At 36.7% G+C, this 72,089-nt stretch overlaps 5 protein-coding genes and 1 long non-coding RNA gene across 18 annotated transcripts; 2 read left to right on the plus strand and 4 right to left on the minus strand.

The window, feature by feature from the left end:
* Nucleotides 1-13,301: 13,301 nt before the first annotated feature.
* Nucleotides 13,302-15,712, minus strand: LOC110878900 (protein GAMETE EXPRESSED 1-like). Of its 7 annotated transcripts, none has more exons than XR_004861367.1 (6): nucleotides 15,244-15,712; nucleotides 15,016-15,108; nucleotides 14,491-14,890; nucleotides 14,264-14,390; nucleotides 13,769-13,913; nucleotides 13,302-13,688 (listed from the first exon to the last, which is right to left on the minus strand). XR_004861367.1 is itself a non-coding variant. In XM_035974766.1 (2 exons), exons 1-2 carry the CDS (start codon nucleotides 13,882-13,884, stop codon nucleotides 13,442-13,444), a joined length of 363 nt encoding a protein of 120 aa, XP_035830659.1. In that variant the 5' UTR covers nucleotides 13,885-13,991; the 3' UTR covers nucleotides 13,302-13,441. The 7 variants fall into 7 exon arrangements, 1 of the variants encoding a protein (XP_035830659.1); XR_002558307.2 differs by having other exon boundaries at nucleotides 15,016-15,135; XR_002558306.2 differs by having other exon boundaries at nucleotides 14,491-15,135; nucleotides 15,325-15,712.
* A 14,678-nt stretch (nucleotides 15,713-30,390) lies between these two features.
* On the minus strand, nucleotides 30,391-33,707 carry LOC110878901. Its single transcript, XM_022127291.2, has 4 exons — nucleotides 33,579-33,707; nucleotides 33,158-33,380; nucleotides 31,585-32,631; nucleotides 30,391-30,859 (listed from the first exon to the last, which is right to left on the minus strand). Exons 2-4 carry the CDS (start codon nucleotides 33,298-33,300, stop codon nucleotides 30,604-30,606), a joined length of 1,446 nt encoding a protein of 481 aa, XP_021982983.1. The 5' UTR covers nucleotides 33,301-33,380; nucleotides 33,579-33,707; the 3' UTR covers nucleotides 30,391-30,603.
* Nucleotides 33,708-41,017: 7,310 nt separating this feature from the next.
* LOC110878903 (probable NAD(P)H dehydrogenase (quinone) FQR1-like 3) lies at nucleotides 41,018-43,501 on the plus strand. The gene is made up of 4 exons (XM_022127293.2): nucleotides 41,018-41,142; nucleotides 41,466-41,499; nucleotides 42,315-42,674; nucleotides 43,149-43,501. The coding sequence occupies exons 2-4, from the start codon at nucleotides 41,474-41,476 to the stop codon at nucleotides 43,375-43,377; spliced, it is 615 nt and encodes a 204-aa protein (XP_021982985.1). The 5' UTR covers nucleotides 41,018-41,142; nucleotides 41,466-41,473; the 3' UTR covers nucleotides 43,378-43,501.
* Nucleotides 43,502-43,623: 122 nt separating this feature from the next.
* On the minus strand, nucleotides 43,624-47,087 carry LOC110878902 (vacuolar cation/proton exchanger 3). Its single transcript, XM_022127292.2, has 11 exons — nucleotides 46,661-47,087; nucleotides 46,466-46,533; nucleotides 46,322-46,350; nucleotides 45,721-45,917; nucleotides 45,408-45,623; nucleotides 45,186-45,317; nucleotides 44,990-45,106; nucleotides 44,407-44,460; nucleotides 44,111-44,227; nucleotides 43,932-44,022; nucleotides 43,624-43,856 (listed from the first exon to the last, which is right to left on the minus strand). The coding sequence occupies exons 1-11, from the start codon at nucleotides 46,871-46,873 to the stop codon at nucleotides 43,849-43,851; spliced, it is 1,242 nt and encodes a 413-aa protein (XP_021982984.1). The 5' UTR covers nucleotides 46,874-47,087; the 3' UTR covers nucleotides 43,624-43,848.
* A 3,186-nt stretch (nucleotides 47,088-50,273) lies between these two features.
* Nucleotides 50,274-52,683, minus strand: LOC110878904. 7 transcript variants are annotated; one of them, XR_002558309.2, is made up of 5 exons: nucleotides 52,194-52,666; nucleotides 51,683-52,107; nucleotides 51,143-51,229; nucleotides 50,727-50,833; nucleotides 50,274-50,563 (listed from the first exon to the last, which is right to left on the minus strand). It is a non-coding gene; the product is annotated as an uncharacterized LOC110878904 (long non-coding RNA). The 7 variants fall into 7 exon arrangements; XR_002558310.2 differs by adding an exon at nucleotides 51,351-51,405 and having other exon boundaries at nucleotides 51,683-52,660; XR_004861368.1 differs by having other exon boundaries at nucleotides 51,143-52,107; nucleotides 52,194-52,683.
* A 2,585-nt stretch (nucleotides 52,684-55,268) lies between these two features.
* Nucleotides 55,269-55,880, plus strand: LOC110876459. Its single transcript, XM_022124632.1, has one exon. The coding sequence runs from the start codon at nucleotides 55,269-55,271 to the stop codon at nucleotides 55,878-55,880; it is 612 nt and encodes a 203-aa protein (XP_021980324.1).
* The last annotated feature ends 16,209 nt before the right edge of the window (nucleotides 55,881-72,089 follow it).

The raw sequence follows: 72,089 nt of genomic DNA on the forward strand, positions 1-72,089 counted from the left end.
TAGGCCAAAACATGCTCCTCAAATTCAAAAGACTTTTCGACCACTTTGGTTAGTCAAAGTTCCGTTTTGGAACACTCCAAACTTTGGTCAAACATGTGTTTCTATTGTTCATTTTATACGATGCAATCTTTCAACCTCGAGTTTACCTTTGATTTCTCTTTTCACACGCACAACATATCGAACCTTTTCGATACATTTATATATGCATGATTTTCATATAATTTAAATTCATATTCCTTGTAACAACTAGTGGAGAGGTATCATCGAGATTGGAGTGACTTCCTTACCTTGACGATTGACTCCACCCCTCTTCCCTTAAAACGACCTCACCAACGAGTTAGGGGTGATTCCCTTACTTAGGTGACCGTTACCCAAAACTTCTCTTTCAAAATATTTTATTATGCAAACCCGATCATGTTTTATACCTAAATCATTTATCATTATTCAAAATACCTACTTATACCGATTTCAAAATACATTGTTTATCAAACGTACTTCTTATTCTACCATCCATTTTCACTCAAATCATATACACGAGATTCTTAATCAGGTCTTAAAACATTTTATTTCACGAATTTCAAAACCTTATGAAATGCTACCTATCAATTAATCGGTCTAATGAATCTCTTGCCCATGAACTTCATATCCGACTTATTAACTAAAATACGCTCACATTATATCATCATACTAGAGACTTCCATTCTTAATCGAAATCAACCTAACCTTTCTCAATTACTTATAAGATCTCATGGATGTTATATGATCGTTTTACCAAATACTCTTTTCAACATCAATAAATCATTTGTTAAATTTATTTTTTTAAACAATCACTAAGTCCCTTTTACTAAATTTCTTTTCTAAGGGTCGACGTTTTCACAAGAACTTTCAAAGTCCAAAATTTTCATGTATTGATGCAAATGAAACAAACCCGTTATTTAAAAAAAAAAAAAAAAAAAAAAAAAAACCTTCTCTACAACGCTTAACTCGTCATCCAAATTTCAAAACACGTGGGCTAGAAGACTTCATGGGGACCGACAATTTTCAACATACGTGGACTCCTTTTTCTTAAACAAAAGTAGCATTTCAATCATTACGAAATACGTTAAGCATGACCAATGAGTACTTTATGTTCCTTTACATATACACACTATATTCTACCTTTCAAACCAAGCTCAATCTAATTTTGATTAGACAAACTCAACGTTTTGTTTAAACAACTATACATGCACATCATCATACACATTTTAGTCGATATCTCGCGATAACATCATTTATATCGTTCGTATCTACATACTTAACCTTTTTTTTCTCCGCAATGTCTCAACTACACCATATACGCAATATTTATTTTTCATACCTACACCTATGTTCATACGTTTTATGCTTGTACTCATACACATACTACTTATACGTTTTACGCTTCTGCTTGTACACATACTACTTACACGTTTTATGTTTATGCTCATACATACATGCGTATTCATACTTAAACTTATGCTCATACTTTCATCCTTACTCATGATTCGTACATTCGTACCTATACGCGAGCGTAATCCGAGGGATTCGCTTACGTGGGTCCCATACATGCTTAAACATAAACATGCTTACATACGACATTCTTCTACGTACACATTCTTATTTTCAAATTCATGTATACCTTGATTCATACATAACTAGTACAAGCTATGTGGATCATGCGACAATCAGTATAATCGCGGGTGCACACGGGATTATAGTGATAGGCGTATGAGAACCATAGAGTGTACTACTGTGTATGGTAAGACACGGAACGTAACATGACCCCAAGTAACGAAACGGACGTAATGTGGTTAAAACATGGTGGATACGCCGCTGGTACTTCCTATATATAAGTGTTTTCACCATGTTACCAAACTTTCGTAAAACGTGCCATGAGAAATTCAGTGTGTTGCAGACCTTTTGGACCTAATAAAACTTCACGCAACTCACAAACGCATTATATCCGATTATTCATGACGAGACTTCATCCTTAACACACTACGTTCATCTATCCAACACTTATGCTATTCACATACTTGTACTCTTTAAGAGTCATTCGTTCATTCTATACTCGTATTATTTTATACAAAACTCGTTCGCAATCCAGCTTGTTTAAACATTTGAGTCCTAACTTACCTCGTTACCTATAAAATAGCCTCCCTATTCTTGATTCTTGTGAAACTATACTTAGTATACCTCTATTGCTTTATTTAAAGTAACAAACCTTTTCGTTCCTCTCAATAAACAGGTTTTACGAAAGTATGATTTTTTTTATACTATCCTTAAAAACTTCCCCTTGCAAATCTACCTTGACGTTCTCCAAAATTTGGTACTTTTCAAAACTTTCAAACTTCCCAAGTTTCAATTCTTAATGATCACCTTTATGCCAAAAACTCTTTCAAGCCTTCCTCTTGAATAAGTTTCGGGACGAAATTTCCTAAAGGAGGGGAGACTGTAACGCCCTGCGTTTTCAAACTTCCTACATTTAGAAACCTTACGTGAAATTCTAACTTTGGAAATCTTGTGTTCTTATAACCATTCTTTCATTGTAATCGTTGTAAAATACGGAACTTGCTTCTTAAATAAAACTTGTACATTACACTTTTTACCTAGTTAAATCATGTTTTATTTCATATTTCACCTTGTTACAAGTTAGGGGAAACATTGTTGCACATTATTACACAACTTAACTAACAAAATTACTCATTATAATGTTTTAAAAAAATAAAAAAAAATAAAGAAATATGGCAGCCCAATTCAGCAAAATTCAGCCCATATAGTTGGGTTTTGTGGGCTAGTTTCAAGGTGTAACCCCTTCTAAACACTTCTAAAGCCCAACCCATTGAAACCCTAATCCTTCCCCCTATAAATACCCCTTATAACCAGCCTCCCTACCACTTTTACAACCCTAAAAAGTCACAAAACATCCACCAAACCGTAGCTGAAAGCAAGGGTTCGAGTAGATTGACACCCCTTCACGAAAATGAGCATAACTCACTCAATTCTTATCCGATTCACTCGATTCTTTTTCCTACTTGCTTGTATAATCATGGGGTTCGATTCCTAGACTTCTCCTTGGAGAAATCAGACCTGGAAATGCCCCGAAATAGTCCATAAACTTTCTGTTTGTTTTTATGTTCATCAAAAACTTGTTTAAACCTATGCAACTTGTGTCTAACACATCTCATACCTATGTCCTAATGCTTACAACTTATCCCATGGTTGGTTAAGCTTAAAAACAAGGTTGAGACATTTAAAATCAGAGGATTAAACCTCATAAACTTGGTGTTTTGTTTAGGGTTTTTAACCCACAAGTCATGTCAAACTTTGTCTTTGATACATGAGTGATTATGGAACAACTTGGGTTGTCCAAACATACAATCCTCACATGATTTGATGATTTCTCTTAGTTAGTGTGTATATTTCTTATTCTTTATTGTATGTTCATGACCCTCCTTGTTTGTTTTTTTACATCAAGTGTAGTGGTGAACACATAGAGGTGCCTAAATGGAAGACTTGATCTTCCTACCTCCTACATGATTTCTATGACATTTAGAGGTACCAAAATGAAGATTTTAATCTTCTACCTCATGCTTGAACTATTGGACATATATTATATAACCTAAATATATTATTCGAATAATCGAATCTTTGATGATGAACTAGTGTTCATATGTCGGGGTACTAGATTACATCATCCTAGACTATGATAACTTGTCACGATTCTAATGGAACCTTGTTCCATGAAAACATCTAAACTCCTTCGAGTTTCCTAGTGTCAAGAACAAGCATCATATGTACTAAATGATTATTTTCCATGTTATTCTCATATCTTATTTTTATGTTGTTTTAAACACCGAATCTCGACTCTAAACATACTTGAACTTTAACCCTTATACATTCGGACTCTAAATCTCTACTCGTCAACAATTGGATAATCGGAAAGCATATGCAAACTTTGTGAGTATACTCGTATTCCCCCTTTTTACTTTTATCACTTTTGGGGTGTAACATGTTTACCTATTGAAACTTACACATGAACTTTTGTCTAAACACATGAACATTCCTATAACATGCTTGTATATGTGATGGCTTGATACTTTAAATTTGGGTGATTCTTATGTGTAGAACTTATCATTAACAGTATCCAGAACGCGTAATTCGAGCTGCGAGTGCGATTGCGATAAGCGATAAAGCGATTAAATATGCGATAAATATCGAATAAACCTCGACTATTAATAAGTACTGCACATAATACAACTAACGTAACGCATAAAATAGACTAACATAAGTCAAAGAAGTCAAAACAGGAATTGAACAAAGAGTGACAGATCACAATTAGCAATCTTGTCTCCCTTTGACTTCATTCTTGACTTTGACTTTCGAAACACGTGGTGTTACAGCCTCCCCCACTTAAGGAAATTTCGTCCCGAAATTAGGCTTCAGCTGTAACAAACAACTGCGGGCACTTTGCCTTCATGTTGCTTTCGAGTTCCCAAGTGAACTCTGCGCCTCGTTTGCCTTCCCATCGGACTTTCACAATAGGAATAAGCGAGCGTCTGAGCTACTTGGTTTGGCGATTCATGATCTCGACAGGCTTTTCCACGAAGTGTAGTATTTCGGGTGGAGGTTACTCAGTTCCTCCGGTAGTTCGAGTCTGTAGGCGACTTTTCCGATCCTTTCCAGAATCTTAAAAGGTCAAACATATCGAGGCGCTAGTTTCCCTTTCTTGCCGAATCTGACCTTACCCTTCCAAGGTGATACCTTTACGATTACGTAGTCGCCAACGTCAAATTCAAGGGGCTTGCGTCGTCTATCGGCGTAACTTTTCTGACGACTCCGAGCTTTCAGCAGATTGTCTCGAATTGGAGAACTTTGTCAGTCGTTTCTTGCAATAGCTCAGGACCGGTTAATTGCGAGTGCCCGATCTCGTGCCATACAATAGGCGATCGACATCGTCTTACATATAAAGCCTCAAATAGTGCCATTTGAATGCTGGAATGATAACTGTTATTATACGAGAATTCGACTAACGGCAGGTAAGCGTCCCAATTACCACCGAAATCTATGGCACACGAACGGAGCATGTCTTTAAGGGTTTCCAAATCGTTCTCTCAGTCTGACCGTCGATTTGAGGATGGAATGCGGTACTTAGATTAAGCGTAGTACCGAGAGCTGCTTGAAACGTTTCCCACAATCACGAGGTAAACCGAGCATCACGGTCAGAGATGATGTCGCGAGGCGTCCCATGATTACAAATGATCTCATTGGTGTAGATTCGGGCTAATCGTTCTACCTTGTAGTCTTCTCGTATTGGTAGAAAATGAGCAGATTTGGTCAAACGATCAACGACAACCCAGATGTTGTCGTGACTTGATGACGTGTGCGGAAGTTTGGTTATGAAGTCCATAGCTATACTCTCCCACTTCCATATCGGGATCGGGGGTTGTTCGAGTAAGCCATAAGGTCTTTGGTGTTCTGCCTTGACTTTCGAGCAAGTTAGGCACTTTCCAACGTAGAGAGCGATATCCCTTTTCATGCCCGGCCACCAGTACTTGTAGCACAGGTCCTGGTACATTTTATCGGCACCAGGATGAATAAAATACCGAGATTTGTGGGCTTCGTCCATCAAAATCTGTCGCAAATCGTTCCGCTTAGGGATCCAAATTCGGTCCAAATAATGGAATATCCCATTCGACTTATTTATAAGATGGGCTCCATCGTGGTGGATTCTTTCCTTCTTCAAGGTGCGTTCGGTAAAACACGCATGCTGGGCCTCGCGGATGAGGGTTTCGAGATGATCCTGGGCTGGAATGTTTGGAATGCTATGTAGATAGCTTCGTCGTCTTAAGGCATTGGCAACGACATTTGCTTTTCCTGGGTGGTAACGAATCTCACAGTCGTAATTGTTGAGAAGTTCTACCCATCGGTGTTGACGCATATTAAGTTCTTTCTGATCAAAGATATGTTGTAGGCTCCTATGATTGGTGAAGATCGTACACTTGGTACCATAAAGGTAGTGTCACCAAATCTTTAATGCAAAAACAACTACGCCTAGCTCGAGGTCGTGGGTTGTATAGTTCTTCTCGTGGACCTTGAGCTGATGAGATGCGTAAGCGATAACCTTGTCCCGTTGCATGAGAACACAACCAAGACCAAGGTTCGAGGCATCACAATAGACAGTGAAGTCGTCGTTTCCGTCGGGTAAAGTGAGGATAAGAGCATTGCAAAGCATATGCTTGAGGGTTTGGAAAGCAGACTCTTGTTCGGTTTCCCAAACAAAAGGCTTGTCTTTATGCGTGAGAGTGGTGAGTGGCACAACAATTTCAGAGAATCCTTCAATAAATCGACGATAATAGCCCGCTAGTCTGAGGAAAGAACGGACTTCAGACGGGTTCTTTGGTGTAACCCAACTTTTAACTGCTTCAATCTTTGCGGGATCGACATGAATACCTTGACTATTGACAATGTGACCGAGGAATTGAACCTCCTCCAGCCAGAATTCACACTTGGAGAACTTGGCATAGAGTCGATTCCCTTGGAGTAGCTCGAGAACCAAACGTAGATGTTGCGCGTGTTCGGCTTTCGACTTGGAATAGATCAGGATATCATCGATGAACACGATGACGAAGCGGTCAAGGAATGGTTTACACACCCAATTCATCATATCCATGAAAACCGCGCGTGCGTTGGTTAAACCAAAAGGCATAACAACGAACTCAACTCATAATGGCCGTATCGAGTGCGAAAAGCGGTTTTGGGTATATCCTCCTCTTGGATGCGTAGTTGGTGATAGCCTGAGCGTAGATCGATCTTGGAGAAACACGTAGCACCTTGTTGCTGATCAAATAAATCATCAATTCGAGGCAAGGGATAGCGATTCTTGATTGTCAACTTATTCAACTCCCGATAGTCGATGCACATCCTGAACGACCCATCCTTCGTTTTGACGAAAAGGACTGGTGCGCCCCATGGAGAGGTGCTCGGGCGAATGAAGCCTTTATCAAGCAATTCCTGAAGCTGACTTGAGAGTTCACGCATTTCGGGCGGAGCGAGTCGATAAGGAGTTCTAGCAATAGGGTTGGCTCCAGGAATGAGGTCGATACGAAAGTCGATATCACGACTTGGCGGGAGCCCGGGAAGTTCGTCAGGGAATACCTGAGGAAATTCGCAAACAACAGGAACATCTTTTACTTCGGTCTTCCCTTTCTTTTCCTTCTCCGCTACTACAATGTTGGCCAAGAAAACTCTGTATTTCTTGCGGAGGTACTTGCTAGCTTGGACGCACGACATGAGTTTGAGACCTTTCGAAGGAGTTTCGCCATAAACACACAAATAATCGCCGTTGGCGAGCGCAAATCGAAACATCTTATCAAGGCACACAACTTCAGCATGGTTTTCACGAAGAAAGTCCATGCCTACTATGATGTCAAAACTTCCGAGCTGCATGGGAATGAAATCAATCGGAAAGATGTGATTGTTGAGTTCAAGAGTACAATAACGAAGAACAGAATTAACAGCGACGGTTCTTTCGGTGGCGATTTCGACATCGAACGTCGAGGGGAGATGGGAGCGCTTACGATTTAGGAGCTTCTCGAATCCAAACGACACAAAACAGTTATCGGCTCCGATATCAAACAAACACGAAGCATAAATACCGTTTACAAGAAACGTACCATTAACCACATTGTTGTCGGCTTGTGCTTGGTGCGCATTGATGTTGAAAGTTCTGGTGCGGGCGGCTTGTTGATGTTGTTGTTGACGTTGTTACTGCTGCTGCTGGGGCTCTTGTTTCATAACCCTGTTCGGGCACATGTTCGCGAAGTGGTTGGGATCACCACATGCGAAGCAGACTCTGGCGTTAACCGCGGGTGCCTGAGCCGCTTGCTGGCCTTGAGGGGCTGGGAGTAGAGCTTGATGAGCAATGGCTTGAGCTGGTGCTTGGCGGGGACCAGTACGGTAGTTTACGGTGAAGTGTCCGTACATATTGCAATGCACGCAGAAACGGCAGGCTAGACCCACCGGGTGATGATAAGTGCATGTCGGGCAGGCAGGATGAGGACCTGTGTATGCACGCTTTGCAGGCGGTGCATAGGTGATTGGAGCTGGAGCTGATCGGTGATGGGGTTGCTGCTGAGCCGGTAAGGCTTGGAGTGGAGCAGCAGTGGTTGTGACAGCACAGTTCTTGTTGCTGGAGTTGCTGTTGTTGTTCTTCCTCTTGCGTCGAGAGGAATTTGATGACTGCAAGGCGGTGTCAGCGGTTGGTGCGGCGGTAGTAGCTTGGTGTAGGTTCTTTGAAGTTTTATCCCAAAAACCAGCTTTTACTCGCTTGTCGTTGATTTCAGCGGCAAGCAAGTAAGTTTCCTCGATCGTTGCTGCCTTGGAAGCATGCACAAAATCTGCAACACAATCCGAAAAAGCGCGGATGTACTTCTTGATCGTCATGTCAGTAGTCTTTACCTGGTCGGGACAGATAATGCTGAGCTGCTTGAAGCGAGCAGTGAGGGCAGCGTTGTCACCATCTTTTTGCTTGATGTGCAAGAATTCATCCTCCAGCTTTTGGTGCTCATGGGGAGGGCAGAACTCATCGAGCATAACGTTCTTCAACTCGTCCCTTGACAGACCATAGGCTGCATCATTTCCGCGCTTGTTCCTCTCGGCCGTCCACCAGTCTAGAGCGCGGGACTGGAAAACGCCGGTAGCATTCAGAGTGCGGAGATTGTCAGGACATCCACTCTAACGCAAAGTGACTTCGATCGAGTCAAACCATTGAAACAAAGCCATAGGGCCTTCTTCTCTAGTGAACTCTTTTGGTCCGCATGCCTTAAACTGCTTGAAGCTGAAAGCAGCTTTGGGGGTTTCAGCCCTGGATTCCTCAGACGATTTGCTCATGTTCTCGTACAGTTCACTGACAACTTGGGGTACGACTTTCGCCATTTGCTTAGTAATCATGGCAGCGAGGCATTTCTCTGCTTGCTTTCGGCGAGCATCTCGGGTAGCGCGAGATCCAGATGACGACATTGTCTGCAACAGACATCGCCATAGGACTCAACACAACATAATTGAATCTCACCTCACAAGCCTAATACGACTAAAGCTCAGGAACACATTCAATCACATAGTCACGTAGGCACAAAGCCACAGAGGCACATAAGCACATAGAAGCACAAAGTCACGTAGAGCACAGAAACATGTAATTCACAGAAGCACAGAAACATGTAATTCACAGAAGCACAGAAGCATGTAATCACAAGAGCCAGTTAGAATACAGAAACTTATCATTTAAAGCCTTCACGCGTTCGAGAATAGCAATCGCGAATAACATAGCGAGTAGTATAGTATAAGCGTATAATAGTATAACAATAATATGGCGTAAAGTCGTTCCTCATGTGATAGCGATTTGTCTGCGTTTTGAGATAGAAATGCAGTGCGAGTCGTGTGTGTCGATCAAAGCGATAGCGAAAAGCGTATAAATCACCAAAAATCGCAACATATAAGCAGATAAAATCACATAAAACACATAAATCCATATAAAATAGCAAATATCAGAGTCGGCAGTAGCGAGCTCAGAATCGAACATAAAAAAATCGAGAAATAGATTGTCTGCGGCTATATAGACATCGACTAACCAAAGTGATTCAACTATTCACAAGGACTTTAGTTCACACTTTGACCTTCTGGACTGTGCTCTCGCCTCGAATCTGGGCGAATGGCATGCATCCTTCCAGTTTTAGTGTGAATTCAAGTCGTTGGAGTCCGTCGAGACTTTGGTGAGAGTTTTGTAAAAAAATAGGGGGCGGGGGGTCGGAACAAGTTGTCAAGGTTCGAGTTTCACCTCTGACTTAACAACTTTGTTCCTATTTTGATAAAAATGGAGACGAAAACTTGTGTTAAAGTATAGATTTCACTCCTGATTCAACGCAAATTCTCGTGTTTTATAGATAAATACAGATCGAACAAGTGATGAAATCGAGAGTTTGCGGTTTTCACACCTAATCTCGACCAAATCGCTCATCCATTTTCGAATAATAGAGTGTAGTGATAGTGTAGCATAGGCGAGAATATCGAGATATAGCAAGTAAGTTTGTACAGCACCCCTAAGGGTAAGCACAAGTCGGTCTGTTGGTACCTAACTTTAGACTAGGTCATTTCTAAGACATCGACCCGGACTAGGTCGAGTCTTGCCTGATTCCCTATAGTTATGGCTCTGATACCAATCTGTCACACCCCAACCGATGGCGGAATCATCGTGGCGCGGCACTGAGCGAAACAGGTTGTCCAGAAGTTTCCATAACAACTATATTTACCAATTATTTAAAGCAACATGTCCCATACCATGTCATAAAAGATAATACAATTATTACAGAAAAGATCTAGTCAAATTGTTCTGTTCCGACAACTCAGATTTTTATTACAGACAATTGTTTATTGTTGACCTTGGTCTTTCCTAGCCTCGATTTCACAGCAAGCTAAGCAAATAAGCATCCTAAGCACCTGTCACATACGTTAAAGTAAAAGTCAATACACATAGTGTAAAGGTGAGCATACAAGTTTAATAGATATAATAGAGTTCGAAATCGTTATGCATAACCAACACGTACGCAGTGTAAAATGAGGCATGTTAGTTATCGACATGAACCTATCGATACCAATGACTACGAGTTGACTGCCCGAGGCAGTTCGTAATACACACTCACCACAGTGAGCCATGTAACAAATTGTCCTTAACAACCCCTGAGAACAGGTGCTGAGTCCAAACAAATAGTACTACTGTTGCTAAGGCAGGTAGACAGCATTCCATGTTTAAACATAACAAACAAGCATTCATTAAGTCACGTATAACATGCGGTATTGGTTAGCGTTAAAGTATTGCGTAGTGTGATTGAGGTGATTTAGAATAAGTAACGTATGTAACACCCAAAAATGCGTAAAGCAAAACGGGATTGAGTATACTCACAGCGATTGGTGGATTGAAGGGAGTACTAGAGAGTAGGGTTAGACTGATCAGAACGATAGCATAACGATAAGCGACGCGTAAAACGATGCAAGGTGTAAGTGGGTCGGACAGCAGTTCGATCGGACAGCTGGCCGTTCGAGTGACAGTCCGCTCGGATGGTCATCCGATCGGGTGACCTTTCGAGTGGATTGTTACTTCCTTTGGGAAGGATGTGTTTGTGTATGATGGCTTGACTTTTGAAGTTTTCGTTGTAGCATTTTGAAAACATAGAAGTATCTCTACCTTTCAGGTCGGTCGATCGAACGGTTCTTCGATCGGACGACAACCCGATTGATTGGACACTTTAGTGAGAACAAGTTCATAGCAGTTTGTTACTCGATCGGATTGCAGTCCGATCGGGTGGCAATCTGCTGGCATTGAACAAGTTAAAAATTGTTTAAGTGCGAAAGTCAGAACATCACATGGTCGAGTGATGGTCCGATTGGGTGGTAATCCGTTCAGACAGCAATTCGTTCAATGTTCACAGCTTCAAATGTTTGAAATAGAAGTTAAGTGTGGGGCCAAGGTGCAAGTCGGTCGGGTGACGACCCGTTCGGGTGACAATCCGATCGGATGGTAGTCCGATCGGATGGCATTCCGTCCTGGTCGTTCCGATCGTCTTACAGTTGGTTGTTTTGATGGTTTGTCGTTTTATCGAGACGGTGTGACAACGTGTTAATCAACAGAACCCTATCTTGACCCTAGTGACCCGATTGAACAGGAATCACCCAAGTTCAACCAGTTAACCGATTCAAGACGGTTGTTCTTGGTTAATCCGAAATCGGTGGTCTCGTGGATAGAATCCAAATCTTGAACCAACACATCAACAAGAAAGTGTAGAAGGATAGAACAAGCTCCGATTCTATCGGTTTTGAGTGCATTGAATGTAAAGGAGTTGAAAGAAAGTTGGAAAAACCATCTCTCAATCCTTTTCACCTTGGATTTGTTTAGATCTATGAAAGATCTTTGTTTATTTATGTGGAAATCGTTCAGATCCAAGTTGTTTTTGGTGGATTGAGGCCAAAACATGAAGTTCCCAAGAACACCATGATGACATCATCCTAGAACACCTTGAATCTTGATGATTTCTCGGTTAAAAGTTAAGATTCAAAAGATAGAAAGGTGTAGGAGTGCGTGTAGATCAATAAAGTACAAGATTTAGGATGAGAATCTTACCGGATTCGCGAGAAATCGAAGGAAAGGTGGCTGGAACGAGTGGAAAGAAAGAGAGAGCTGAGACTTTCCCAAATTGGAAATGAAGGGGTATTTATAGGGTTTCCCAAAGTGGATAGGGTGGTTCGATCGAGTGGCAGCCTGATCGATCGGCTGGTCGATCGAGCGGTAGCTTGATTTTTTAAACATAAAGGACAAAACGTGTTTGATTTTTAAACATAAAAGGTAAAACGTGCTTGATTTTTAAACATAAAGGACAAAACTCGTCAAATTTAAACATAAAGGACAAAACTTGCAAAGTGGCCTAAAGATAAAGGACAAAACTTGAAATTCACTCTAAAATATATTTACCAAACTACCCAACATTTATATACAAAGTGGTAACAAATTTTACTTTAATTTATATATTGTATAAATATTTAGGATATACAAAGTGGTAACAAACTTTACTTTAATTTATATATTGTATAAATACTAGTGGGGAACCCGCGCGTTGCAGCGGGATCGACGTTTGTGCTTCCTATTAGTTTCTCCATTGTATCGTTTTGTTCGGTTATAAATCACGTAAAAGAATTAATATTAACAATCTAATATTAACACGCATAATAATAGGACATGTCAACAAAATTAGTAATCAACAATTTAATATTAACACCCATAAAATAGGACATGTCTAACAATTGGGCATTAACATATGATTAAATTCACGCTTTGACTCCATGGAATTCTTTTTCATAGTAAGATTATTAAGGTTAAATACAAGATCCAACATGGTAATGAGGTGCTCCACTGGCAAAGGCAAAGTCTTTAGACATTTGAGTTTGAGAGAGGGGGATAAAGTAGATGATTATTTTAAAATACTCTCTAGGATTTTTCATACATTTTTTAATATATTAATTAAAGTGGTTATTTATATACTGTTAAAAAATAAATCCTGTTAAAATTGAGCCTTCTCAAATTGTGGCCACAACAGTGAAGCAGCCCATGCCAATCAAACCAACAAACTCAGGGATAAGAGATTAACAATTTTTTTTTTTTTTTTATAATTTCAATTTTACTTCGGTAAATTGGAGTGAAAAATTATATTGATGCTTGCTTCTAAACAGTACAAAGATTTAGTGGTAACTGACTTTCAGAATGGTATATTGCAAAATAAACAATGAACTTTGACATACATGGATAATTCATTAGTTATATCTATGGATACATACATGCATGCATGCTTCTTTAATTAATTACAAAACAATAATTAAGCTATCGACTAAGTCGGTTACGGAGATTGTACGCTCTAGGGGTGATTGAAGCCTTGTCGAGTTGCTCCAGGGGCATACGGTAGTCAAGATCTTCCAATTCATTATCAGATATATCTTTGTCAACCCATGAAGACCAGTCAACATCACTATCATCATCATCTTCACATAAAAATTGTTTCTTTCCTTGCATTCCATTAACCTTCTCAATAAGTGATTGTGGCATTTCATGGTTCAATGTCTGATAGTCTCTGCATAAATTCAATTAATTTAAAAATTAAAAACATAATAAGTAATAGTTTTAAATAAATACAACTTGTAAATTCTTTACCTGTATGTATAAATGGCGTACAAAAGTTGACATGACGCGAGAACCACAAATATTAACCGAGCAATGGTTATAATCCACGATTGTCGTTCAATATCATTTCCATATCGAAGCACCATAAATTCAATCAAGAATATCGCTCATAACCCTACAACCGAAATAAAGAAATTACCATAAGATCAAGAAAACATCCAAAAGATAGACTCGTTTAAAGTCGTATCTCGGTCTCTCACCTACATATAGCCTGGATCTCAGACTGTAGGTTTGTTTTGTACTCGTAAACATGTAAATAGTGAATATTAATAGAGAATACACAAGGAAAGCTTTGATGACTCGCGATTTAAGCAAAATTGCATTGTGTAGAGTAAAAAGCTTGTCGATGGCAACAAACATGTTTGATTGCTTTGACTTGAAAATATCATGTCGAATACAAACGAATTCATCAGAATATTTAAACGTGCATTTAACTAAAAAGACAACTAAATCGGAAAGGCGAACCTGAGCATCTAATATAGTTTTCGAATTCTCAACTAAATCCTCATGAGATTTTTTAAGCTGTTCTTGCCTTTGTATCAGTTCCTATTGTTGACTTTGACCAAGCTTAATCAACTGTTGCAGACTTCCCCTGCGATTAAATTTTAAATGTCCGTTAATATACATATACATACATGAGCATACATACATACATACATACGTATAGATATATTATAGTTGTTATTATGTACCTGCTTTCTTCTAGTGCTTGTGACTGAAACCTTGTGACTGTCCGGAGAACCTTGAGTGTGGAACTCTGGCTTTCAAGAAGTTGCTTTTGTCTGTCTAACGAAGTTTCCGTTATGTTCTCGATATCATTGGCTTTACTTTGTAAACTATTCATCTTCATAAACATCGCATCTCCTACTTTACCAATTTCCTTTTCTATTTCAACTGCTTCGCTCCTTAAACTAACCATTTCTTCACCCAACTTATTGTCAGATTCGTTAAGCATCGACATTCCTTCATAAATCCTTTCACTCATTTTTATTTGTCCATTGTGCAGCTCCATTTGAGAATCTGATACCTTAAGAGACTGTTCGTAAATCGACTGTGAATGCTCTAACACGGTATTAACACGTTGTTCGACATCTTTTGATGTTTGAGCCAGTTGCCGTGTTTGATCATCAATAGAAGACAACGAGCCGTGAATAGGCAAAATTAGGCACAATAAACAAATCTCAAGCACATAACACCAACTACAATGACATACTAACCTGATTAATCTAATAATTCCCACATTTTGGTCCCCAACCATAACCTTTATCTTTTGGTGTGGACTCATCATCATTCAACATCAACAGTTTCTTCTGTTCATCATCATGATCAATTGCAAACTACAATTATTATAAACAATATGGATAACCAAGAAAATCATCAATAATAGAAGAAGAAAATGGCAAAATCCCCAAATGTATATGCTAATTGCTGAATCAAATAACAACCTATAAGAAACAGTTTGGTGAGAATAAAATTATAGAGATTGAAGAATCAAAGGACGACAGATGAAGGTGCTCTCGGACGACAGAGATTGAAGAATCAAAGGACGACAGATGAAGGTGCTCTCGGACGACTTTTTGCCTCTTGATTGCTCTTTCAATCTTCTCAGTGAATACATCAAAATCAAGGGGATGTTGAATTAATAAAGGACACGCTAAACCTAAGATTGAGTGGGTGGGATGGAAACGCACGACGCTTCAAGGGCAACATTCAGTTAGGGTTGTGGTGGGATTTAGAAGTGACGATGGTAACATGGATAGTTAATGTGGGAGGAGGATTTCCAAGGCGACCAGTAACAAATGATGGAGAATTGAATTCCTTTGTGGCTGTAGAGATTCAATCATAAAGCCTAATTGAAGGAGAACGATTCAGCTGAATAAACTGATGTTTATATTCGGAGGATTATGTAAGGAGAGGAGGATAAAATGGGAACAAAAATGTAAAAATATAGGTTTTATTTGAGACTTTTAGTATGCCATCTTAAAAAATTGGTGGTAAATTACTTTTATGTCCATAGGAAATGCTTTATATAGTAATATAGATATAGATTTAGGATATACAATTTAGGAAAAATAATCGGGAAGGTGATCCTATATAATTTTAAAATTTTCAGACGAAAAATAAGAACTTATACACTGCTATATGGAGCGTTGGTACTATATCGATATGGAAATGAATCGGACAAATATCGACCAGATTCCCGCCAGTAACGTTTTTTTGACCATTGCGTATGCATTTCCGTTTAAAGTTTATTAAAAATCGGGTCTTCCCGCCACGAAGCGCGGGTGTAATCCACTAGTTTTAACAAAACAAGGAATAATCTTCAGAGAACAATGACACATTAATGGGCAAGGCTGAGAAAAACTTCACAATTTTAATTATTTTTTGTAAATATACAAATGAACATAAGTTAGGTTAAGCAAAATAAGTTGTCTTGATATATAAACTTCACCATTTTCCTAATGAGCAAACTCAATGATATTAATTTGTAGAGGTTTATCATGTTTGAAAAATTGTAATTAAGTGAACTAATACAAGGAACTAACATGGTTATATAGATAGGGATAACACGGAAGACCAAATTACTCTCATGTGAACGACACGTGTGGCACGTTGATGGATCCAGGGGCGGACCTTGGTGAAGCCTAGGGTTGGCGGGCACACCCTTTGGAAAAAAATTTAGTGTATTTTTTAGGTAAAAAATCCTATCGCACCCCCTGAAAATATGCTTGAACCACTCATTCGCACCCCCAACAAATAATCCTGAGTCCGCCACTGGATGGATCAAAACGCTACAGGTAGGGCAGATGTTAGTACAATCAATTGATCTTGAGGACCACTTAATTGTAAACAAACTAGATGTAAGACCCCGCCGCGTTGCGGCCGGGCTTACAAATTCAGCCGGCATGGGTTAGTTAATAATTAAGGGGTTGTTTGTTTACCTCTTAATGAGGGTCTGAATGGTTCAGACAGACCTCTTACTGATTCAACACTTAACGACTCATACTGTTGTTTCATGAGTAAATGCCTGAATATTTCAGGCATTTGCATCTGAATGGTTCAGACATTTGCATCTGAATGATTAATTATTATACCAAGTCTCAATGATAAGACCTCTAATCTGAATTGGTCAGACATTTGTCTCTGAACGGTTAAGCATTATACTGTCTCTTAATAGTTCAGACCTCATGCTGCTTAAGCATTTAATAGTTCAGACCTCTTACTGATTCAGCACTTAACCATTCAAAAGTTACCAAACAGCCCCTAAACATTATACACGAGCTCCATGTTACGGCCGGAGTATTCGGTACCGGTACCCACTTTTTTTGTTTTTCAGTACCGGTACCGAACGGGTACCGTTCTCATCCTTACCTAAGAATGTTACCAATTAATAGTATATAAATAAATACTATAGTACATGGTTTTATCATAAAGCAATGTCCAACTTTATAAGCTAAAAATACAAGTTTTAATGCCTAACAATATTACAAATTAAGAGTATATAAATTTTGAACAACTTTATTTAGAACAAAAAAAAACCACTAAAGCACATGTACAACTTATATATACACAAACTTGTTGCAAAATAATAGTATATAAATAATTTATAATTTATAATTAGAGTTTTTTTAGGTGGGGATGAAGTCATCCACAGCCCATAGTGTCCAATAAGAAAATAAATGCTTCAAATATGGAAACAACATATAAAGCAGACTGTACAACAACTAAATCACAACAATGTTTTAAATTAATAGTATATAAATATAATATAATATATAATATATAATGTACAACCAATAAAACAAATAACACTACAAAAAGAAAACAAAAAACATACTTAAAGCATAAAGTACAATCAACCATGCACAGACATGTTAAAAAATAATAACAAAAAACATACTTAAAGCATAAAGTACAATCAACCATGCACAGACATGTTAAAAAATAATAGTATATAAATAAATTGTAGGGGCCAAATTTATATTTATTTAAACAAGGGTAGAAAGAGTATATAACTCTTGTTTATTGTTGTCTTCTTTTTCGAAAACTTGACGCTCAACCTATATTCTTGCTACACAGTATCACTCGAATTATGTAGATTTGTGTACAATAGCTTACATTATGTCACGTTGTCAGTTTCATACAACTAGGACATGTGACATGAACATATTCCACCAATATAGGTTGCAACTTGCTAGTCAACTTTTAGTTGTTAATCATAAATTGATAGAGATCTAAAACCTAATTAAAAGTCTTTTATAATGAAACTAAAAGATCAAGGTATAATAATGGTAAAACTTTGTTTAATCATAATCATAAAAATTTTGTTTGGTGAATAAATTTGTGTTAACTTTTACTAATTAACCTGTTATCATTTTTCCAAAGTATTTAGACTTGTATGTTTTTAAGGTTAGAAATAATTTTATTCTTAAATAAAATGGATAAGATGGTCACTCAAACTTTAAGTGGCCTTTTAAACGAACCGGGCCGTGTGTATCTTTTTTAAACCATGGGCTAAAATTACATCCCAAATCTTGAAGAAGCCCATAAAGCCTACACAAATATGTTTAAATTCAAAAGTCTTAAATTTTAATTCTGGAACTCCTGGGATCCTGAAATAATTTGGTACCATTGGGGTGGTGGTCTATTGACAATGACAAAGGCAAAGTCTTTAAACACCTTGAGTGGGGGGGGGGGGGGGGGGGTCTTGGGTTCAAGTCCACAGACGACAAAGAGTAAAGAAATCTGTCGTTCAAAAAAAAAAAAAAATTGGTACCAAAGTTGTTTAAAAAGTTTGCGGCTCGAGGCTAGTTCGAAGAAAGTGTGGCTTGGTTTGTAAACCAGCTGACATCGAGCCAAGGTAAGCTTGCTCGCTGGAAATTGGTGCTGCTAAAAAACATAACTGCTATTCTTTTATGTTCCATCTTTTCGAAACAATCTTATTTCTGTGGCAAAACTTTGCAAGTTTAACAAAGGTATAGAACTTGTATCATTTCTTATGGTGGTTACCGAATGTACAGGAGCCACCTTATACGCTGATGGTTACACAGGTGGAAGAGATATGCAAAGGAAAATACATGGCAAGTAAATAAATGCTTTGACTACGTCACCAAACATTGTTTAATACATGTTTCTTACAAATTTGTCAGTTACGTTACAATTTAATTCAATTACAACCATCAAGTTCAAAACAATTATCAACCCCAATAATGTTTGAAAACATGTCTTTTCAAATTATTTAACGATGTAATTCGATTAATATAAATTACTTTTTCCTGACCGGAAAGTTATCAGGTTATAACCTAGTAAAATATAAACTAAAAATAGATTTACAATTTGAGTTTTGAACTTATCAACTTGGCGCCTGAATAAGTAAACCATCAGGATCAAAAGGGCTTACAAGCCTTATTTACATGCTGATATATTAAGTAGGCACACCAGGAGGTGAGAGATGGTGGGTTTGTTCTTGCATAAAATATCTAAAAAAATCTTTGTGAGGGTGGTCAGGTGGGCAAGTGATGGGTGCAAGCGATGAGTTATATGATGGGTAATAGCACACCGCCGTGAGCATGCTATCACACGTGATGGATGCCAAATACGTGATGTTCATCACGTGTGTTGATGGAGGTGGTTTGCTTGAGAAATATAGTTGTTGAACGGCTATATTCATGGGGAGGGGGGGGGGGGGGGCGTTTTTGCTCTTTGTGGTTTGGTCATTTTAATGCTTCTGCCCCAATACAATAAAACCTCTATAAATTAATAATGTTGGGATCGTGATATTTTATTAATTTAGCGACATATTATTATATCGATAAATTAAGAAATTATTAATTTAAAGAGTTGGCTTATATTCGTGAGCAAGCGGCAATAACTTTTCACAACTTTTTGTTGCAATACGAGAATATAGTGCCTCAACTCTTAAGTGCAATGAGGAGATTTAAATATGAACTCAATATAGATTTGAAGTTCACAAAAAAACAAGTGACTATAAATTCATTTTTTACTAGATAATCCTAGAATTTTAGAATATTTTAGTAATTATTAATTTATAGTTTCGTTGGGACCAATATTTTATCTTATATTTTATTGATAGGGGTCCAATTTTGTACTGGTCCCAAGTTGGGACCGACAAATTATTAATTTTATCCAGAATATTAACTTATCGAGTATTAAATTATAGATGTTCTACTGTAGTTTAAAAATAGTCATTTTCTTCCCAGGTCTTACTAATTTTTCACCATTTTGCTCCCAGTCCCAAACGGCATCCATTTTAGCTGTTAAATTTTAGTCATGTGCCCCTCACATGAGGGGCATTTCAGTCTTTTTCCAAGATATTTTATCCCTTTCATATTAAAACCCTAAATTCACGTAACCTCTGTCATCTTGTGTTGAAGTTTTTTTTTTAAAAAAAAACATGGCCACCACACCACCACCACCACAACTACCACCAGGCCATCACCCCTATCATCGACCAGCCTGTCCAATCCACACACACACTCTCAACCCTCTCTCTACCACCAACCACTACCACATCCACCACCCGCCGTCGTCAGTGCCTTCACCACCACCCCAACCAACTCCACACACACTCTTTGTCACCACCCCTCGCTCTCTTTCTCTCTCTCTCTCTCTCTCTCTCTCTCTCTCTCTCAACGCAACTAGGTATCTCTCTAATCTGTCTCTTCGTATGTTTTTATCACAAATTATTTTCTTTTATTTAAGTTTATTTAAAGTCTTAAACTGGGTTATTGGTTCTTAACTTGTAGGTCCTGTTTACGGATCGTTCGATTACGTCACGGTGATATCTAAACCTATGTTTGTTGTGCGGAATCCATCAAACATAAGCAGAAACACCAGATTTCACAATTTTCTATGTTTTATAGACAATCTTCAATCACGGTACAAATTTGATAAGGCTTTGCCTCAAAGTCCACACCAACAACTACTGGACAGTCAGTCCGAGCACCTATTCATACTCATCTATACCTTTGTACGAATGTACTTCTCATTCGCACGAACCTGCTCATCCGTGCAGCTGAGCTTCATCCGTGCGGATGTACTCCTCCGTACGGATGAGCTTGGTTTTACAACATAAACTCATATTTGACGCTTCTAGCCCTATTACATCAAGACGTAAGCGACATGCATATGCACTAACAGTCTCCCCCTTGGCTGTTGCCGCAGTCTTGATCTTTACTCTTGATCTATGATGTGCTAAAAGTGGTCTAATTAAACTAACTAATTTTAACCATAAACTAGACAATCTAAGCTTTAGTATAAATAATTACATATTGTGCTAAAAGTGGTCTAATTAAACTAACTAATTTTAACCCTAAACTAGACAATCTAAGCTTTAGTATAAATAATTACATATTGTGATATAATTTATTCTAATATTTACAAATTTGATCAAAACCTATTTAATTACCGATGATCAGGATTAAACCAACAATCACCCCTTAATCTTAATCATTTTGTAGTAGATTCTTGACCCCAAGAGCTCCCTCATTTTAACTCCTCTTCCTACATTCGCATCACACAATTTTTTGCCGTATGTTTTTCTTGTGCAATTGCCTCACGTAACTCCTTATCACATGGTTCTTTTCATGACCTATCACAATTCTTTTTTACTTGATTGTATCACACGATTCAATCTCTCACTTTGATCGCTTCTCACATATGCAATCAATTTCTTTGCTTTAATCGTATCTATTAGATTGCAATGGTTCAACTTGATTTTTACATTGCTCTACAACCTCTTTATATACAAAACATTGACAACAACTAAGGAGATAATTGCTCCTCTAAACATGGCTACTATTGACTACATAATTGTACATAAAAGACTTGATGGAGAAGAGGATATTGCTCCAAGAATTATGTTGTTTCCTTATACCCCCGTCAATGCAAGTTGGTGGAGGTCCAAGACGAAGCATTGTGCGAAATCTTTCAAATGACGGTTTTGGTAAACTCTTGGTGAATATATCGGCGACTTGTTTGTCTGCCGAGATGAATTTAGTGTGAAGCTTTCCCGCGGTTACCAATTCACGAACAAAATGATAATCGATGTCAATGTGCTTTGCTCGTTTGTGAGAAATTGGATTTTGACTTAAGAACAAAGCACTTTTGTTGTCACATAAGAGTGTCGGGCGACCCGGTGGAAGAGCATGAAGTTCCCGAAGAAGATTAGTTAACCAAATAATTTATGATGCCGTATTTGCCATTGCTCTATATTCAGACTCACAGCTGGATCTTGACACTATCGGTTGCTTTTTGGCACTCCAAAAGACCAAGTTTCCTCCTAAGTAGATGCAATAGCTGTAAGTGGATCTTCTTGTGTCGATACATCGAGCCCAATCTGCATCTGAGAAACCTAATAAAGTAGTGTTAGGTGGACGATCAAATGTTAAACCATGTGCTAAAGTGCCCTTAACATAACGAAGAATCCTTTTAACTAGCTGGAAGTGAGTGGTTGTGGGAGTTTAAAGGAATTGGCTAGCTTGATTTACGGCATAAGAGAGATCAAGACGAGTGATGGTGAGATATTGAAGAGCACCTACAAGGGAGCGATAAAGAGTGGGGTCATGAAACGGTTGGCCTTCGGAGGTGAAAATGTCTTTGGATGTTAAAGGAGTGGCAACGGGTTTGGAGTCAAGTAAACCGGCACGGGTGAGTATGCCATGAGCATATTTGGATTGATTTAGAAAAAGACCCGATTTTGTGTGATGAACTTCGAGACCGAGAAAAAAATTTAGTGAGCCAAGGTCCTTTATTTTGAATTCCTTGTTTAGGTAAGATGTGAAGTTGTGGATGAACTTTTCATTGTTCCCGGTCAGAATGATGTCGTCAACATAAACAAGAAGATAAATTAAGATACTATGGTGATTGTAAATGAACAAAGATGTGTCGGCTCGACTGTTTTGAAAACCACAATTAAGAAGGAAAGAGCTTAATAATTGGAACCAAGCACGAGGTGCTTGTTTTAAACCATATAGAGCATGGTTTAGTTTACACACATGGTTGGGTCGGTTAGAGTCTTCAAAACCTGGAGGTTGTTCCATGAAAATGGTTTCGGTGAGGTGACCATTTAGGAATGCATTATTGACGTCTAATTCACGAAGAGTCCACTTGTTGATGGTGGCGAGACTAAGAACCACCCGGATGGTGGAAGATTTGACAACGAGACTAAAGGTGTGAGAGACATCGAGCCCCGGTATTTGTGTAAACCCTTGAGCTACAAGTCGTGCTTTGTAGCGATCAATAGATCCGTTGGATTTGTATTTGATTCTATCAATCCATTTGAAGCCAATGATATTGGTGCTAGTGGGGCGAGGAACAAGAGTCCAAGTTTGGTTAGCATGAAGGGCTTTGAGTTCGTCATGCATTGCTTGAATCCATTTGGGATTTTTGAGAGCGGTTTTGATGCCTTTTGGAATATGAGAAGAAAATAGAGAGTGATGTAGAGGATGAGTGGTGAGTTGAGCAAGGTGTGGAAAATGTTTTGGTTTGAAAATCCCATTCTTTGCACGAGTGATCATGGGATAGGAGTTGATAGCTTGGGTAGATGTAGAGGGTGCGGTTGGTGAGTGTTGAGGTGGTTTTTGATGGGCTTGGTTTGAAGGAGGTGGAATGAGGGAGTCTGTTGATGGGGTTGGGGCGGATGATGGAGTGGGAGACAATTGGGCCGTAGATGGGTTGGAGGTAGCGGTAGGTGTGGAAGCCGAAGGGGGGTTATTGGATTGTGAGCTGGAATGTGTGGAGGTGGATGGACTGGAGGCGGGTGAATTTGGTGGGCTTTGGATTGGGGTGTTGAGATTAATGGGTAATGGTTGGGGTGTTGGGTTGAGAGAAATGTCACAGATAGGTAGGCACGAAGTGGGGGTTTTTGATGATGTTGTGGTGGTTGGTGAGGGAGTGGGATGAGTGGTAGGAGTGGGTATTTGTTCCTCAAAATTGGTGATTGGTAAATTGGTTGTATTAGTGGCTGTAGGGTTTTTGTGAAAAGGTAGAACGTCTTCATCAAATTTTGCATGGCGAGTTGTGTAGACACGACCCGATGATGGTTCAAGACATCGAAAACCTTTATACTTAGGACTGTAACCAATGAATATGCAAGGGGTGCTTCTTGGTTGAAGTTTATTTTTTGTATAGTCTCTAAGGTAGGGAAAAACTCTACAACCAAAAATACGCATGTTTGAGTAAGTGGGTGGTTGATTGAACAGGATTTCAAACGGTGATTTGTCGTCTAGAAGTTTTGTGGGTAGACAATTGATAATGTAGGTAGCGGAAGTGAAAGCATCAAACCAAAAGGTGGGTGGGGACTGGCATTGAACATCATGGCTAGACCCGTTTCGGTGATGTGGCGGTGCTTCCATTCGGCCCTACCATTTTGTTCGGGTGTGTGAGGGCATGACAATCTATGATGTATGCCTTGTTGTTGAAAACATGTTTGAACCTGATGATTGGTGAATTCGGTGCCACCATCACTTTGAAAAACTTTAACATTTGTTGAAAATTGGTTTTGAACAAAAGTTAAGAAAGTGGTGAGTATGGCAAAAAAATCGGATTTTTCTTTTAATGGATAGAACCAAGTGAAACGGGAATAGTCATCGATAAAAATAATATAGTACCGATAACCATCCTTGGAAGGCACGGGTGCGGGTCCCCAAAGGTCACAATGGACTAAGTCTAGAACATGTTGTGCGCGTTTTGGATTTTCAATAAATGGTAGGTGTTTTGCTTTTGATAATTCACAAGATTCACATAATCCTGGTTTGGGTAATATAGAGGTAACAAAAACACGACCAAGTTTATTTAAAGTGGAAATTGTATCAAAAGAAACATGTCCTAATCGACTATGCCATTTATTGAATGATGCGCGCTAGTGGGATGCAGAAAGTGCAACAACGAGAGATTTGTGACCTTGGGTGAGAACATAAAGACCATTTTCGCACGTGCCTTTAGCTAGAACCTCCACTGTTTTTCAGTCCTGAATTTGGAAAAAAATCGTTAGAAAACAAAACATCAACTGGAGAATCATTTGCTAACCTACTAATTGAGAGTAGATTTTTTGTTAAATTAGGAACAACTAAGACATTTTGTAAAGTTATGGATTTATTTAATTTAGTGTTCCCAATATGAGTAATGGGTGATGATTTTCCATTTCCAAAGGTAACACGAAGGCTACCATTGTGAGGTTTTGAATTATTTAAACCATGAGTGGAGGGTAACATATGTGTTGTAGCACCTGAATCAGCGGTCCAATTCGGAGAATCGGATGCTATGTTGCATTGGGCATGAAATGCCTCGGCGAGATTTGCATCAATAGGGACCGATTTTTGGGCAAAGGAGGCGAGTTGAGGAAAGTTACTCGCATAATGACCGGTTTGGCGACAAAGTTGGCAATGTGGAGGTCGTTTGGTGTAGGAAGAGGATCAGCCTCATGAGGCAGAGGTGCGGCCTCTTCCACGAGAGGAAGAAGAACGGTTGTGAGAAGGATTGTTCGGGTGGGCATATAAGGCGGCTTGAGGGGTTTGAGAACCATGTAATTGTTGGACAAACATTTCTTGATTCTCGGCGTTAGCCAAGAGATCACGAAATGAAGGGGCCGGACGAATGGTTCGTTGAGAGGTTGAAAATTTTTCAAACAAAGGGCCGAGTCGACAGAGGAACCAATGACGTTTGTCTTCGTCACTTATGGGGTGTCCAATAGCCGCAAGTTGGTCGGCCAAGGCTTTAAATTTTTGACCAAATTCCAAAACCGAAGTTGTTCCTTTTTGAAGGGTTCGAAGGGAGTCTTTGAGGGTGTGGATTCGTTCAATAGAGGAGTTGCTATAGGCATCGGTGAGGGCTTTCCAAACGGCTTTGGCTGTGGTATGACCTATAGTTTCGGCCATGTCTTCTTCGGTTAGGGTAGAGTTAATGAGAAGAAGGACTTTTTGATCGGCAAGTTGCCAAGCAATGAAGTCAGGATTCAGGACAGTTTTGTTATCAGAGGTTATGGTTCCGGAAGGAGGAGAGTTGTTGCCGGTAATATGGTCGGAAAGTTTGAGATACGAAAGGACCGGAGTAATTTGTTTCTCCCATGTGAGATAGTTTGAGGAGGTTAATTTGATGTTAATAAGGTGGCTAAGGGAATGGAGGGGAAGGGATTGAGTTTCGGCAGCCATGAAAGGGAAGAAGGATGCGACCGAAACAGGAACAAGGAAAGCGGAAAAGCTAGGAAGAAAGGATCTTTGTTTTGGTTTAGGCTGATACCATATTAGATTGCAATGGTTCAACTTGATTTTTTACATTGCTCTACAACCTCTTTATATACAAAACAATGACAACAACTAAGGAGATAATTGCTCCTCTAAACATGGCTACTATTGACTACATAATTGTACATAAAAGACTTGATGAAGAAGAGGATATTGCTCCAAGAATTATGTTGTTTCCTTATAATATCACACAATCAATTTTCTAGTGTTATCTTGCTTGTCTAGGCACATAGTAATCAAAAGTGGTGGTTCCTCCTCTTCTATTTCAACTAAAAGTGACTCATCTTTCATGTGTTTGTTATTTAGACATTCATAAACATAGTGCCCAAGTTTCTCACATCGATGATCAGCCTTCATGATCTTGACCAAATCCCCTGTCATGACCTTTACCATGACTCGTACTATTGTGATTATGTGACCCTTAACCATGACTACCTTCTTGTCACGCAAACAAAAGCTTTTAAAGATTTTATACTTGTACTCGATTTTTAATCGTATTCTTTCCTCATAGGCTTTCAATATCTAGCTATTGCCTTATCTTATGTCATAGTATCTAACTATGAATATTGTTCTATTAATGCAACAATCTGAAGAAATTGATATATATATATATATATATATATATATATATATATATATATATATATATATGGGGTAGGGATATGGTAAAAAGTGTCTAAAATATGAGAAGGGTAGGTAAAAAGTGTCTAAAGATACCTATACATAATATAACACTATTGACTGGGGAATATAACACTACAACAAGAACTTCCCGTAAACAATTAAATGTATAGAACAAATCGAATTCGAATCACATCCCTAACATATCGTCTGATATTTTTGGCAGTTATCTTTGGAAATCAATTAATTGATAAGAATGAACAATTACTAATATACCCTTTTGAATTAGTTAAGATAAGGGATACTTGTCATTCCCAAATTATTTCTCACACTTCTCACAAAAGTTGGACTTTTTACAGGATCCTCTACCTATATATATATATATATATATATATATATATATATATATGTGTGTGTGTGTGTGTGTGGAGCCGAGACTTGTTGCTCTTGTGTTAATATTACTCAATTTCCCGATGAAGCTATCAGTTGTATCTTCTTCCTTCAATGGAATAAACATTATTAAGTGATTAAATTATAGGCAGGTTTTGTATATCATGCATGATAACTATTTTATAAATTTCTATAAATGTTCCTTCATGAAAGGCATATGTATCACACAAGTCAATTGACTCATAAATACACATATAAAACATAGGTTTAAAGTAATTCAATGAAGATTTTATATATGCATGTAAGTAAACTTTAGAAATGACACAACCATAAGTAGATGTAACGTGTGAAAAACATGTCATGTGACATCAATAAAAAAGAGTTACGTTTGTATCTGATATTTGAGTGACACAGTGGCGGACCCAGAAATTATTTGTTGGAGGTGCGGAGAAGGTGTTCAACCATATTTTCAAGAGGTGCGGTCGGGTTTTTTTGCCTAAAATATACAATAATTTTTTTTTCAAGGGGTGTGACCGCCCACCCTGACCAAAGGGTAGGTCCGCGCATGGAGTGACACCATATATTGGGACAATAACACCATATAGTGTCAAATGATGGCGCCGCAAACTCAGAAGAAAGAGAAATGGAATGATGTCGGAGCTACTTTAGGGTTTTATTATGAGTTAAATAGAGATAATGTTTATATGATTACCATTATGTATACGTCTTTATCTAAACATACACATTATTATTGGAATTTAGTTAATTTCAATGACTCTATCCGAGTACTTGTACCTGGCAAAATAACTTTTGCTCAATATAATAGACATACAAAGACCAAAATATAACGATGCCAGTAAAGACACTCATGAATCCGCCAATGGTTATAACATTAGAAATGTTTGAAAAGAAACCATAGTGTATCTCTTATTTAGATTGAGACCAAGCAAATTAAACCAACACATTCTAGTAGACTGAATTGGTTAAGGAATAGCTGGAATCACAGATGTCAGTGAACGACGGATAAAGACACATAAGAGATGATCGGTGATTCACTTGGATCCTACTATGGTGTCATTGCCTTTTGCAAGATTGATTGACATGAACAAGTCGAATCGAATCATCCATCTTGTTTTATATATATCCATTAATATACCATACCTATGTCAGCAAATTTCGACATAGTAGGTGAGTAGTTACATATCATATAGTTTATTGATGATATACAATGATTTTGATATGGTACTTGCACATGCAAATGTCACAAATGGCATGTAGCTAAATGTAGCCATTCATTCACATGGTTTGGGCGTCATTTTGTGTTTGGCCTCGGTTACCAATCAATGACTCCATTATTTTATAAACTCAGTTCGGTCGGACCATACCAATTTCCCATTCAACCACTACAAGTGAATTTGCTTATATATGAATAATTAAATAGTTATTAGTCTTATTTATTTGATGTAGAAATAAATAGTTATTAATCTTATCTAACACAAAACAACTCTTGCCTATAACCTTCCTGTAGCATATAATAAATAAAGTGTATTTTTTACTGATGAAGTTCGAACCATACCCCAACTCATGTATGTCTCATAGTTTCATGTACAAGACAATGTATCGTGGTGGTTATCATGCTTGATACTGTGCCGCGGTTATGTGTTGCAACATTGTATCACGATCATCACTCCAAGGGCGGAACTATAACAGGCTACGGTTCAACCCCGTATTCGTAGTGTTATTTTTTATTTTTTCGGTTTTATACAAATGACACCCCTAAAAATTACGGGGATACCCTTAACCAAAATAAGATACTTGATATCAGTAAACCCAAATTAACAAAAATAGAATTAAAAAAAGACCCAAAATATAATTGATAAAGTTAGCTTAAGACACAAATGAATACATTACAATTCTAGATATCACCAAGTCAAGAGGCTTGGAGAAAAAAAAATGGAGACATTACAATTCAAGTCAAGAGGCTTGGAGAAAAAAAAATGGAGACATTACAATTCAAATGGTTAGGAGACATTAGGCCATAGGGTATGGGGCTTGGGTTGGGGTGTGGGTTGGGGGAAAACGCTCAAGGCATCACTCCGGGTGGGTTTGGGTTGGGGCGTGGCCCTTGGGGCTTGGGTTTCAAGCCGGGCGTGGGGCGGGGGAAGCGAGCTGACATGGCGGGATGTGTATGGCCAAAAGAAAAGAGCCGTTGGCCAACGGCTATATTAAAAAAAAATAATTGTTTCTTCCATTTTTTCACTATAAAACTCACATTTTTCTTCCATTTTTTACCACATTCAACCACATCTTCTATACATCTTTAATTCTCCTTCTACAAAACGAAAAAATGCATCCTTACAACCGTCCTTTTGACCCGAGCAACCCGTATAGATTCCAAGAAAATAATCCTAGCCCACCACCCACTCGTCCAATAGCTCGTCCATTTTTCATACACTCTCCCAGCCCATTGATCACCTACAGGGTGATGAGTTACAACTAGTCTTGGCGTTGAGAGAAGAGATAAAAAAACAAATATAAAAGTTAGGAATTTTTTTTTTTTGTAATTTTCTTTATTAAAAAATTAAATTTGTTGTTTTAAATAATATTGAAATAGCCCAGCGGGTCAGCCCAGCAGGTCAGCCCAGCAAAGCCCACCAAACCCACGCCCCAAACCCCTGCCCCACCATACCGTGTTGAATGTGGGTTTAGCCCATGTCTGCCACCCATTCCACGTGTCAATCAATGCCCAACCTACGTCCCAACCCAAGCCCAACCATACCCCACGTTCTTAATTATTAATTTCCAGAAAAGATAACTTGCAAATTGCAATCACCTTTTTTTTCTCATCACGCGAAGTTGGATCTTGACTTTAATTTCTTTTAAAGCATTTCAAACCATATAACTTAGATTTTTGTATGAAAATATTCAAATGACTAATAATTATGTCTTCAAAATAAAAATATTTGAAAGTATTGAGGAAATAAACTACGTGAATTATTCTTTTTATGTATCATTTCTCTTATTATTTCGGCATGAGGAAATAAACCAAGTGAATTATTCTTTTTGTGTATCACTATGTTATAGACCCATGTATTACATAGGTTGAATAAATAAAACATCTTACCTAAGTTAAATGTGATAAATATCATACAAAAATTGCTTAAAACCATCTATAATCAAGAAAATGTCAAAGTGTTCTTTTTGAAATTTAAAGATAATTATTGCTAATTATTATTAAATACATAAGCTAAAACTTACAATTTAGAGAACTTGATATGTACTCATCTTAATGCATGAAAGTAAAGCAAACACGTTCCACTTCACATTTGTCTAGTTTTATTTTCGCCTATAATTTTATTTAACAAAAAGTTAATTACAACTTTCCTCCCTTTTGGTGGAAAAATCAAATTTATACAAAATTAGTAGGTTCCCAATTGCATCATCAACCTCCATCACCTAAAAAACAAACATTTTGCGGCCTAAATCGTTTATTATATGAACTATCTAAGCTAAACCCGAGTCTTGTATGATTTACACGTCATCAAAAAACGCACTCTCTGGTGAATCAAGTGGGAAACAAGTATCTTCGCCTCCGGTATTCCATAGGAAATGCGCATAGTTCGCCGCATAAAAGGAGTTGTTAGGATCGGCTGAAATTGCCTCCAAATAAGTCTCTTCGGCAGCCCACAAATCTTTTCGAACTTGCCACAGAAAACTTGCGTATTTGTTTAGTGCTTCTGCATCCTTGGGTTCAACCATAGAAGCCCTTTTGAAGTAGTCCTCCGCTCTGTTTTGACAAAATGTACATAAATTTAATGTGTCGTGCAAAAATAAAACTGAAAATTGAAAATAAACATTGACTTTCAAAAATCACCACAACTTTCTATGCCCCACATATTATAAATAAAGTCACAAAACACACTTCTTACTTTAGTCATTTAGAAGTTGGCAAACGACATCTAAATTTTCTCTAAAAACATAAACTAAAACTATTATAGAATGATAAAAATAAAGTATGCTAGAATAATGGCATTATTATCATCAATTTTTAAAAGTTTTCATCAATAAAATAAAAAAGACCCTGCTAAATAAAATTTATGCTTGTAATTTTAGAAAGAAAATAAGATTAATTAACATTTTAAAAAATAAGCTTATTTATTTTTAGCTTTTTAAACGAAGCCACTCCTCTTAAATTGTACTTCTAAAATTCATTAATTATCCATTTTATTGGATTTGAACCCACATATGGAAATAAAAAACTTTTGCCACTAGACTAAGAAACCCTTAGGTAGTGTTCGTTTCATGGATTGTAATAGAATTGGAATGAGAATTCGCGCAGAAATTGAATTTTGATTTGTAATTTAGATGTGTTTGTTTTGTAAAATGGCATAAAATTTGGTTGGAACTAGAATGTAGATTCTCTTCCCTATAATATTGTTCAATTCCAACTCCCTCAAGATTCCATTTCATTCTGTGAAACGAACACTGCCTTAACGTTTAAAATTTTGATACCTATCGTAATCACGTGCTACCAGGTACAGGAACTGAGCATAGTTAGCAAGAAGTAACGGGTTATCGGGTTCTTGCAACAAACCCATTTGATACACAACCTCCGTCCTGTAATAATCCTCGGCATCTTCCGCCTCGATACTCGTCTTCACCGGAGAAACAAAGCTCTTCATCGTCTCATGATCCAAACCACCATCTCCGATCACACCGTGAATTTGATCAGCTTCATTCACGATCGAATTCCACGACTCCCATTCCTCTTCATTCCCCGACTCCTCACCCGCCCTCATCATACTCACATCCCCCAACGAAAAACTAACAAATCGATCAAACTTGTCGTTACCATCAGTACCACTAGCAACAGGCCGAAATCTCCCTCCACCGCCATTGTTTCCACCAATTGAGATGGTTCTATCACCCGAATTCGAGGAAAATGTCTTGATCCACGAAGAATCAAACTTCGTGTGCGTGTTACTCGTTGTAACAGATTCCATTGTGGCGGGTGGTGGTGGGGCAGATGTTGTTGTGAAGTTGTTTGACATTGAGTGGACACTGTAATTGGCTAACAGAATCATGACATACACCATTAGAGTTGGGGTTTTTGAGAAAACTTGTTGGAATAACCAAACGAAAGATGCATTCATTTCACTTTGGACTCTCACAATGATATCTTGTAAATCTTGGTAGAATAAAAGTTGTCTCATATGAAGTGTGTAGCTTTGAAGCTCTCGGAGTATGAATACCATTGAAGAGAAAGCTTTTTTTACTGAACAGGAAGCGGATTCCCCTGCTTCTTTTATTCCATCCTGCCATTGTTTCTTTTTCTTTATGATTCGTAGCGGCAAAAAAGGCAGATTAACATTGTTTGCCTTTTGTTCTATACTGGCAAGATGCATGTCTTCCTGCCACTCTAACTCCAAATCATCATGATTTTCTTCACCGTTGAAAAACCATGCGTCTAAGCTAGCCGTGACATTACGTTTGATCGGTTGATGCTTTCGACAAGGCTCTGACTCGTTTGATAACAATTTTGTTCCTAACATCGCGGACCTGTTTATAGAATAATAAAAACCATGTAAGATATTATATATCATTAATCAACTATTTATATCAGTGCATAAAGCTAATTACAAAGATTACATAGTCAAAATAATTTTTTTTGCTAATGATATAATAGCAACTCTATAACCCTAATTAATATATTATCTCTAACATTGTGACCCTAGAAAAAAAATATATAATGTTTTCTTCCATATGTACTTTCCGTCAGCATATGTAAAGAACCAATACTAGTATCCAGATTCAGTATTCATCTTTAGATATAGTTTTGTGACCGTATAAAATCGAGAAAAAACAATAGAATAAGTGTTTATAAGTAAGATAAAAATAGAGATGTAAAGTCTAATGTAAGAGAATTTTTAAAAATAAACAAAGTTTAGAAAAAAAAAGTGCATTTTAATTAAATTATAGTGAAAGATACAAGGAACTTACAGTGAATGCCCTAACTAACATATTCTGTTGTAATATTGTAACCTTAACTGTTATATTCTCTCTAATTCTAATACTCGGGACGTACCGGTAAGCAAGACTGAGGTGAGTCAAACACCGTCGTTTTGCTGACGGTGATGACACTGTAGAGGCTAATGTTTGCAATGAAGGCGCGTGTGGAACCGAATGTTGCGATAAATTTAAACACCTAGTCGCCAATTTGAGTCTCATTCTCCAGCGAGAGAAATTGAAAGACGAGAGAACAGATATTCAAATATGAAAGCTTGCAGATCCAATAACAAAAGGTTACCCTGAAAAGAGTTAACATAACAACAAAAAAGTCGATTAACTTCATCAAATCTCAAAATAAGATAATCATTACAGCACACAAAAACACACAGTTTTGAGCATTAAAATAGGATCAGAAAACAGAAACCTATGAGAATACAACAATCCACAAACATTGCAACCAATTAAGGATATGAGGTATTGAGATATACTAAACTAACCTAGAGAAACTGTCTTTGTTTACGCAGGAGTTTATGTTTTCCGGCGAAGTAAGACGGAGAGTAACTCCAGTTAGGAAAAGAGGAGAGGTGTGGTGTGCATATATAAATATAGAGTAAACTTCCGTTTTGCTTCCTGTGGTTTGGTCACTTTAACGGTTTTGCTCCAAACCTTTAAAAATAACCATTTTTCTCCCTGATGTTTTGGTTTTTTTGCCAGTTTGCTCCCCGCCTCTAACTCCATCCAAATTGTTTGTTTTTCCATTTTGCTCCCCGCAGGGAGCAAACTGGCAACAAAACCAAAACATCAGGGAGTAAAATGGCTATTTTTAAAGGTTTGGGCCAAAACCATTAAAGTGACCAAATCACATGGAACAAAACGGAAGTTTACTCATAAATCAGGGAGTAAAATGGCTATTTTTAAAGGTTTGGGCCAAAACCATTAAAGTGACCAAATCACATGGAACAAAACGAAAGTTTACTCATAAATATATGTTTCTGTCTTTAAGCTCGGTAGATTCCTCTCCCCATTAAAAATCTTGAAGCAATATGAATCAATCACATCGTATACTTGTGTATACAATTTCAACTCTATATTTATATTTATATATACTTCAAAGATCATGAGAGGAATAGTGTCAGGTACAAAGACCATCAAGGGGAATAGTGCGAGGCTCATTGATCGTGAATTTTTGTATTTGATTTTTAAACATTTAACTTCATCTTTATTGAAGCTGACTTCATCAAGGAGAATTTAACCGATAGTATATATGTTTAGTCTCTCTAACTTTATTCTTTATAGTATTTCATCTTTTAGTTTTTTCCTCGTACTATCTTGACGAACCAACCCGGGGGAATAGTGACCATTGGTGGACAACTGCCACTACTCCTAGATTTTATTGAGATAGTCATTCTAATAAAGTTACTCTATAATTCTTAAACCGACATAGTGTTATCAATCTCTCGATGTAATTTTTATTGAGATAGTGTTATGAGTAGTATATACAGGTAACCGAAACACAGACGTACAAGTGATCAAACTTAAAAATATTCCGCCTATCGCCCTGCAACATAACTGGACATAAAACTAGTTGTATATTAAATATATGTTTACATTCAACTTCTTTTTAGTAAAGTACTATTTTTTTTTAATCTGGGTTGCTCAAAAGTCAAAATAACAGTTCAAATAATGTTGAAACTTATTGAAATTCAATAAAATAAATATATTAGTTTATAACAATAAAATTTAATGTACAATAAAATAAATATATCAGTTTATAACAATAAAATCTAATGTAAGTTTATTTTTTATATAAAATTAAGAACTCCATATTAATAAAAAGAAGAAATTGATATGACTTTTCTTCAACAAAATTTAAGTTATATTTAACACCCTTACATTGAATGGTATGGGCGTGGGGCTTCCCCAACACCACCGGCACAATGCCTCAAATGGCGTGGAGGTGGTGGCGTGGGTCTCTTCATGGGGCGTGGGAGAGGGATGGTAATGATGTGGCTGATGTTGGTTGGGTGGTGGTTTTTTATTGATTTGTTTTTTTTTAACACAAATCAAATAAAAAAGTGATTGTCAGGTGTCGCTCCATGCCTCTTTCACCCCGCTTTTTTGGGGCTTGAAGGGGAAATCTCTTTCTGCTGACGTGGCTGTCACGTGTTGCTTCATGCTACTTCAAACCCCTCCACACCTTGTAGTTTTACAACTTGATTATTCCCGTCAATACTTTTGACTCATTTATATAAAAAGTTTATACACGATTTTAAATGTGTGTGTCACATGTTAAGGTTGTTATCTTTAACACAATTAAATGCATGAGTCATATTCGAGTTCAACAATTCAATCGGTTAACCTTAATCCCATCAAATTACAAAATGTCGGACAAGGTTCTACTGTTTAGTTTACTATAATCAAACACAAAATGTCGGACAAGGTTCTACCGTTTAGCTTACTATAGGGCTGGCAAATCGTGTCTTAGCAGGTTTAACAGGTACCTGATAACGTGAACAACAAAAATTTTAAACATGAATACAACTCGTTTAACTAATTTATATTCAATGTCTATAAGACAAAATGTATATTTTATGGACCTAGAAGGAGAAATAATAGATCATAACTTTCAAATTTTGATTATTATTAAAAATGTAAAAAATCACATGGTGTACTTTTCTGTTATCGTGTCTTAGCAGGTTAGGTTACCTACAGGTTACCTATTGTCAGCCCTAGCTTATTATAAGTTTTATTATGCAATGTTTAGTTTATTGTTTCTGAATTTAAGCTTTTCCCTCAATTATATAATATTTAAATATGCCAAATAGTTTTTTTTTATTCTTAATAATTTTATTTATACGCTGTTAAAAAAATTAGTAATTAAAATATATAAAATAGCTATGAAAAATAAATATAAATATAAATTAAATAATGATATGAATGCAAAGATGTTTATAAGAAAACTTAACTCCCTGAAAAAGCTTGTGAAATGGTTCTTAAGGCCAGGGGGTGTGGTTTAACGCCACCCCGTCACATCAGCCACCATAGCGTCCTGGGGCGCCATCGGCCACACCGCCGCAATTAAAGGGGGGCGTCATGGCCCTTCCACCATCATGCTAACGAGCAGAATTTGAGGGAATCGAGGTGAGTTTGGTTTAAAGGGAGGCGCTATAGTTTAAAGGGGAGCTTTAAACCATTGCATACAAGTTAAAGGAATGGGCTATAAAGCCCCATGTGTGACGTGGCGGTGAGGTGACGTGATAAAGCCCCTAGAGGAATTCTACCACACCCTGTAACCTAAGTGTTGATGATATATGAGATTTCTGTCCATATTTTTAAGGTTTTTTTTTTTTTTTTTTTTTTTTTTTTTTTTTTTTTTTTTTTTACAAAAATGAGATGATCTCGACTTGAACGTAAGAGCATGGATTGTGGGGCGCTATCCCCTGTCACCTTAGCCCACCGGGTGCTAAACAAAACACTGCCATGATAGGGCCTAAGCCGGTGCTAGGTGGGGGTATGATACCTATCGCGGCTGTGAGCGGGGTTTGAAGATTTTTTTTAATTATTAAATAAATCAAATACCTAAGAGCATTCACATTCATGGCATCAAATTTTGTGTGGTGTTTTTAAAATATAAAGAGTATAAAAAGTGGTTGTAAGTGGAGGAGAAAGAAAATGTTACTGTTCATCTGTATATTTGGAGGGACACTGTTCACCGTCTATAATTTTTTAATATATTTTGAAAGTGGTTGTGAGTGGAGGAGAGAGAAAAGATAATAATAAATGTATAAAAAAATATTATTTAACTGAAAAGAAAAGAAAGAAAATATAGTGTTTTTAGTATGATTTAGGGTGAAAATATAATGAGATAGATGTGAATGCTCTAAGTAGTCAACTCTCCACCATATTTCACATTTTATCCCTCATAACACATGTTATTGGATAAGAAACACGAAACACTCCACTTCTTACTTTAATCGTGATACACTTTTTCCATATTTCACATTCATGAGTTCATATGTAGTGCTCAAGCCCATTAAGGGGTTATGTGACAAGTCACAAAATATGTAAGAAAAGCGGGTTATATAATATGTATGTACGTATATATGTGTGTGAGAGAAACAAAAACAATAACCCTTCTTCCGGTTATAGATTTCGTGGCCACATAACCCCCCTCATAACGCCGGAAGGGGCAATGTTACGGGGCGCCATAGTGCGCTATGAGGGGTGACGGCGCCATATACGCTGCGACACAGTATACATATTACGTGAAGAAATAGGTCCCCTGAAACAACTGTAGACTCTTTAATGCTTTTAACATATTTTATTCTGCAAATGTAAGCATATATTGAAAAAACATATATAATTTGTTAGGGGAAGGTTCATTCGAGAACACTAAAAAAGTGGAGAACAGCGGGGAACTGACTCAAACAAACTCCGATTGGACTTATTACAGCGGCGTTGGAACCGGCTCATCGAACCCTAACTAAGATCTCTTAACCCTAAGCCCTAAATCATAACTCCTAAACTCTAAACCCTAAAGCTAAAAAATAAGGCTAAAACCTAAGCTAAACCGTAAAATCTAAACTATAAACCCTAAAAGCTAAACCCTAAAGACTAAACCTAAAGCTAAACCCTAAAGCTAAACCCTAAATCTAAACCCTAAACCCGAAAGATAAACCCTAAACCCTAAAACTAAACCCTGAAGCTAAACCCTAAGGCTAAACCCTAAAAGCCAAACCCTAATATATTTAGGGTTTAGGGGTTATGATTTAGGGTTTAGGGTTAAGAGATCCTAGTTAGGGTTCGACGAGCCGATTCCAACGCCGCTGGAATGAGTCCAATCGGAGTTCGTTTGAGTCGGTTCCCCACTGTTCCCCATTTTTTTAGTGTTCCCCCAATGAACCTCACACTAATTTGTTAACATCTTATAGTTTTAGGCACAAAAATCAATTACGTTTAGTAATACATTATAATTTAGCTTTAAACACAAATATTAATTACTTTTAAGTTTTAAATCACATTTAAAATCTTCTTTTATATATAAAAAGAATAGTAATTCAACCCAAACTAACCTCTTTAGTTGAACATGAAATTGTTTTAACTCAGAACTTATTTTGACCTATTATCTAACTAGAAATGAACCACTCATTTTACTAGCCATACAACCACATGGATCACTTTCATAAGTTCAAACAAAATATACCATCATACATGAAAGAAAATTTTGATTTGTAAACTTGTAACAGCTTGCAAAATTAGACCGTTTTCTTAGACCAAATGACATCTTCTTCGTATCACAAGTTAAAAAATCTAGTCTAAGTCACTGTCGGGTTAACATAATATTCCTTGGAGGATTCCATGGAAAACTAATCGAAAGGCCATGACCGTTCAAATTTAGGTTGAATATACATAAATAACACAAGTTAACATTAGCCCATATTATGAACGTGAGATTTCACGAATTGTTTTTTTTTTTCTTCTCATATATAACCTGTTGAATAGGAAGTCGCGTTCTCACACATACAACCAAACCCGAGTGTGGAGCCGGCCATCATCAACGCAAAAGTAGTTATCACGAGTCACGACAACTAGATGCGCTTATTTCCTTTTATTCTGTTAATTTCAAATATAAGTTTAAGTTGATAAATTATAAAAAGAGTCGTGAGGAATTATTTTGTTTAAGCAACAAAGATAGGAAATCAACGGTAATAAGATAATAAAAATTTGGTCCAAAATATCCCAATATTGCACATTTGCATCGCCTAGGTGGTAATAGACTTTTACTGTTTTTCACTTGTATATTTGAATAAGAAAATAATGAAGCATATGCTTGTAATTCATAAATTAATTTAATTGATGCTGTGCGTTTTGTAGGAGGTAAATAAGGTCTACTATGATGCAAACAAAATCGGCAGTAAAACACAAGAAATAACCAATATACATAGAGATGACTTCGAGCATGAAAAACCTTAAGACACGAGACTACGAGAGTAAAAAGCACCAAACATTTAGATAGTTGTTCCCGTTTAAAAAGGCTTTTAGCAACATACATATCCTGTCTGAAATACTTGGTAAAAGTGGCAGTCATCAGTGAAAGAGGTGTTAACATGAACTGAGTTCGTGTTGACCCAAGTTAACCTGGTAGCAATTGAATTTCTACCGATCGAGCAAAATTTATTTAGTCAAGTGGTAATTACGGGCAAATGAGCTAATGCATATTTATAAAATTTGTTTTTTTAGGTTTCCTAGTATCCGTCAATTTATATAAATTATTTTTGGTTTTTATTGGTTTTTAGGTTTCCTAGTATCCGTCAATTTATATAAATAATTTTTGGTTTTTTATTGTCTTTTTATTATTTTTTGGTTATTTGTCTGACAATCTTTTATTCTGATATTCAAATTTCCCTAAGCATGTGCATATATATTTCTCTATTCTTGGGCCAGGAGTGTAACCCACGCAACATGTTGGGCTTTGTGATGCATCATAAGATTTGTATAGATTAGTCATCTTTGTTGGATTTATTGGGTGTAATAAAGTTTGGGCTAGGCCCAACAAAATAGTTAGACATTTGAACAGTGGCCGTGTTTGCTACCCAAATGTGTAGGGCCCACTTGTCTTGTTTGTATGAGAGTTTTTTCTGTTATTTTGGGATTATTCCCCAAAATAGCAAAATCTCTCTTTTTAGTTGTTTTTGTAAATTTATAGAATTTTATCTGAGATATTGTTCCCTGTTAGTAGTGTGAGATTCAATACTCAATAGGAACCAAAAAAAAGTGGGAAACTGATATCGATATAGTGATATGTAAAGTTTTGAAAAACAATTAATCAAGCAGATTAAAAACATTTTTTTATAATATAAAACTACCAAGTTTTAATATGTTTGTGATTAACAATTATCACATGTGTTAAATTTTAAGCACAACAATGGGCATAGTGTTTTCAAATATAGTTTTGCGAGTCCACGAAGGGAATTTATTTATTTATTTTTTTCACTTGAACTTTAATGATATTCTCCACCTCTAAATAACGACACCTCTTTAGAAAAAAAATACAAATTATAAACATATGAAGGAAGGCAAAATATATTAGATTTTTTAAACAATATCATCTAAGACTTTGTGGTAATACATAAGTCTAAAGGAACCCACTTTTTATCCCACAAAGATTTAATGTTTAAAGTTCGAGTTAAGTTATTCTACAAAGGCTTATAAAAATAAGAAGTATAAGAATGCATGTCTAAGTGATTAAAGATTTTTATATTAATATAATTATATGAATCCTTGATAATTCACATTCTACCGTTGCTACCCTACACTTTAGCATTTGGTTTTCTCTTTCTTTTAGTCCATCCATCTCTTGATACATGGTTCACTTTTCTTTTTCTTTCTTTTTTTTGCTTATAACTTTACAAATAAGATGTTTTATAAAGTTTTGAATATACCTTTGTGACATGCTCATTTTTATCAATGCTATGATTCATTCAGAGTTGTGCGTAATAACGTACACCGAAGCACAAACATACAAACCATTAAGGTTGCTTCAAGGTTTCATTTTTATCTATAAATAATATTTATATTTTGCGTACTTTTGGCAAAAACTTTTTGTTTTACTAAAGTGAAAATCAAACCATTCCTAAAACAATTTTTAAGTTGGTTAGACTTTTAGATAGTTTAACTAATTTGAACAGTAACTTAAAAATCAAACGAATTCAACTTCACATAATAGCACCTCCAACGAGTGGTCCTTGGCCATCCGTGACCAACCAGAGGTGCGTAAGTCCACTGGTTTCCAGTGAAGAAAGAGAGAAGTTCGAGTGGTAGAGGGCAACGCCATCTGAAAGATGCCAGACGTCCATGAAATTAGTAGAAAATAGAAAAAGAAAAAAAATATAGAACATAAAAAAACAAAAAAAAAATAATAATAATAAAATAAAAAAACAGGCAAGAAAGTGATGGATTACTTGCTTGATAATACTATTCAAATAGATAACATGAACATATTATTGACACAAAAACCCAACCTCTCATATCATATGTAAGCCAGCCTTGTTCAATTCATATGTAAGTCCTTCTGTCTGATCCTTTAATATTCCAATTGCTGCCTGCTATAACACTACACTAGACTTCTAAATCTATTATTTAAATTAAAATTAGGGTTCATCGATACACTCTATGTATGTATCCAAGTAATATGTCTTGATTGATTATATGCGATGAATCTGTATTTGCATCATCAACAGATACACCCTTTAATTTCTGTAATTAACTTTCTGAATTCAAATTGAGAATATTTAAATTCATAATTGATTTGGGTTTTGTTGGGAATTTATATTTAATTAATCACCATGATTGTGTGTTTATGTTCTTTTATGTGATTGTTTCAGACATAGCTATGGCGATCACCAAGATTTATATAATGTAAGCCAAATTTATAAATTATCATTCTTCTGATGATCACATAGAGTTCCATATATACACATACCGATTATTTCAAGGTGTTTGTTTTATTTATAAGTACAAGTGTTAAATGCGTCGTGTTTGCGGGTTAACAGGTCAAATAACTAAAAAAAAGTGTAAAAGAAACATGAATTTTTTATATTATATATATAAATAGATTTGCATATTAATAAGTCTAAATTTTAAATTAACAACTAAATGTATATTAACCAACTGGGTTGGAAACCGTGTATTAGACGAGTTGAATAAAAAAAATCACATGGTTAGTAATGAAGATCTTCGAAGTGTGAAACAATATTTTGATACAAGATATGATTAATGATTTTAAATTAAAAAATAAAATACGAATAGGTGAACTAAGAGAAGCGGGGAAAAGAATCTTGGACTTGTAGAATTATGACATGTGGCGCAACCAATTACTTATTTAGCTGGTATAAATTTGTTTATACTATAAAACTTATTTATAACAACAAAACTAAACCTCATGCTTATTTTCTTTTTTATTTCTAAATTATAGCATAAATTCAAGTTTTAAGTTTTCATATAAAACATAATTCTTTTACAATTATAAAAATAAACCGGTCAACTGGTGAACTCGCCAAGTCGATCCGAACACAGCGCTATAGCTAAATATGTTCGCAGGTTCGACCCGAAACTGTTTAGACTAAACTCAAACCTACGAAGTTTATTTCAAGTTTGTGTCATGTTTTCATGTTGAATTTGAAGTTCACACTAAAAGTATGTGTTGAACTAGAATTGGACTAATCTTGTTCCAGTTATTACTCTCTGCATAAACATGTGGAGTATATGGCTAGAGAAATACAACGGGGAGCCAATTCGGTCGAAGGAGTCGAAGCAACACTTTGGCAGGTAGCCGAAACATTGCCTAGCGTCGTGCTACAAAAGATGAAGGCTCCACCTAAACCAGATGACGTGCCAGTGATTCGTCCAGAACAACTTGTCGAAGCTGATGGATTCCTGTTCGGGTTTCCTTCTCGTTTTGGTGTGATGGCAGCCCAATGTAAAGCTTTCTTTGATGCAACTAACAGTTTGTGGGAAACTCAAGCACTCGCTGGGAAACCGGCTGGGATCTTCTGGAGCACGGGTTTTCATGGTGGAGGCCAGGAACTTACAGCGTAAGTTCATGTCGATTTTTGATAAGTTAAATTTGTTTGTTTTGACCCGTTGAGATAAAACATAATCCATATCATATTAACCGTTGAGATAAAACATTACCGAATGTTGACCCCTTGATATAAAACAATGCCCCAGATCATGTTGACCCGTTGATATAAAACGTTACGCAAATCACATTGACCCATCAAGATAACACATAACCCAGATCATATTGACCCGCTGAAATTAAACATAACCAAGATCATATTGACCCGTTGAAATTAAACATAACCAAGATCATATTGACCTGTTGAAATTAAACATAACCCGGATCATATTGACCCGTTGAGTTAAACCATAACCAAGATCATATTGACCCGTTGAGATAGAAATATAACCCAAATCATATTGACCCGTTGAGATAAAAGTACCATATATGAGCATGGGTTAGTGGTGGCTGGTGACTTGGACTGAGGGTGTGTATTTGCATGCAGATTAACGGCGATAACGCAACTAGCACATCATGGGATGCTATTTGTACCTCTTGGGTACACATTTGGGAGCGGAATGTTTGAAATAGATGAAGTTAAAGGTGGATCATCTTACGGTGCTGGAACGTATGCGGGTGATGGAACCCGAAAGCCGACTGAATTAGAGCTCCAACAAGCATTTTATCAAGGGAAATATGTTTCTGAAATTACCAAAAAGCTTTCCAAAAACTAAAACTCAGTTCGAGTTATTAAATCCGCGTTGTACCTATTTTATTATCATTTCTGAAATATTATCATGTATTACAGTGAGTCAATGAACAGGTTATGATTGTCCCTTCTAGAGGTGGTAAGTAAAATGAGCGGGTCGACCAGTTTGAGGAGCGGGTCCCTGCACTTTTTTTGCTCGGGTGACCCACAAATGAGTACGAAACTATATTACTAAAGTACGAGTCGTAATATTCAGGCGAAAATTAACTAATGGATTAAATGAACAGCCAATACCATTTTTTCAGTTACTCAATCCATGAAACAAAGATAAATGCATAAAACACCAAAAAATGTGCCTAGAAGTTGGGTAATCTTGTCTTGTCAAATCTCTATAAGTTACTGGAGATTCCATATGATCTCTGAAACTCCGAACCTTTTCGCTTACTAGTAACCACAACCCGATCAAGTAACTGTGAATCGTACTGGTCCTAAGCTGTCATTCATCTGCTTACACAAGTAACATAAACTAAATCTCGTTTCTGGAAAACTCAACGTATAAGGTGAGGGTGAGTGACTTACCGAATGGAACATGTTGAACGAAGAAGCACGCACCGATCACTACATATGCAAGGACAAGAATTACACCTTTTAAATAGTGTGAAGATCCATCCTGCAAATGATTTGTACCACATTAAGTTAATAAATTTAAGGGGGTGTAAATACAATTGACATAAAGATAAGGGGGTAAATGTTAAAACCTGTAAAGTGAAGGCTGTAAGGAAGATTGAGAAGACAAGACAACCAGTTTCAAGAAGCCCAAAATCAAGAGTCATTTGTATTCCCATTATCCAAGCAGTTACCACACATAGAGGAACCTGAGTTAGTTTCATATCTGACCGTGTTAGTTCTCGTTAGTATACATGCATCGGTGAGTTGTATAGTACACCATGTTAAGATTTTGTTACGCGAACACGCGCATCAACGAGTTGTACCATACAAAAGAATTGTATCATATGGATTTTGTTAAATTTGGTATTATTGATATTTTTCTTACCACAAACATCATGATTTGAGATGCTGAACCCAAAGCAACACCAAGAGATATGTCCTGCACCATTCAAACAATCTTATAAACTAACATATATATATTTTTCTGTTTCAAATACATCAACTCTAATCTGGACACACTTAAAACCGTGTAACACGAAAACCATCTGTGTAACCAATTTATCGTAGCGAGTCAAACATGTTGTAAACGGGTTGACCGGTTGCAATAAAGTTGTAAACGGGTTGGTGGGTTGTAATAAATGCGTTAGACATGTCTTAAACGAGTTGGCGGGTGGACGGCATTAAATATAAACTTTTAATCATTTTATTCTAATTTTAACTGACAGGTCGACTTATTTGATTACACGGATTGTACATGTCAACCAAAAACGCAACCCCTTTAATCAAGTGGGTTAAACATGTCAACCTGAACACAACCTGTTTTTTGAACGGGTTAGATAGGACAACCCAAAACTTGATTATCTTCATTTCGTGTTTTGATTTTTGTCGAGAAGTGCCACCCATGAGTTATAATAATTCGTGTAATAAAGAAAATACATCTAAAGAGATTTTTCGATGTGCATGTTTACCAATTTGTTCTTGAAGGCGAATATAACAGCTCCAGCGTGCTCGGCTGCGTTACCAACAATTGGTAGCATAATTATGCTCATAAAGCTAACCGATAGTCCCCAAGTTTTCGATGCTTCCTGATTTATGAAGTATAAAAATTTGGTATGCAATAATATTAAAGCTTTAGAAATATCAAGGACGATTAAAGTGCATTACCTCAATTGTGCCCACAACATACTCGGACAAAACCGAGATGATTATTGTCATCAAGCATAACCATATAAACGCGCTCCAGACACCTATTGATGCCGTCTCCTTATCAAGCTCTTCATCATCATCATCTTGGTCCTAATCAGTTTCATAACAACCACTTAACAAAAAAAGAATACGCATTTTGTTTGACCGCTTAAAGTCAACAAGAAAGTCAAAGTAACAAACCTCATCCGATCCAAAAGGTTGAGCATGGGTTTTCAACTGAAAGAACAGATATGCAACATATGCAATCAGCATCACAATGCAGCATGTCCTTGACAACTGCAGAACCGAAGTGCCATCGGATGTTGGTGAACCCATACTATGGAGATTAAACAGCAATGGCGCGATCTGGCAAAGCAACCCAAGCAGCAGCAGCAATGTGTTTGCATCCGCCTGCTTCTGTTAGTCATAAAACATGCAAAGTTAATCAAAGTTCATGCAACTTAATGGCATTAGAAAGTAATAATATTGGGGAAACTGAGGGTATGAAAATCACATGGTCAAATTTTTGTTCCTTGTTGAGGTTCGCAATGCCACCGCATAACAAAGAGGAGCCGAGAACAAGGAGGAGGTTCGAGATGATTGAACCCAAAAGCGAGTATTTGAGCACATGAATTTTCCTCTTATGGAGAGCAAACATTGCTATTATCAACTCGGTTGCATTCCCACATGTTGCATTCACTAGTCCTCCCACTGCAAATGATATATAAATGTATGTGTATACGTATCAACGAACCTAAACAAACGAACGCGATTTATATTTGTGCTCATTCATCTATTACATGAACGGGTTTATCGCCACATGGCGTTTTCTAATCATACGTTAAAAGATCGTTAACGTGTAGCATACAACCTTTTAACCCGTTTTTATATAAAAAAAAAACATAAAAAATATAACTTTTACCCCTTAATCGAATTTGTGATGTTAATTATATATATAAATAAATAATACATAAATAAATAAAATACTCCTAAATTCGTTGCCGGTTTTATAATAAAAAAAAACGACTTAAATAATCACATTAATAACAGAAGCATTTAATTTGGGATGAAAACATAAAACATTTGGTTGACTACAGTGATCAGAAGAAACATACCTGTAGGCCCTGTGAAGTATGCAATTTGTCTTTTGATTTCAATTTATTTAAGAAACAAAAGCAAAAAAGTCAAAGTCAAACACAATTCAACATAAAATTTTTACGTGAACTATACGACCCGTATACAAATATCGCGAAACTCACTCAGTAAGAAAACTCAATCGTTCCGCAAGCGGAGCCAATCCAATCAAGCTCAAAGCAAATATCCACGGCTACATACCACAAAAAAACTAACCACCATCAAAATCCAATACAAATAAAACCAAAATCAAAACACTCAATCAACATGTCCTAAAACATCCACACAAACATATAACACACACATTCATCATGACTTACTCTACCAAAACGGTAGCAATGAGCTACAAACGCCATCGGAATCGCAGGAAACAGCACGAAAAGCTTCGTTTCAAACACAACTATTCTCACATTCGCTAGAAAACTCTTCAACCTCCTAAACCGAACAGGAGACGCGTTACAATCGCTCGTTGGTAGCAATGATTCTCTCATCTTCTCTTCACGCTCTAAGTCGTAACTCTCCATCAAACTCATGGAAAGTTTAATAATAACACAAAGTTGGTGATGAATTACTATTATTATTTATTGTGATAATGCAATTGAAGAAGGGTTGATGTGAAGCTTCCGGGAAGTTTCGTTTAGGATTCTGTTTTGGTTTTTTGTTGGGAGGTTGATGAATGAAGAACACGTTGGATTACTGGAAACGGCAACCACAGCGGTGTGGCCATAAATGCAGATAACACTCGTAAATGGCAAATGCATGAAATTTACGTGTCTTTATGTGAAAAACAAAATCTAAATTCTTGAGTTTTTTTTTTTTAATTGTGTTTTAAGTTATATGTTATAATCCAAAGTAGGTGGTACACATCCGATTGGATTTTAACATGATATTGCAACAACAATTCCATTTTTGTATTGCATACAATATTCATGAGTGTAAAATGTAAATGTTATAAACTAGTGTTTAACCCCGCGTCGCAGGGCGGTAAAACTTTACTGAGTAGTAAGTAAATAATGATCAAAACCACTAAATCTTAAAAAAACATGAATTTATACCGGCATGTGACGTAAAATGCAGACAAAGAGAACATGAACTTATACCACGACCCGACATAAAGCGTAGATAACTCGAACTTATACCGACACGTATTATAAATTCGAGTAGATCAAAGTAATATTTTTTAAAGTTTTTTTACAATGTTGAGAAAGTGGGGGCAAAGCCCATGCTGCGGGCGCGGGTAGTAAGCAAAGGATAACCAAAACCGAGAAAATTGTAATACAAAAACGCGACGGAACCGACTCAGATTGGCAAAGAAAAACCTGGTCAGAAAAAACTAAGATTGCAAAAATATTTGAAATCACCAAACAACGAGACTGTGACATGTGATGGTGCATATTAGTACCATCACACTATTCCTCAGATTCTACCACATTTGTTATTATATAGTAATTATTTAAATACCAATAACTAGAATCTTTTTTATTTTTATATGTATATAATAAAATATATGATGTTGTTTGGAATGATTATGTTTAAATCACATTTAAATATAAACGGGTATAAATTGCTCTATGTGTGTCTTTGTACGATCAATAATATTGTTATATGTTTACCGGTTCATTTTGAACTCTTCTTAAGTGATTATGGTGTAGTTAGGATGGGTAATGCTTGGTTATAAAAAACTCTTGGTATTACATAAACCGGTTTAGGGGTTTGATACTAAAAAAAAGTGGATTTAAAAAAGGAAACATGTCTCGTATGTGAGACTAATATTATATATATAGGAGTTAATTGCCAAAATCGTTTATGAGGTTTGGGCACGTTTATCATTTTCGTCCAAAGTGACACTTTTGTACCAGATTGCCCCCAACGTTTGTAATTTTTTGTCATTTTCATCCAAACCACTAACTTAGTTTATTTTTTGTGTTAAGTTGAGGATATTTGGATGAAACTAGCAAATATAAAACCACAGTGATAATTTTGGCAATTTACTCAAACCCTTTTTAATTTCTTTTATTTAATTATTTTTGTTACATATATAATAAAAAAAGAATATATATGGAGTTTTTAGAAAAAAAAATTAATAGTTTTGTCACATAATTTTTATAAATTTTCATTCAAATCACTAACTCAGTTTATTTTTTCTGTTAAGGTGAAGGATGTTTTAAATTTTATAAATTAAGACAAAAATTAATTTACAGGCTTCTGTTATTCCTTAGGAGCGAATTTAAAAGAGTAGAAGATGAATTACAAACTTGGTACATATGATAAGATTTTTTTATTTGACCTTTTCAATAAGGTCACCGGCATTTTAGTTTTATAAAATTTAGAGGTTTAAGTAGATTTTATTTTTATAAAACTGATCTATATAAAAAATTAGAAATTAATTTCTGTCTTAGTTTATAAACATCCTTCGCCTTAATAGAAAAGTTAACTTAATTAATGGTTGGATGAAAATTTATAAAAATTATGTGACATAGCTATTATTTTTTACATATAAAAAAATTGCATGTATATTCTTTTTTGTTATATATGTAACAAAATTAATTAAATAAAAGAAATTTAAAAGAGTTTCAGTAAATTGCCAAAATCGTCCCTGTGGTTTTATATTTGCCCGTTTAATCCAAATATCCTCAACTTAACAGAAAAAATAAACTATGTTAGTGGTTTGGATGAAAATGACAAAAAGTTACAAACATTGGGGACAATTTGGTACAAAAGTGTCATTTTGAACGAAAATAGCAAACATATCTAAACCTTAGGGACGATTTTAGCAATTAACTCTATATATAGGCTTACTTGATATGGTTGGTGGTTACCACAATGAATTCGGTAAACGGATTTTAATAATTAACTCACTAGAAGTTCATTGATTGTGGTAATAAGTATCAAGACTCAAAACTTATACGTGTCTATAATATGTTAACTAGTTGATTTCCTCCGTGTTTTGCGGCGGGATCTCGATTGGTATTGATTCGGTTTATTTCCGTACCGACATAATACACAGACCGAAAACCATAGAACGAACACGGTGCCAATGCCGATGTTGTTCGGTCCGGCTCAATATGGTACAATACAGTACAGTATCAGTTTATTGAAACTAAAAATATAAATATAAATACCGGTACCAAATATCGATGTTGTTTGTTCGGTTTTACATTCGGTACAATAGCGACACGGTGTCTACTTTTAATAAGATTTACCGAAAACCATAAATATGAATAGCGGCACTTCTGTTGTTCAATCGATTTTCTTTTCGGTAGGGTAGCAACACGGTATCCATTTTCAAAAAGATTTATATCAGAATGTTGGAAAAAATACATAGATGCGTATTTATATTATTTTTAAAAAATTAACGTACGCAAATTATTAAAAAAATTATATTAAAACAAATACTTTAAAAAGCTATTTTTTATTCATGGTCCCTCTACTTTAATATATAAATAATATGTATATACATATATATATATATATATATATATATAATAAAAATATCTTTTAGTTTTTTTGAACGTCCAATATAAGAATCGTCGGGTACTCCGTACGCGACACCCATTGGCCGAAAGGTAGCCCGTGGCAGCCCAACCTACACGCACGGAACCCTAGCCCACCATGCCACCAGTTCCGGGGAAAACCCGACCCTGCACCCGCCCAAGGGCACGACAATGCAGAGCCGGTAAAACCCGGGTGGATCAGGAATCGAACTCAAGACCATTCGACCAGGAGTCTTTCCCTCATTTCCATAACCACTGAGCTATAAGCCCAGGGTAAAAATATCTTTTAATTGAATTAAAAGATTATAACAAACTAAAATAAACATATTTAATTTAAATAAATAATATTTTAAAAAATTGAACGTTTGAAATTTAAATAAACTAGGAATTTTCCCACCCGCGCTTCGCGGCGGGGTTAATCAGTATTTGAATATAACTATTAATATCAAATCATCACAGCAACAACTGTTGCGCCGTCAATACGAAGGCAACTACGGCCACGAAGATCATCAAACAGTTACATTATCACCATCAATACAACTTGTACATCAACCTAATAAAAAAAAGGAAAAATGAAAACAACAAAACCAATTCGACTCGGATCTAAAAGTATCATCATTGTTGTCACAAAACAAAGAAGGCTTTGGCTCGGTGCCGCTACGGCAACACACGGAATTGCCTTGTCATGTAGCAAGCCACTATCATCACCCGAGGACGTTGTTCTCCGGCCTTCATAATTACATAAAACCATTATAATACACAAGAATGCATAAGTTTCAGTTGCTTTAGCACACCAGTGCCAAAAATTTGACATGAAACAATGCAAGGTTGCTAAAATCTACTATAAAAGTTAATATTTCTCAATATTAAATTCAAAATCCTAACATTATACCTCCAAAGCCATCTCAATTTCAACTTCACTTCTGGCAGGATCCTCAACATATATAGGAAGCACAGTTGCAGCCTCATGGTGAATCTTCGTCACTACTTGAATTTAACCTACATATATTCCACCAAATATTCACTATCAAATACCCAAATCTCACAATCCAATATCCAAAACAAAAGGTCGGTTAAAAAAAAAAGATAAATCATAAGTCTGTTTTGATTCTGGTAACATTTGACAATGAATTAACTTATTCGAGTAAAAATATTATAAGATCAACATAGCAAAAATAATGAAACCTGAAAAGTATCACAAAAGGCTTTGAAAAAAAGATATATAAAATTTGATCCTTTCTTGTTGGGTACTGTTGTTACCTTTTGTATATATTGTATATTTTTTTCTTCATTGGAGTGTTCACTTACAAGTTTTGCAATGTTGTGAGATCAACTAATCCAGCATTAATTCCTTCCTTCTATCCAATGCCAGACAAGTTCTTGATTTAGGAGTAACTGCAAAAAGATTGTTGCAAGTAAATAGTTTTTAAAAATGTTTACCTGAATATTCCAGATGTTATACCAGTATTCAAACATGCACAAAGGTTTAATGATTTAATTTCAACTTTCGTCATACATGTCACATGGCAGAAGCCGTAGTTCTATGGCTAATATAAAAGGCGTTCCACAACCTATATATGTATAAGACAAACGTTCAGGTAATCTGATGACAAAACATGAATAATCTCATAATTCAATTGTATCCCAGTAATCATGTCCAAGATAGACATCAAATTAGCATCTACAACATCTACAAAATCAACAAAAAAGCCATGATAATCTCAGACTTTGCAAACTGTCGAGCTAATCTACAAACCTTAATTCAAAACAACAAAATCACCACACAGAGTACCTACAAAACAAAAACCATAACATTCATATCAAACATCAAGCTCAAATGGAATTTACCTGCTGGGGCGCCTTTAATAGCCTCAAGAGAAACCATAACAACTCCTTCCATGTCAACAAATGACTCCTTATTTCAGCAATCTCAGGAAAAAAACATACAAAAAACGAAATCATCAACACCAATCGACTCATATCTGAAAAGATCATCATCGTCGTTAAACCCGCCGGTGGTGCTACGGTTGCAACCGGAGTTGCCATACCAAGTAGCAAGCCACCATCATCGTCGGGTAGGAGAAAAACCGAAACCTCTCAACCTTTTTTCATGTTCTTGTTCTTGATCTTCCAGTGTTCATAACATGCAAAGATTCCACCTTTAGAACTTTTTGATCACCAGATTTCATATTTCATAACAAACCTAATAATCAAACTCCACCCACCAGAAATTCATACAGGCCTAGGGTTTTACATCTGAAACTATTTAGACTCTATAGATCCAAAGGGTTCACAGACAGACGAGAGAAGTCAGGAAATGTACCAAAAGGACATAATAATGAAGATAAACAAAGAATACCTTCGAGAAATCTGAAGGCCGACTCCGCCAGAAACAGACTCAAACCGGCCGCCGACAACAACGGGCCTCCCCGAAATATCCGCTGCCGCCAGAAACAGCCTCAAATAGCCACCGGCAACAACGGGCTTTCTCGGAATAACCGCCGCCGGCCAGAAACGGCCTTAAATGGCCGCTGGCAACGACGACCCTCCACGCAATAGGCGCTTAGCCGAGAAAACCAAAATCGGAGAGGGAAAGATCGAGGTCGGAATAGCCGATCAGATGAGATGGTCTTCAACAGCGGTGGTGCTCCTCCGTCTTCACAGTTAACCGCTCCATCATCAATCCATACCTCTCTCTCATTGCCTTATAATAAGCTTAATCCACAAAACAGGTGTTAACCTTTTTACAACGTGGCGGGCAGATGAAAGGAGAAAGATAAGGAGGTAGGTGAATTACCCAAAATCTACTGTTCATTTCCACCCTTTAATTAATAGATATTAATAATAAAGAATTAAAACACCACTAAAAACTCTATAATAATTATTTATTTATGTTAGTTACTGTTCATCAAGACTTTCCTTTAATATGTATAATAATGTTGCGGAGAATGTTGATATGTGACATAAAAGACTTGGCCACATAAGTGTAAGCAGAATGTACGACTTTGTTAGAGAAGAACGTGTTATCCCTTGAGCATGAGAAAAGTGCGCTTTGTTATGGAAGGCAGGTAGTAAATGGTTTCCTTAAATCTTTTCGGCAGTGGCAGACCCAGAAATTATTTGCTGGGGGTGCGGATGAGGTGTTCAACCATACTTTCAAGGGGCGCGGTCGGGTTTTTTGCCTAAAATATACACTAAATTTTTATTTTCAAGGGGTGCGGCCGCCCACCCTGGCTGAATGGTAGGTCCGCCACTGCTTTTCGGAATGAATGATATATGTGACGAAGAGGCCCACTTGGTGTTATGTTGCCTCGTCTTGGTCTCCCCTTTTACCTGGTAAGCATTCAATTCCAACTTCATTGATTACACATTCACTACACATGTACTCCAAACGTTCTTTGGATCACATTTAAGGCTCCACGCCTAGGGTCCACACCAACAAGGATATTCCGGCGAATACATGCTCGTCGGAATAAGCTCCTTTTTCTCCGACAAGTTTTCTTATTTTCACGCCGGAGCTTGGTCACGGATCCCCCTCCCAGGGCCCTCCATGACGAGGCTAACGGTGTTCTTTTTTGTAGGAAGACAAGACCGATCCGTTGCAACGTTGAGGAGCCTCGTTGACTTCTCACCGGAATTCAGGGACTCGACATTGGCGCCATCCGTGGGACACTCTTCACACAGTAGTCTCCTCAAGAACCTAGATGGTGACCGTCGAAGATATCGCCAACGAGGTAGAAGCTAGTGACAGAACTGGACTATCAGTGAAGAAGGGTGCCATCACACCAGATTTCGTGTCCATGCACAAAGATGAGCTACGAAAACAGTTGAAAGACTTGGAGAAGCGGGAAAGGCTTGAGAGTCTACGGTCCAGGATCTCCTTTGACACACCACCCGATAGAAACAACACTGGTCCTCATGAAGGTAACACCGATCCAGACTCATTAGTGGCCTTCATGACTGCCTTGACGCAGATAACACCTGAAGAAAGAGAGGCGTTGGTGAAAGGAAAAAGTGACACTGAGAAAGAAGGTAAGAGCAAAGACGACCAGGATGATAGCGCGTTAAACAAACCTTACTTACCCAAGGACCTGATTGAAGTTTCAAAGTTCACCAAGAGGATCGCTGAGCCTCCCTTGCCCCCTAAACTCAAGCCTCCTCTCAACCTGGACAGGTACGACATAACTAAGGATCCAAAGGATCATCTCCATGCTTTTAGAGGCGTCGGGCAGGTGGGAAGGTAGTCCATGCCCACATGATGCCACATGTTTGTACAAACACTCACTAAGGGAGCCCGGCTTTGGTTCGATAGCCTTCCAGTTGTGAGCATTGATAGCTACAAAGAATTAAGTGAGAAGTTTCTCAGGAACTTCAGTCAGCAGAGGAAAGTGATAAAAAAACCCCAATGAGATCATGCACATCCGTCAGAAGGACAACGAGCGGGTAGATCAGTATATGGAGAGGTTTATTAGGAAAGCATGAACATCAAGGGCATCCCGGAGGTAATGAAAATAAGCACCTTCATTAACGGACTGAAACACACCCAACTGTGTGAGAAGTTGGGGGAGGAGTTTCCCGAGATCTTCGACGGCCTCATGGACAAGGTTAGAGCTTTTGTCAGGGGAAAAGACACTAGTAGCAAGGATAAGGAACTGGACGCCGCTCCTAGAAGAACCACTCTAGCCCCCAAGCGTCAAGAAAAAGGTACTCTCTATCCAAGGAGGCCTCTATATGATAAAATGCAACATGACAGATCAAGGCCCACTTATTCTCCTTACAAGTCCCGAGGTAGAGGGTGGCCCCTTACTGTGACAGGGGATATGTAGATATGATCAGAAGACAGGAAGAATATTAAAAACTCCTTTCCTAAACCCCCTCCTATTAAGCCAAGGCCGAAGGCTTACCCAAATGAATATTGTGAGTTTCACAAAGGATTCAGCCACAAGACAGATGACTGTATGTATCTGAAAAGGGAAATTGAATCAACAGTGAAAACAGGAAAGCTGTCTCACTTGATAAAGGAAATAAAGGAAGGTTGACAGGAAAGAAAGGGACGCCAAGGGGGAGAACCTGACAGGGGATATGTAGATATGATCAGAAGACAGGAAGAATATTATCCAACCAGGTGCGTCAAGGCACGAGTACTGGGACCTTCGAGCTGCATGAGGGCTCCAATACTGATGTCACATCTCGAAGAGCACAAGGAACAAAGGCTCCCCTTAACATTTCTGCTATAATAGCAGGGCACAGGGTCGCCCGGATACATGTGCGGGGGGAGTGGGGTAGAAGTGATTTACGAGCACTGTTTCTTAAAATTCGACAGAGATGTACGGGATAGGCTGGAGGAGGACTCCATACCTTTGGTAGGCTTTAACAACAACATTTCACATCCCCTTGGAAAGTTAGACTCCCATTCACAGTGGGGATAGGAGACATGGTACAAACCATAGAGCTGACATTCACTGCGGTTAGGGCCCCATCTAAATATAATGCAATTCTGGGAAGACCGGGGATTGGGGATCTTCAAGCGCAAGCCTCTACCCCTCACGGGGACTTAGTGTTTCAGACTCCCCGAGGGTTGGCCTGGGTAAAGTCTTCGTACGAAGTGGTGTTATCGATCTCAAAGGAAGAAACCGGGAGGGAGCTCTGGGAAGAGGGAATAGAAGAATGGGTCCTTACTGAGAGGTTCCCTGAGCAGACGATAAAGGTAGGGAGACACTTGAGCGACAAATGCAAGAGTGCACTAAAGGAGCTACTACTTTTTAGCATAGACGTCTTCGCATTCCAACACGGGGACATGTGTGGAATCCCCCAAAGCTTGTCAAAACACAGGCTTAATACCCACAGTTGGGTGAAGCCCGCTAAACAGAAGAAGCGGAGTATGGGTGCTAACAAAAGGAGGGCCGCTTGCAAGGAAACAAGAAAGCTCCTCAGGGTCGGAATAGTTCGGGAGGTCAGGTACCCTTCGTGGATTGCCAACCCAGTCATGGTCAGCAAGAAAAACGGAGGGTGGAGGATGTGTATAGATTATAAGGACTTAAAATAAGCTTGTCCTAAAGACTGCTACCCCCTCCCTGAGATAGATGTCCAGGTTGACTCCCTGGTTCAATACCCTCTAAACTGGTTTTTGGGGGTGTACAAGAGCTATCACCAAATACATTTCATACTTGTTCATTCATTTGTCAAACATTCAAGCACACAACCTCACAAAATCAGATTTGGTTACATTATCCTTTGTTTGATTTTTGACCAAAACAGAACTCTAGACTTGTTGTTGTAATTTGTACTTGTTGTATTTGAATCCTTGTTGTTGTATTTATTTCCCATATTGTACTTGAATATTATTCAATGAAATGAAATTTGGTTTTGTTAATGATTGTCGCAAAATAGTGTTATGAAGTCTCTAGCAATCTCGTTTTCGTTTCACTCCGATGTTTCCGCCATCGATTGGGATATGACATTACTAAACTATGGTGGTTACGACAAAGAATTCAATATTGTATTTTAAAAACCCAGCATTAGTTCATTGATCATTAAAATAAATATGAAAGACTCAAAACTTATACGTGACAAGTCTTAGGATATCTAGAATATGTCAATATTGCGGAGAATGTTGATAATATGGTTGCCTTGTAACATAAGAGACTTGGCCATATTAGTGTAACGGAATGTCAACTTTGTCAAAGAAGAATGCGTTATCCCTTGCTCATGAAGTGTGATTTTGTTATGTAAGGCAAGTAGTTAAGAATGTTTTAAATAACCATTTTCTTTCCTAATGAATGATATACTTAATTTTGTTCATTCTAATGCCATGGCATAGTGTAGACGATCATACATGGTGGGTTTTTATATTTTTAAATCATATCTTCTACATGCACTATGGCTAAAATCAAACTTCTCATATTAGTTTACTATCAAATACATCGGTATCACTTTCTATACATATTTACCCATTACTTGCATACAACTTCACCTATTATTGTCATTTATAAATTTCATCAAACACTTGGTGTGCGTACTACTATCTAAGCATAATGTACAAGTATTTCATGCTTTACTTCTTACTTCTTTCTCGCATTCATTTGATTCAACAAAACATCAAACTAATTTCCATATCAAAGTCAATTTATCAAACAAGAATTTATCACATATGACATCATACATAAAAAATGTACAAGAATTAGACATGGGTAATTCACCCATATCATCATTCTTACTACTACAAGTGGGTTTTACCACAAAACATCAAATTACTTAAAATCTTGCATAATTCGTGTTTCATATGGTGATTCTAACACATATTCATGCTTAATTTCATATTAATTCGTGAATTGATCATAAACCCACTTCGTACAAAATCACCAAATTAAATTCTACTACTTACCACGTGATTATTAGCATTAGATGGTAAGGATTCTTCATTCATGCATTGATTTCAACATCAAATCTGGTCGTGATTTGACTTGAACTTGATAAGTTGAACTAGAGAGTTCTTCCTCTCTCTCTCTCTCTCTCTCTCTATAGACATCGACACATACACGCATGCACTAAAGAAGACATAATTTTGACTCTAAATCCCCTATTGTTGACCATTTTCATCAATTTTCAAAGATGTCACAATTGGCCTTTGTACTTTCCTTCATTCTTTCTATTTTACCTTTTATGTTAACTAGGTTAAACAACCTAGTTAAGTTATTTCACATTATAAATCTAGTAAACACCATGTTTATTAAAACATTGGATTTTGGGGTGTTACATATAAGTTTACATTTTTGCAACCATAGCTTGGCGTTTTGAAGAAGCTGAAAGTTCTCACTGTGGATTACAATATGTTGGTTTTAGTACCAGGTAAGTTTGGAATTTATGTTTATCACCACTGAGCTTATGGATACTAATCTTCACCAAATTATTTGGTCTAAGCAGAACTTATCAGAAGAGCATTTTCAGGTATCAGTCATTTTGAATTGATAACCTAGATTTGATCCACTAAATTATATGTGGTCTCACTAACTCTGGTTTTTGGCAATGCTTGTAGTACTTCTTTTATCAGCTACTACGAGGCTTGAAGTGCATTAATTGTGTGAACATTATTCACAGAGACCTCAAGCATAGCAATCTAAAGATTTGTGATTTTGGTCTGGCACGAACAAGTGCTGAAAATGACCTCATGACTGGATAGGTTCTCACCAGATGGTATAGGGCTCCCCAGCTGCTACTCAACTCTTCTGATTACACTACTGCCACAGATGTGTGGTATGTTGGTTAATAAAAATATATAACATTGTAGTTATAGTTGTTACTCAGATTTTAAGGTTAATCATAATGGGAGTTTGTAGATTTGATCAACTAAACGTTGTAGTTAATTTTGTTGGCTGCAACGCAAGGCGCGTGAGGCTATTTCTAGTTAAAGTGTAATTAAGATCAATGGACTAAAGTGTCATTAGTGTTTTAATGGTTAATTTACCATCATTTTAGGTTGTACCTTATGCATTAAAGCAAAAAAAAAATTCTTTTACCTTTTGGGTATCTTAAAATGTCCTGTAAACACCAGTTGAAATGCTTTGGTTACATTTAATCTTAACTAATATTGTAAACATTAATTAAACCTTTTTAAATATTTAACTTTTTACACTATCTTCGATCATGCTTTTATTACATCCATAAATGATGATTTTGCCCTTCAAACATTTGATATTCTTGTGAACAATATACATGATTTGTACCTTTAATTTCATCTAGAAATGATGAATATACCATCTTTACATTTAATATTTATGTGACCAATAAACATGATTTGTAGCTTTTGTTTCATCTAGAAATGATGAGTCATCTTCACATTTGCTATATCATGTGACCAATAAACATGATTTGTAGCTTTAGTTTATTTCATCTAGAAAAAGATGATTTTACCATCTTCACATTTGAAATTCATGTGGCCAATAAACATGATTTGCAGCTTTTATCTCATCCAGGGATGATTTTACCATCTTCACTTTTGATATTCATGTGACCAATAAACATGATTTTGTCTGTGTTAGGTCTTTGTTTTCAAAGACCTTAATTTGAAAGAGAATCAACAGATTTTAAAGGGCTTAAATTTATATTTTATAACACAAATTAATTAAGAGGCATAGGATTAGGGATGGCAATGGGTTGGTTCGGGTCAGGTATTTGTGATTCCATATCCATATTGTCACACCCCTTTCAAAGGCGGAAGCACGAGGTGTGATCTGAGTGGTTCTCATTGCATACGATAAGTAAACATGCTACATGATATAAAACAAACTCCATATTGCCATTCAAAGTTAAATTATCCCAAAATACAGAATTTCGTTTAAAGTTTACATCAAAAATAAAAGATAATTGTTTGAAAGTTCACAACACCATTTCATAACAAAGATCTAGGTTTTGTTTCCTATATCAGCACAGAAGGTGGGATATAGTAAACAAATCTACAAAAGATGGCAACGGAGGTTAGACACTAAACATCTTGACAAGGAGCCCGTGAGCGTTATCCACTAATTCCCTGAAATACATGTAAGTTTAAAAATTGTCAACAAAAGTTGGTGTGAATTCATGCAGATTGTGTAAAATGTAACATTTGTAACTGTGTACAAAGCATGGTATGTAATTGTAAAATGTAAGTTTGTAAGTTGTAATGAAATGGAATCGAGATCGCTAATGACTTGCAAGGCCACTAACATATGTGACGACATAGGAAGCATCCAAACCTAGGCAACTTTTAACATCGTTTACCCTACGACTGTGACCCAAGACACTCCATGACTATGTGTTGTCAAGAGAGTGAAGCTGCCCGGACCTATTGGATCTAACCCTTGTTCTTTCGGTCTAAACTAGATTGATGGTGCTTACGTATACCCGATTCATGGCATGATCTATGTATGATTCCTTTGTTTTAAAGCATACCATTTATACATGTATTTTACCCAAAGTTTAGAAAACAGTAAAAACATTTAAAAGTGGGGACATGAACTCATTGCTTTGCGTCTTGAGCATTTAGCTGCACCGGCTTCTGCTACTTGAATGTCGTGACCTATAGACGTTCTAAGTATGTTAATCACCTAACTTGTAAACCTCTAAGTACAAGTTACTATTTGGATTTATTGTGTCTTACATGTATGGTTTCTTGTATTATTTGTGTATGTATGTCACATTATTTTTAATATTGTATTTGTTATATGTTTTTATCCCAAAAATAAAAATCTATATATATGTATAAGTAGGATTTGAGTATGTTATATGTTAAAAATAATATATTTTTAACCTTTTCAAATATATGTTACTTATATTGTTTTTCAAAAATAAATATAAGTAATTTGTTAAATAACGAGTTAACGTTAATGTCACACCCTGACTTTTGCAGAAGCGTGATTATGTGTGACTTACTTAATATCATTGCATTCAATCATAACAAACAACTATATGATAAAACCAAGATGTTCATCCACAGATAGTTTTAAAAACATTACATGCTACATTGTTTTAAATCCCAAAACACAGACTTCGCGTTCAGAATACAACACCAACAAGTTTTAAGTTCCATAAGGACTTCACAAAAGACACTAATGAAAACTAGGCTTTGAAATATGTATCCTATCCAGGATAGGATACACACTCCAAACCATTCGACTCAGGATGACATCTTTTATTCCAAACAACACTTGAAAACTTCAACGCCCGCCAGATCCATACTTAGTTTCCTGAAATACATGTAGTTTGAAAACATCAACAAAAGTTGAGCGAGTTCATGTGTTTAGTGTGTGAGCTCGACTAAACTTTGTAATCATTATAAGTAAGTATGTATTTGTAGACCCTGGTATGAAAGCAAACAAGGAAAACAGATCGATTAATGGTTTGCAAGGCCATTAATATGTGTGACGTGATGCAGGAAGGCTCAAACCTAGCAGATTTTGCACCGGGCTTCCGGCTGTAAGACATAGTCACCTCATGGGCCAAACCCCGGTCCACATGGGTGGGGCTCGCTACACCCAAATAGATCTATCACTCATGTCCCTCGGTCCTACTATCAGGATTAATGGTCTTAAGCATTATACCCACCACTCACATGATCTAGCAGTACCTCTCCTTAGCTAACCATACCACATATAAACGTTTGTAAACAATTTGTAACATGTACTTCACCCCCGAAGTTATAAAACTGAAAACAGTTAAAAGAAAAGGGGGACATGAACTCACAATCTTGCGTTCCTTGTATCCAAATGTAACCCAAAGTTGCTACTCGTGTGCACGATTACCTACAACGTACTACGGTTTATTAGATGAGCGGGTCGTGCCTTGACTTAGGTCTTTGAGTTACTTTTCATTGTGTCTTCAATATTATTCCAATTATATAATTATTTGTTAAAATAATAAATATTTTAACTTAAATTATATTTATTTAATTTTTGGAATATTAGTTAAAATAATATATTTTAACTTGACACTTTTATGTATTTGTACATGTGTAACTTCCCAAGGATGGGTGTACTCATACTCGTATTCTAATACTTGTATATTTTTGCCAAGTATCGATGGCGTATTCCGGTGTATATTTATACGTACGAGAATACGTATTTTATTGTGTTTATTAAGTATCTCATACTTAATTTTGTATTAACTTTTCCGGAATAATATTTCTAATAAAAATACATCAATATATATTCCCAAAATATATATTTTAAGAAATATTATATAGAAAAATTACTTATAATTTTTCCCATGGCAATAATATTTGTAAATTTCATACAAGTCTCAAGAATAATATATTTTCAAGTTTAACTTGGAAAATATATATAAACTAATTTTTCACCCAAAAATAATCTATTTCATGTTTATTCAAGAAAATATATATTTTCTCCAAAAATAATATATCTTCTAATAATTCCAAGAAAAATATATATTTTTACTTACCAAAAATAATATATTTTCTCCTTGTCAAAGATATGATTTATTTTGTAATAATTGTAAAAAAAAATCATATTACTGTTCTCTTGGTGTCCAAAATACTAATTACCAAAATATACTTATGAATTAAGTTCCGGAATATTTTTGTGAGTTATATTCCTTGTTCGGTTTCTCCAATATTTTGGGTATAAATTATATATTTATTTCTTGGAATTTTGGTAATATATTGGATTGTAATATTCTTGATATTTTGGAGAGTTATATCATTTCAAGTCCTAAAATAATATGACTAATACACATAATATACAAATTATCACACACATGGCGACATCTAAATATATATTTCCTAAATACATATTTAGTCACTTTTATTTACAAAAACCAACCTCCAATATTTATAATTTGTGTAACAAAAATTATGGCAAACTTTATATAAAAATTCATGGTTTAAAATATACTTGTAATTATTTGTTTAAATATATTTTCTAAGTGTTTAATTTTTAGAAAAATTTTTGTCATAGTTTCCTCTTAAAATGGAGGTTTCCATGCTTTCAAAGCATATCATTTTCTTTTATAAATCACCACAATCAACAATAAACCAATCAACACTTCCACTGCCAAAATCAAGCATAAATTACTACTTCATGAACTTGAAAATTTACAAAAATTTGTAGTAACTTACTAGTGTGTTTAGTAAGCTTAGTTACCCTTTAAAGTATGATTGCTTATTTAAAAACATCATTTTTAAAGAAGTTAGATGTTTACAACTTGTAAATCAGTTTTCTAAAAATGTTTCTTCTTGAGTTTTTCTTCTTACATATATATTTCTACACTTGTTTAACCACTAAAAATGTGGTTAATTCCTTTAAGAACCAAGCCTAGGTAAATCTTCTATTTTTAACTTGGTTTCTTGAAAAACCATTTTTGAAATCATAGATTTACAAGACTTCATATCCAGTTTGATCATCATTTTACAAGAAAAACAATTTACACTTCAAGTTCATGATTTACATATGGATGATTACTTTAATCTTAACATAATCATCCTCTCATCTTGCTAGATCATGTCTTTAATCACCATCTAGCAAGAATCATATGATGTTTAACATCATAAACATGAGCAATCAACAATCAACAAGCATAACAACACTTAAACAGCTTGATTTCTTATGATTTTAGTCTTATGTTCAAGTTTCATGTTCAAGATTCATAGTGTTCTTCATGATTAACAACTTGTATCATTCTTTAAACACCAAAACAAGATGTAAAATAAGGTGTAGATGATCTTACTACTAGCTCAAGGCTAGGGATGATCACTAGATGAAAATGAGGTGGATAAAAGCTTGTGTGAGTGGTCCTTCAACTTCCGAGAGTTCTTAGCTTCCTTATACACCTTCTTAAAACTTTGTATATATGTATAATGGATGAAGTATGATTGATGATGATGATGGTGCTTGGGGTGTCTTCGGCCGTGAGCAAAGAGGGAGAGAGGAGAAGAGTGTGTGTGTTTTGTGTAGAAATGAGAATGATAGGTTATGAACTTGTGGTCTCTTTTAATACCTCCCAACATCACAAAATCTAGGGTATATTATGCTAATTATGTAGGAGACATGATCTATTAAAGAATTCAAACAAAATCAAGAAGTGGGGGCCACATGTAACCGTGTATAGGTTGGGGGGGGGGGGTCTAGAGTTAGGGTGTAACTATTAGTTAGTTATGTTAGTTGAAAATCAAGTGTTTAGTTAGGCTAATTAGTTACTAGATGTTATATAGTGTGTTATGATGTTCGGGGACCATAACTAGCTTGGTAATGTTAAAACAATGTTTCTAGTGAAAATTTGATGTTTCGGGTAGTGTCCGGTTGTTCGGTTGGTTACTGGTTCATTAAGGTGCTAAACTATGCAGTTTAGTGTGCTTTATGTTACCTTTTTGTGACAGTTTTAATTCCCGACACTTAGGAAAGCATTCAGGACCATTTAACCCTATTTCTGCATGATATTAAGTTGTTTAAATGCTGAATTTTGCTGAATCTGCTGTTTATGTAAGTTTTAGGCACTTTCCGGCACTTAAACTATCACTAGGAAGGCAATTTTATGATCCTTACTTTCCTACACACTATACTAGTGTAGCTCTTGGTTTCTGGCTCATTCTGAATCTCAATACCATGTCTGTCCATGTACTGAACTCCGTCAGTATTTTTCTGATTTATCTGGTAACTGTGCTATCTCTGTTTCGTGCATCACTTGAATCAATAAAGTTTGCATGCAATAATGTTATGTACTTTGCAATATATGATGCACATGTATGCATAATAATAATAATAAGAAATTAATTCATGTCATAATTTGTAAAGCAGCACAGTGATTAAGCATTAACCATGGTCTAATAATTGTACGGATGCATGCAAATCTGACAATTGTCACATTCTCCCCCTGTTAAGCATTAAGAAAATTTCGACCTTGAAATTTACACTACATTAACTCCTTAGGGTTACGTTACGCGTAGATGGATATGAATATTACCAAAGTAATTAACCACGAAACCGAATCCAGACTTATTGAATCAGGTGAATCCAGGGGCATATTACAAAAATAAGAACCTAGTTGTTAAAAGGTATGTGTTTCAGAATTTGATATCAAAGGATATGAGACGTATAGATGTATAATCTGGTGTGACTTAGTTCACAGGGGTCCAATAAAAGAGGAGTTTTGACCGATAGAATTCCAAACAATCGTTTACAATATGCAAATGAATTCTAGAAACAATAACATCCGCTAGATGAACTCAGAATCAGCAAGCTCAAATGTAATAGTGACATGAAAATGACCCGTCAATTTTCGAACAAATAAATGAATAAAATTAGTGTGTTAACATTATTGAATTGCGAGAATGTATCGAAATGAATTACAATCGAATCTGATGTATCATTGTCTTAATTCGTAGTTGCATGACAAGTCAAACAAAAGTATGTGTAGTTTCGTGTGAAACGGTTGACCATGATTAGCACAAGCAACAAGTTTGTACCGACACCATAAGGTGTCGTAATGACATAATTCAATAATAGCGGTGACCGAACAAGTTCACCGTGTTTGAAATCAAATGAAAGTGTACTGAAACAAATCTGAAGATTTGATTTAAGCAACGTCATAGGGATTTCAATTGAATATGGAACATCAAAGAATTATTGTTTTCGGTCGAGGATGAAAAAGCAATAAATACCGCAAGGCATTTGATCGATAATGAAAGAACCGTTAGGAGGTACACTGGAATATAAAACGAATTTATGTACCATTGTCTTAACACACGATTGTGTTAAGACTGCTTTAATCATGATAAAACAGAGCGGATTTAGAGCAAGTCAATAAATAGACAATTAAATCCGTGTATGAGATGCGTAAACGAGATTAGCGCAAGCTTCAATTTAGTGAAAGCATCACCACAAGGTGTCGAAATTAACGAGCGATTTAATGGAGTCGTAGACCAAACGAGTTTACTATGACTCGGAACAAATGAAACGCTTGCTAAAACGGATTTGAATATGATGTTTTCAATACATCACATGGTGTCTTGAATTGAATGTGCGATATGGACAAGTTCAAGCAATTGAACTTGGTTTCAGCGCGATCCGACAATAAACGTATGTATCAATAAGGGGAATTCGGCATGGTTACAAAGATGACCCAAGTATGTAACTCGAAGGAAAAGAAATTTCAAGAAGGTTTTGTTGACTCGATATCAAGGAGTTGATACTTACAATGATGCAGAATATTCGAGTCACAAAGCAATAACTGGATATAGCGAAATGATATTTGTAACTTTGATGAAAACGATCATTCGAAGGGAAACTACATGCGTAACAAACGATGCATGTGTAACATATGAAATGATCAAGAAATGAAGCAAATGAGTGTTCGCTTTAATGAAGAAATTATCATGATGCAACTATTATTAAGAGGAGTAGAGAGGTAAAAATCTACTTGCTAGATGCGACAGTGGAAATTTTAATATAAGAATTTCGAGTACTTCACCTGTTCGGTTAACTAAAATAGCATATACGAGAGAATAATGGTGTTTGCCCGAGTTAATAGACGTGGTTCCTAAGTGATAACCTTTAATGAGCTTTGACATAAATTCCCGAAGGTCCTAAGTACATGTTTCCTAGATTCTCAAAGTTTTGTATTCTGCGTATAACTGTTTTGTGTACCGTGTAATAAACACAATATTAGCGTATGTTTAAAACGAATTGTTGACTCACTGTTCTTCGGTATACTTTCTTCCTGAATTCGCAGCTGGCGATAACCTGATTGAAGATCGATCTTGGAATAGTAGTTGGATCCTTGCAGTCGGTCAAATAAATCATTAATCCTCGACAAGGGATACCGATTCTTGATGGTTAACTTGTTCAGCTCTCGGTAGTCGATGCACATACGGAAACTAACGTCCTTCTTTTTGATGAACAGTACCGGAGCTCCCCAAGGCGAGAAGCTTGGTCTTATAAATCCCTTGTCTAACAACTCCTGAAGCTGGGTTGACAACTCTTGCATCTATGAAGGCGCAAGTTGATAAGGTGCCTTGGCTACAGGCGCGGCGCCTGGAACCAAGTCAATGTAGAATTCGACTTGTCGTTGAGGAGGTAATCCTGGCAAATCTTCGGGAAAGACTTCAGGATATTCCCTTCCCACAGGGATATCTTCGATCTTCGGTTCTCCTGCTTCTTTGTCCACGACATGAGCTAAGAAGGCAACACATCCATTACACAAAAACTTCCGTGCCTTCAAACAACTAATAATCCGAAGAGGCGTATCCTGCTTCTCCCCATGAATCACGATCGTCTCTTCGTTCGCCATCGGAATGCGGATAATCTTCTCATAGCATACGATCTCTGCACGATTACTTGACAACCAATCCATCCCAACTACGACGTCGAAGCTTCCCAATTCAACTGGCAGAAGATCTAGTGTAAACTCACGCTCTCCAAGCTCTATCACACAGCCTCTAATCACTTCCTTGACTTCTACTAGCTTCCCATTAGCTAGCTCTATTGAATACGGGATATCTAACTTACTTGCTACTAAACCAAGTATATTCTTAAACTCTAGTGATACGAAGTTATAGTCGGCACCGGTATCAAATAGCACAGATGCAAAGTGTTGATTAGTAGGGAACGTACCAGCGACTATGTTCGGATCCTGGCGAGCTTCCCTAGCTCCAATGTTGAACACTCTTCCATGAGCTTGGTTATTCTTAGGGCCATCTTGAAACAGTCCAGATATGTACGTGACTTGCTGCTCTGGAGGACATTTGCTCATTCGCAAAATAGAATCCATATTCTCGATCCATCTCACTAAAGCTACGGCACCTCTAGTGCCGTCGAAGTTCAGAGGCTTGCAGTCCAAAAACTGCTTGTAGGTACAGCCTGCAACCCAAGCAGCATCATTCACAGAAAGCATTAACAAAGCACACTTGGAAATGTCCAACGTATTGTAATGTGTCTTTGGTGACTTAAACATTACCGTTAGGTGGGTTATTCCCTGAGGTACCTCCGCTGTGTTTGGAGCGAAGGGCCTCGTGCTGTGCGATGGCCTGTGAGATGCGCTCTTGCAATTCTGCCTTGGTCGTGGACAGTTGATTGTTCCTTCGAGGAGGCATTCTCCTTTTAATAAGAGGATTGGATTGGTCAGGTCTTATTCATTAAATAAATATATATAGTTGTCTAGAGGTCGTATTTACATACACATAATCAATCATCATATCAAGCAATCACGCAACAACACAATCACAACTTAAGCAAGTAATCCAACAATGTGTTTAGTGAGAACATGACGATTGAGCTTTCATTAATTACCAACCACAGTTACATTGTTTTCAAAGTGTATCACATCAAAAGGGACATAGGGTCACACTATCCTTGTCCAATAAGTCTGTCAAAAATCACATAGTCAAAAAGTGGTCTTCAGAAGACTTCATAGTCTCGGCTCAATAGTAGTGCTCTCACCAGAAGTAATACATCTGCATAAGACCAAAAACCTACTGTACTGATGGCGGAGGTGGAGGAGGGAGGAAAAGCAAACTGAGAATATGTGCGAGCTCCTCCTCGAGCTTGCACACATGACGAAGCAAGTAACTGATCTGCTGCTCGACGGTAAGGAATCGAGCATCAAACTCATGAAAAGGAGTAAGAGGAGCAGGAGGATGAGCAAAAGGAGATGGTGATGAACGAGGGGGAACAAAAGTAGGCTGACAAGGACACGGTAGGGGACACGGAGTTAGCTTAAGCTCCAAGACTTTGCAACTCATAATCTCAAATCGAAGTTGAAGTGAATAAAGCAACTCATCCTGTGTATAGCCAACAAAATGGGAGGGGTTAGGGATCTGAAATCGGCATAGAGTATGGTGGGAACCATCGGAATGGCTCATCGAGTGGTGAAGAAGTGAAAGGAGCAAAAGGTGCAGCCTGTGAGGTCGGAGGAAATGCTGCTAAAGCAAAAGGATCATCACGCGGGTGCTGACCAGAAGTACCTTCCCCTGGACGGGGTGCGGGGATGTCCTGTAAGAAGACGACAGGTAAATCAACACGATGGACATCAGACTCTACAGGAGGGAGAGGAGCAACATCAGCGGGTGCGGGTGCGGGAATAAACGGCTCAACAACTGGAGGATCAACAGGTGCAGGAACTGGGTCAGGTATAAGGGGTGCAATGTCTGGTAAACCAAAAGGAATAGGGTCAGGGTCAGGTATCGGCTCAGGATCAGCAGGTGCAACATCAGGCTAATAAAAGGATCAAGATCTAGCTTAGGATCAAGCTCGGGGTCGTGTGGAGGAGATGGTGCAGCAGACATGGCCGTGTCATCATCAGAATCAGTAGCGTAACGTTGTAATCTGACCGCCCGTAAAGCTGAGGACGTCACAGACTTAAAGGAATCTGAAACGTAGTGTAAGCTAGAACAGAGGATAACTCAACAACATGAATCTCAGGAGGTGGGACAGCAATAACATCCTCGTTTATCTCTCCATCACCCTGGGCACCAACAGGAGGGCCATCAACAAACAAATCAACGTCATCATCGAATAGATCATCGAAAGGCCAATCCTCAAGAGGGATGACCACGAGAGGAACAGGAGCGAGAATCGGAGCCACGATGTGCTCACCATCAGGATGTCCAATGGTGAGATGATCGTGGACTGGAACAGGAATGAGAAAAGGATCGTCGTCTGGAATACCATCAGCAAGGGGTAAATCATCTCCAAAGTCAGGCAACGCGAACGGCTAAAAGTCTTCCTCGTCATCTGATAGCATGTCTGGGTCGCTCTCAGTGTCGGATGTAAAGATCTCCGGCTCCGGTGCAATCTAGTCATCTGAGACTACAGCCATCGGGTCGTTAATATCTGATAGTCCACTCTCGGAAGAAGACATAATGCCTGTAACATAACAATCATAACATATGCACATATATTAACCACTAACACTTAGTATACAATCAAGACAGTAGTCTCTCAATCATGTATTCACATTATCCTTCATGAAACCTTTTCCATCTTTCCCAGTCTACCCCAGACTAAACCATAAATGTGACCTGGCAATTGTGTTTTCTTGTCTTTCTTTTTGTAAAACGTTTGTTCCATGGATCTGGGCGTTTCATGTATGTAATGAAAACATGTTGTAAAAATATTTTCGTGAGAGCCCTAATGATTGTAGTCTAGACTCGAGAAAGAATCCTAGTTCGCTACAATCGAAGCTCTGATACCAAACTGTCACACCCTGACTTTTGCGGAAGCGTGATTATGTGTGACTTGCTTAATATCATTGCATTCAATCATAACAAACAACTATATGATAAAACCAAGATGTTCATCTACAGATAGTTTTAAAAACATTACATGCTACATTGTTTTAAATCCCAAAACACAGACTTCGCGTTCAGAATACAACACCAACAAGTTTTAAGTTCCATAAGGACTTCACAAAAGACACTAATGAAAACTAGGCTTTGAAATATGTATCCTATCCAGGATAGGATACACACTCCAAACCATTCGACACCGGATGACATCTTTTATTCCAAACAACACTTGAAAACTTCAACGCCCGCAAGATCCATACTTAGTTTCCTGAAATACATGTAGTTTGAAAACATCAACAAAAGTTGAGCGAGTTCATGTGTTTAGTGTGTGAGCTCGAATAAACTTTGTAATCATTATAAGTAAGTATGTATTTGTAAACTCTGGTATGAAAGCAAGCAAGGAAAACAGATCGATTAATGGTTTGCAAGGCCATTAATATGTGTGACGTGATGTAGGAAGGCTCAAACCTAGCAGATTTTTCACCGGGCTTCCGGTTGTAAGACATAGTCACCTCATGGGCCAAACCCCGGTCCACATGGGTGGGGCTCGCTACACCCAAATAGATCTATCACTCATGTCCCTCGGTCCTACTACGAGGATTAATGGTCTTAAGCGTTATACGCACCACTCACATGATTTAGCAGTACCTTTCATTTGCTAACCATACCACATATAAACGTTTGTAAACAATTTGTAACATGTACTTCACCCCCGAAGTTATAAAACTGAAAACAGTTAAAAGAAAAGGGGGACATGAACAAACAATCTTGCGATTCCTTGTATCCAAATGTAACCCAAAGCTGCTACTCGTGTGCACGACTACCTACAACGTACTACGGTTTTTACATGTATAACTTCCCAAGGATGGGTGTATTCATACTCGTATTCTAATACTTGTATATTTTTGCCAAGTATCGATGGCGTATTCCGGTGTATATTTATACGTACAAGAATATGTATTTTATTGTGTTTATTAAGTATCTCATACTTAATTTTGTATTAACTTTTCCGGAATAATATTTCTAATAAAAATACATCAATATATATATTTATAAAATATATATTTTAAGAAATATTACATAGAAAAATTACTTAAAATTTTTCCCTTGGCAATAATATTTGTAAATTTCATACAAGTCTCAAGAATAATATATTTTTAAGTTTAACTTGGAAAATATATATAAACTTAATTTTCACCCAAAAATAATGTATTTCATGTTTATTCAAGAAAATATATATTTTCTCCAAAAATAATATATCTTCTAATAATTCCAAGAAAAATATATATTTTTACTTGCCAAAAATAATATATTTTCTCCTTGTCAAAGATATGATATATTTGTAATAGTTGTAAAAAAAATCATATTTTTGTTCTCTTGGTGTCCAAAATACTAATTACCAAAATATACTTATGAATTAAATTCCAGAATATTTTTGTGAGTTATATTCCTTGTTCGGTTTCTCCAATATTTTGGGTATAAATTATATATTTATTTCTTGGAATTTTGGTAATATTTTGAATTGTAATTTTCTTGGTATTTTGGTGAGTTATATTATTTCAAGTCCTAAAATAATATAACTAATACACATAATATACAAATAATCACACACATGGCGACATCTAAATATATATTTCCTAAATACATAATTAGTCACTTTTATTTACAAAAACCAACCTCCAATATTTATAATTTGTGTAACAAAAATTATGGCAAACTTTATATAAAAATTCATGGTTTAAAATATACTTGTAATTATTTGTTTAAATATTTTTTTCTAAGTGTTTAGTTTTTAGAAAAATTTTGCTATTGTTTCCCCTTAAAATGGAGGTTTCCATGCTTTCAAAGCATATCATTTTCTTTTATAGATCACCACAATCAACAATAAACCAATCAACACTTACCAATTTGCCAAAATCAAGCATAAATTACTACTTCATGAAATTGAAAATTTACAAAAATTTGTAGTAACTTACTAGTGTGTTTAGTAAGCTTAGTTACCCTTTAAAGTGTGATTATTTATTTAAAAACATCATTTTTAAAGAAGTTAGATGTTTACAACTTGTAAATCATTTTTCTATTCTTGAGTTTTTCTTGTTACATATATATTTCTACACTTGTTTAACCACTAAAAATGTGGTTAATTCCTTTAAGAACCAAGCCTAGGTAAATCGTGTATTTTTAACTTGGTATCTTGAAAAATCATTGTTAGTGCACCTACGTCTGCTGACTACGTCTTCCATCAAGTCTTGAAGATGAACAGATCGGAAATGACACGGAATCCTAGAATAGATTGTTTGTCTAGAGATCGCTTATTTGTACATGTCCTAGGATCGCTCTTGTGTCAGTTTGATGTTTGGATCGCTTATGTGTACAAGGTTAGGATCGCTTATCTGTCATTGGTCTAGGATCGCTTATATGGCAGTCCATATAAGCGAACCAGACATATCTATAAATAGGGGAGCGATCCAACGCATAGTTGATGGT

Source organism: Helianthus annuus, chromosome 6 (assembly GCF_002127325.2).
Source record: "Helianthus annuus cultivar XRQ/B chromosome 6, HanXRQr2.0-SUNRISE, whole genome shotgun sequence".
Classification (NCBI taxonomy): Eukaryota; Viridiplantae; Streptophyta; class Magnoliopsida; order Asterales; family Asteraceae; genus Helianthus; species Helianthus annuus.

Excerpts from the sequence above, each read along its gene's own strand:
- LOC110876459 (XM_022124632.1), top strand. The coding sequence starts at position 55,269 with ATGGTACAAACCATAGAGCTGACATTCACTGCGGTTAGGGCCCCATCT.
- LOC110878903 (XM_022127293.2), top strand. The coding sequence starts at position 41,474 with ATGGCGATCACCAAGATTTATATAAT. Across the intron at positions 41,500-42,314 it reads ATCACCAAGATTTATATAAT|TTATTACTCTCTGCATAAAC; the intron begins GTAAGCCAAATT and ends ATCTTGTTCCAG. Across the intron at positions 42,675-43,148 it reads GGAGGCCAGGAACTTACAGC|ATTAACGGCGATAACGCAAC; the intron begins GTAAGTTCATGT and ends ATTTGCATGCAG.
- LOC110878901 (XM_022127291.2), bottom strand. The coding sequence starts at position 33,300 with ATGAGACTCAAATTGGCGACTAGGTGTTTAAATTTATCGCAACATTCG. Across the intron at positions 32,632-33,157 it reads CACCTCAGTCTTGCTTACCG|GTCCGCGATGTTAGGAACAA; the intron begins GTACGTCCCGAG and ends TTCTATAAACAG. Across the intron at positions 30,860-31,584 it reads GTAGCACGTGATTACGATAG|AGCGGAGGACTACTTCAAAA; the intron begins GTATCAAAATTT and ends TTGTCAAAACAG.
- LOC110878900 (XM_035974766.1), bottom strand. The coding sequence starts at position 13,884 with ATGGTGCTTCGATATGGAAATGATATTGAACGACAATCGTGGATTATA. Across the intron at positions 13,689-13,768 it reads TACGCCATTTATACATACAG|AGACTATCAGACATTGAACC; the intron begins GTAAAGAATTTA and ends GAATTTATGCAG.
- LOC110878902 (XM_022127292.2), bottom strand. The coding sequence starts at position 46,873 with ATGAGTTTGATGGAGAGTTACGACTTAGAGCGTGAAGAGAAGATGAGA. Across the intron at positions 45,918-46,321 it reads ATACTTCACAGGGCCTACAG|TGGGAGGACTAGTGAATGCA; the intron begins GTATGTTTCTTC and ends TATCATTTGCAG. Across the intron at positions 44,023-44,110 it reads TTACAGCCTTCACTTTACAG|GATGGATCTTCACACTATTT; the intron begins GTTTTAACATTT and ends AATCATTTGCAG.